The sequence below is a fragment of the Pholcus phalangioides genome, unplaced genomic scaffold (assembly GCF_987345545.1).
Source record: "Pholcus phalangioides strain wild (caught in Gottingen) unplaced genomic scaffold, Ppha-v1.0 ptg000010l_1, whole genome shotgun sequence".
Classification (NCBI taxonomy): domain Eukaryota; kingdom Metazoa; phylum Arthropoda; class Arachnida; order Araneae; family Pholcidae; genus Pholcus; species Pholcus phalangioides.
Window position 1 is genome coordinate 14,929,894 of NW_028301603.1, and position 72,089 is coordinate 15,001,982.

The window sequence follows — 72,089 nt, forward strand, 5'->3', positions numbered from 1 at the left end:
TGGTGAAGGGGATTTATCCAGCCCTGATATATATTCACATGCCATCTATAGTCACCTCAAGAGTTTCATCTCAATAAAGCAATGATATCACCAGTTCAGCGAGTAGGTCACAAATCTGCTGAATTTCCACAAGAACAGTTTAAGTGTTAACGGTAAATATTGTGTAAAAATATTTTCTTCTACCATTATACATTGTATTGAGCCAATGGAAGGTATACGTCTCGGTTAACTGGATAAAATTCTATAAACACACGAAAGGCTCCGTTCTCGAGAATAAGACATCTAGATAAATTTTACGTAGGTTAGGCATATACACAGCAGCATATAATTTCAAAGCGGGGCTCAAATGAGCACCATTTTTTTGAATGATGCAGTGTTTTTAAAAATTCTTTCAAGAATAAAATCATCTAGCGTGAGTAAACGAAAGCGATTAAGGTGTTTGAGTATTAATTCATATACCCTCAATTTGTAAAAATTGCTCAAAGACGCCCAACAAAACATTCCACTTTGGATATAAATGCCAAGATATTATGCAATTTTCAAATTTTTACATCATTTACGAATCTTTTTTTTTTTTCTTCGTTCAGTGTTTATATATGATTATGAAGTTCAAGTATCAGGTGTGCGCATATTGCTCAGTTCGTTTCGGAAATAGAAGTAATTTTCTTCCCTCTTTTTTTATGTGTGACAAGTCCCCGAGTTCCTACGGTCTTTAGGAAGCTCTAGTCCGAACAAGACTTTTTTTTTGCACAAGTGTCATTCGATTTGTCGCTCGAGTAATTATTAGCATTGGAAGTATTAACGAAAAGGGAAGTAAAAAAAGGGGGAGAAATATTATGTGTATCTCAATATTTTTTTTTCTCTGTTGTGTGTTTTTTATATGGTTGTCCATATTGAAACATATTTTAATATTTATTACCTGCTTGTAGTTTATATTTGTATCGTTAAAAAAAAACATTTTTTATATAGAATGTGGTCTAGTTATAAAGAAAGGCAATTCCATCAATATTCTACGTTTCTAAGTGTGTCTTATTCTTCTTTTACTTGTGATGTTTGTTCGTAAAATACAGGTTTGGTGAGAAATAAGTTTCCCCACACTTCACAGAGCTTTGGAAGCGCTCCGAAATGAGACAAAATCTGACCTAAAGACGCGGCCGTCTTAAGAACGTCCTGGATCAATTGATTTTTCTGAGGCCCTACCTGGAAAATTCTTGAAAATTTCAATTAGTTCCCATTTTTATGAGGCCCTCTTTTCTTGAGGTGCCCATGCATTAAGACGGCACTGACTAAAGATAATTCAAATGATAGCCTTGCCATTTATTAAATAAAAAATTCAGTAGACTGGACTGTCTGACAGAAGTGTAGGCCAGAGTTTTACAGATGCTCACTTCCTCTCTCCTACCATTGAAAACACCCTTTTTATTTAAAAATTCGCCCTCATTCATATATTCTGAACCCTAAGGGGCCGCTCAAGTATTGTCAGATTTTTAGCCATTTTTGACTTCTCCCTGGTAGCAAAATTTTGTCAGCTCTGCAAACCCTTACCTCCAATTGGGATCAGAGACGTATGCTGGAGCACATGACTCTATCAAAAACATTTTTTTATATAAGAAAAAAAATTTCTGAAGAAAACTTTATGTGGTCTCTATTTATGTGGTTATGGCATAAGCAGCATTCAAACCCTCCCCCTCCTGTCATCAAAAGTCAGGAAACCTGAAACCACCCCCATCAATGCTGACATAATACTTGAATGACCTCTATAAGTACAGGCGCCAGTACTTTATCAATGTTTGTTATGTACTGCACGTTTAAAAAATTTATTTCGGGAAAAGGAAATGCATGTATAAAAATGTAGGACACATTTCAATATCAATTTTATAATGTCTAACTTAATTGCATTAAACATAAAATCATGTACACTGTACAGCATGACAATTCATTTCAAACCAATGATTTCAGAACAGCCAAATACACTTTTGTTCAATGTTGGTTTATTATGAAAAAAAATGTACATTATGCAAATCACCTGTCTGTATCTGCAGCAAGGGCTGCTCCTCATGGAATTCAAAGACACGTGCGTCTATCAGTTCACCTGAAAATGATATAGCGTATACAGACTATGGCTTCCACAATTTCATGAGACCATCTTCACTGTACGTAGCAATGAGATTTTGATGAGGGTGATGAGCAATACCGATGACATCTTTTTCGTGAACCTGTCAAGAGACATTTGAAAAGGAATTGTGTTTTACTTCAAGATCATCAGTTTCATCAAATGAAATGTGATTTTGGTAGCATTGCCTAGTGATATACAAAGATAAATTTACATCATACTGACTTCAAGATTTGCTATAAGTTCGTCTAATTGAAACAAAAACAAATTTAAGCAAATGTGGGCTGATGCAAGTCTGGGTACTACGTATATTGTAGAAAAAAAAAATACATACAGTCAACATTCTTTCCAGTTTTCCTGTTGTAATGGAAAAGCAATAGAGAACAAAATCTTCGCCGACACAATATATCCACTCGCCACGGGGGGAAACGGTACAGCAAACGAAGTCACCGCCTTCTCTTTTACCGCTGGAGAAGCTTCTCACAATCTAATCAAGAAATTGAAAAGTTTAAAAAAAATGCAGTTTTCGACATAAAAATTTATAAAAACCAATAAATAGCCTAAAAGAATACGTACGAGGGCTATCTGGAAAAAGTAATAATCGTTTCTAAAATCAAGAATTTAGGAACTGATTCTGAAAAACCAATTCCATAATTTCTTGTTGAGTTCAGAGAACTGAATGTTGATAACATCTAAGAACAGGATTCTCTCTAAGGTAGGTGCCTAGGCAGCCACCCAATACGTTTGCAGGTCAAAACCAGTTCGCATCAAACCGGTTGTTAAATTACAGTCGGATCCCGTTATAACGAGCTCCAAGAGTCTGGAGAAATCACTTTGTTATAACGAAATTTCGTTATAAAGGAACTTCAGGTTTTTGCATTGTTCCTATGTAAATTTATCTGGTGGATTAGAAAAATGTTTGCTAAAACGAGATTTTTGCTATAACGGTATTCGACTGTATTTGAATCCCGCTGCTGTCTAAAACAGGGCTGCATAACCTTTTCAGTCCTCGGGTCAGATATGTGAGATAATTACTCCTTGCAAGCCATGAACCTTGGTTCTACATGAAAAAGTTGCTTAGCTACATAGATATTCCAAAATAAACGGACAATAACCTTAGAGAAACATGAATCTCTAACACATTTCACCAGACTAGTGACTGGGGTTTCAGCTTTTAAATATTTTGTTATTTGTAGAAATTTTGCCATTCACACACACACGAAAACTTTCGTATTTCCTGAGTAGTAGCTTTTGTATATACATTCACATACGCCAATGAAAAGACAAAAGCTATTGTGTGAAACAGAAAATGAAAACATTGTTTACTTTTTGCTTTGAGCCGCAACAAAAAAGTTAAAATTATGTTGTCTCTGTAATTTTTTCAGCGTTGTGTACATGTTATATTCTGGAAGCAATCAGAACAAAATAAAGAAAAGGAAGATCAAAATTTTTCTGAATCAAACTTTGAATTATCCAAAACACGAGGAAAAAAGATTGAATTAAACAGGCAATTGTGGCATTAAATTCTATAGGGGAATTCCTAAAATTTAAATTAACCAAGTTCAAATTAGCCACATTCATCTGTATATATGACAGACCTTTTCTGTAATTACTCTTACATGACCACTGAAAATAATCCTGGGCAACATACAGTCCACAAGTCAAAAAAGATCAGTGAATCATTTACAAAAGAATGATAAAATAAATAAATTACCTGTCCTTGCATGTTTAGAATAGAAACGGTGTTGGACCTGTTGCAAACCACAAAGTGTTCGGTATTTTTAGGGAGAGCATGAACACTGTTAACAGTAATATCAATGCCACTTGTGCCCCCAAGAGACTTGAAAGAGTTCACACACTCTGTGCTTTTTATATTCCACAGCTTGACGGCACCATCAGAACTGGCGCTGAGGATGTGATGGCCATCTGGTGTGAATATAGCTTCATTGACAAAAGAGGTATGGCCACGGAACTCTTTCAGCAGCTTTCCAGATTTCAAACCGTGCACTCTGCGAAATGAGACAAAAAGTGGTAAATAAGCTTTCCCATTACATAAAAATTCAAATCAGCAGCTAATATTAAAAATATTCACATACCTGATTGTATGATCAAAAGATGCGCTCAACAACTGACTGCTGTCTTTGGAAAACTGCACGCAGGTGATTCCTTTTGAGTGTGCACGTTCATATCTTCTCAAACATTGACCTGTTTGAATCTTCCATACCTTAGTAAATCATCAGAAGAATGTAAAAAATTACTCAAGAACTGAACTTTATAGGACTTTTTTAAGGACTTATTAAGAGAAAAAGCTTCCCCCCCCCCATTCCATTTAGTACAGTGGAACCTGTATTAAGCAAAAACCTGTCTTCAATGAAAAGAAATCCCGGTCCAGTTATTTCAATGCCAAAATACACACTTAAAAAACCTCGATTAAACAGAACCTGACTAACGCTGAAACAGAAAATTATACCCTGTTAATGGAAAATTCTACACAAACACTTTGATTGTTTTACGATCAACTGGCCAAATGTTAAAGTGTTCTACTGAATTCTTTCCCCCAATATCTGCTTGCCAATGTGAGTTCTACATAAGCCTTAATTACAGCCCTGGTCACAAAGAGTACATAAACATAGATGGCGAAGTACAAACTGAACCTGAAATGATAGATATTACCACCCTTATTAAAAGTTTTAAAGAAAGTCAAAAAGAACATAAATGTAGTCTTTTTAGAACAGCGTAGGGTGAAATTTAACGCAGATGCTGTCAAAACCTAAATACAGTTGAAGTTTGTTGTAACGACACGTGGGATAAATCCCAAATTATTTCATATAACAACTCTTATATATGTTTTTCTGTCGATATAATGTCTATTTTCAATGGAATAATGAGCGTTGACTGTATTTAGTATGATTATAGAGTGAAATAATGCATATTACTTTATCAATTTTTTTAAAAATTACAATATTTATTGTTATTTTATTTCAATTGCATACAAGATTGTTACATAATTTTACATTGTGTGGCAATCTAACCTTTATTAAGCAGAAAGTGTTGTGTTCAATGGAAGGAGTCCCCTTGCGATTCTGTTGAAGACAGGTTTTACTGCAGTAAATTATTTATAAGATTTGTAGCATTCATAAATGACTAGACAAGCCTGAATAGACACTTTTGCTTTTGAAAGATAAATCGAGGCACATAGTGGTCAGTGAGCATTTATCAAAAGATTTTTATACATACCTTTATTTTACCATCTTGTCCACCAGAGGAAAGCATTTCTGAATCTCTGCTGAAGCAAAGGCAGAGAACAGCATCATCCATCATCATGAAGTTGTCCTTTAATATAATAAAAATTACTCATATAGCATAGACCTATAAAAATTCATAACTAGTATGAATAATGTTTTGTTGAAAGATATCGATTCAAGTTACTCCATCTCTTCTGTTTATTTTTCCCATTGATTTTTGATAGATTTCTTTTACAGATAACAGCGTGAGATTGGATGATTGTGGATCTTTCAACATCATTCATTCCACATAACTTTTGGATTGTGGGGCCACATAAATAAAGTAAACCTTCCTTAATGTTCCTCAAACTAATTTTGTACAACACCAACACTATGGCAGGACACATTATCTTACTGAAAGTAGCCATCGCCATTGGGATAAACCATCAACAAAGCAGGATATACTTCACAACTATTATATAATGGAGGATGGAAGCAAAAGAGTTTTCTTCCTGGAGAAATATTCTTTACCAATTATTTTCCACCCAAAATCACAAATTTTTTCACAATTACAGTCAATTTTTGAGAAATTTAACAACTACTCTGCAGTCCAGGAAGTTAAAATTATGGAACTTCTCAGAAAATCTGGAAGACTTGATGCCTGTGAAAATATTTTCTCCTTTCAGGATGTGTTGCAACTTATTTTTTAACGTTCAGAAATTGATAGAATATGCATTCAGTCATTTTTGGATTTAAAGTCCCTGATAGCAGAAGATGACAGTGGTGTGCACTGGCGATTTTAGTGGTTTTTTTTTGTTTTTTTTTGTTTTTTTTTTGCAGTAAAAAAATAACTCTATCCTTCCTTTAGAGAATCTTGCGAACACCTATAGTGGTGTGACAGTAACAAAAAAATGACAAATGGAAGTAATGTTTTCTAACTCTCTCGAGGAGAAATACTAAATTCAATGTCAGCTTCATAATCAAACTACTACTACTTCGGCTAAACTCCGGGAGTTTCTGCCCTCTTCTCTACCTCTTGTGCATATTATTTTGCTTGTCAACCTTAGTATAGTTCATGCCATCTAACATCATTCAGAACCATAGTATTAACACAGACAGGGAAAATTTTAATACAGTGCAGTTGCATCATTGAATTTCTTTTCTGTGTTATTTGAGAAATTTAATGTTTGTAATTTTTCACGTAACACTTTAAACTGGGCCTGGTAAACCTATGATCGAGGGGAAAAAATCTTAATATATATGAATAAGTCTAACCTGAGCTTGATACTTCAAATCTTTCCTTATCTTCCCGGTTGTAAAATTCCATACTTCTATGAAACCATCTACAGAACCAGTAATCAGATACTGGCCATCAGGCGAAAATCTAGCACATTCCACGTGAGCCTTGGCACCGAATTTGATCTGCTTCGACAGTTGGGTAGGATATTTTTCTTCTTCCTGCTCTTTGATGGCAGCTTTACCTCGGAAAAGATCGATAGTTGTTCCTGTGAAAAAAAACATTTAATAGCATTAGAAACAATAATAATATTGATATATGGATGCTGAACATTTTGAGCAATGGGTGGAAATCAATTATCAATTCCACGTATTAGGACAGTTACAGAAGACAACATTTGCAAGAGAAAGATTATGAATTAAGTGATGAGTAGGGATATGTAAATTAAGTGATGAGTAGGGATATGTAAATTAAGTGATGAGTAGGGATATGTAAATTAAGTGATGAGTAGGGATATGTAAATTAAGTGATGAGTAGGGATATGTAAATTAAGTGATGAGTAGGGATATGTAAATTAAGTGATGAGTAGGGATATGTAAATTAAGTGATGAGTAGGGATATGCAAATTAAATAATTTTTTTACAAAAAATCAGAAATTTTGTATTAATTTGCAGAAATAAAAAAAACTTCAAGCTAACAATTTTGCATTCATTCACAAAAAAAAAATTGCATTCACTCCCAAAAAAATCCAAATGAAAATTTTTCATTCATCCGCAAAAATATTTTTCAAACCAAAAACTTTGCATTCACTCGCAAAACTGAACTAAACTAATGAAACATTTTTTTAATAGTTTGATTACAATGCAGTACTTAGTTGAAAGTTTTAGAATTGTGCTCAGCAAAATTACAACCCATTTTTGCTCCAAAAAGTGTAAATTTTTAAGATTTCACAGAAAAGTGGTACAAATAAAATTTTTGCAATTTATTCATTAAAAATGGCAACTTTCACATTTGTCACATCTATTTCATGAATACGAAAATTATGTATCCCTAATGATAAGACAAAAAACGATTCCGAGCAGGATGGCCTTGGTTAATGTTGATGAGAAACCTTTGATCAATGCCAGAATGCAGGAGGCATCGGAGACACTCCAAAATGGTGCCAGGCACATGTCAAACGACTTTACAAAAAAAAAAAAAGAACAATAGGAGTATGAAGCTTTCATTAAGGATCTCATTTGAAGAAACTGACTGTAAGCAAACCAAAAATGGAAATTTTTTCGTTGTACTCTAATTTACCTGGATCCTTTGAGAGTGAAAAAGTGGGTCTCTCTCCAAAAAATTAAAGTATGCCCCCCTTCCCCCACCCATCATTCACTGGTGTATCCCTGTGAATCAAATAATTTGTTTCCAAAAACATGTTCAATCATTTGTTTGTTCATTGAAAAAAGGTTTAATTTACCAGCTTATAACTATGTTCTTTTACACTCTCATTGTCTACTCCAGTAGAGAAAGCTTGCAAAGAAACCCATTAACACTGAGAATTTAGCACATGGAATTTGACACTTAATAAATCTAAAACAAATAAAATTAAGTGTTGAGCACATTATATATTTACTAATAAATCAATCTATAAATTCTCATCTGATCAATTTTCCATTTCAGAAAACCTTAGCTCTTTCAATAATATCTTTGTATAACTTATTTGCCGTCCTAAATAAAAATTCATACAGTTCATATTACCCAAAAACAAAACTTTGCCTGGTTTTCATTCAAAGATATTTTTAATACGTTTTAAAGACAAATGAATTTTATAATAGAGAGCCATCTTGAGAACATCACGGTCAAAACATTTTGTTCGTGATTTTTCACCATAATAAAGACGGCTCCCCATTTAGGGTAGAAATGCATAAACCAGTGAAAGAAGGAAAAAATCCACTTGTCTTTTAAAACATGTTGAAAATATCTTTGAATAGTTACTGCCTGCTTATTATCACATTACATGAAGCAGGATCTACTGTAGCAGAAAAATAGAAAAATAAACTTGTCTCTTTTAATGACGATCAAGGTGCTATTTAATATCACCATAAATTTGGATGGGAATTCGGTCCGAAAATTACGGGGGGGGGGGGGATTAGAACTAAGAATCTGGAAGTTTTTTTTCCTTACCTGGTGGTAAAAGTCCCTGGTGCTGTTGCCATTTCAAAGCTTGGGCCAACAGAGCTAAGAGACGAGATGGAGGCACGACGCTGACTTCTCCTCCCAAAGCTTGTGCTATGACAGCTCTCCTACGCTCTTTGCTGCTGCCATCTGGATATGCCTAGGATATCGAGAAGAGCTGAATTATAAAGTGAAAAGAGCTAAAGCAATACACATTATGTATTTCACTTCTGTCAGTTAGTTACGGGCAAAATAATGGAATGCTAGAACAAAGAATATTAGAATTGAGGTTTACTTACTTCTCTCGGATCAAAATAGGATCGGGTCAGTAAATTCTCTAGATGTACAAATCTCTCAGCTTCTTGCTGCTTAAGTTTAATCATGGGATCAGTCTGTCGGAGAAGTGAACGAGCGGCACCCAACTCTCGCAGCTCTATGAGCTCTAACACCACCTGAGTGGAAACGATAGACAAATTCTCATTTTAAGAGACACGTTACATTTATGCAGAGCCATTGAACACGCGAAATAAGTTTATTTTAGTATAAGACTCAAAACATATATACATGTTTACTGAAAGGTATTATAATTATTACATGGATATACACTGCTCAAAACAATTAGGGGGAGCACATGGTTTTAACAAAATTACGCAAAGATGTATACCGATAAGTAAAATAAAATGAATCATCCATAATTTAAAGCCTAGCAGGAAACGGAAGAAGAAAACTTCATATGCAAATCAAAGTTCATGGCGTCAAAAACCAGAAAAATGAGATAAGGGCAGAAATCGGGGTGTTGCAGAAACGTCTGTTTTACTGCCGTAACTGTGAAATTTGATTGTGCAGTATTTTTTTTTGAGACAAGGTGACTTCGGGATGTCGCGGACGCTGTTGGAGTCGCCAGAAGTGTTGTTGCAAGGCTGTGGAATCGATTCCAAGAAACAGGAAATGTTAGACGTCGACCAGGGCAAGGTCGGCCACGCGCCACTACAGCAACTGATGACCAGTATATACGGTTAACAGCCCGTCGAAACAGAACAGAGAATGCTACGCAGCTGCAAAGACGGTTGCTCTTGGCAACAGGACGAAGGGTGTCCAGCCAAACAGTACGTAATCGGCTTCATGAGGGAGGGCTCTATGCACGTAGGCCAATGGTCTGCATTCTGTGGACCCCACGCCACCGTGCGGCCCGAAGAAGATGGGCTGCTGAACATCGAGATTGGGAGCAACATGAATGGAGCCAAGTGCTGTTTACAGACGAGTCCCGATTCAGTCTGAAGTGTGACACTCGACGTGTTCTGGTATGGAGGGACAGGGGCACTCGAAATAACCCCGCATTCGTTCGTGAAAGGTCACAATACAGACGAGCTGGTTGGATGGAATCAGAATAGGCGGACGTACGGACCTGCATATCATTCGGAATGGCACTTTGATGGCCCGAAGGTATGCAGACGAGATACTGCGACCTCATGTCATCCCTTACGCTGGAGCCATTGGAGATTCCTTTGTTTTCCAGGATGATAATGCCCGACCGCATAGAGCTCGTCTGGTGGAGAACATGCTTGAAGCTGAAACAATACAGCGTATGGAATGGCCAGCGTGCTCTCCTGACCTGAATCCAATCGAGCATGTTTGGGACATGCTCGGACGACGCATTGCTGCGCGACCAAGGTCGCCTGTTACTGTCCGAGACTTGCAGATTGCACTTCTTGAGGAGTGGAACAGTATTCCCCAAAGTCTGATCGATAACCTCATCACATCCATGGCAAACAGGTGTGCAGCAGTCTTAGCTGTTCGAGGAGACCACACGCCCTATTAAAACTCATGCATCATGTCTAAACAGTACTTTTTTTTATCGTTTACATGAAACCAAATTGTTGCCCTAAATCATCTTTTCATGTTTTTTCCATATTTTCAAAGAATTAAAGCTTAATTCCAAATTTTTTTACGTCTTTTTTCTGTATTGCGCATTGATACGCGTGTACTACCCATTGTATGCCAATACGTGGCTGTCTCGCACGGTTTTATTCACTTTTTTGCTTGCTCCCCTAATTGTTTTGAGCAGTGTATAAAGAAAGGCTATTATTATCCTAAGGAATAGGGCTTCCATTCTCATTAGTGGGAGCGCGTTCTTCACTGAAATTATTTTTCATGTTTTTTCCATATTTTCAAAGAATTAAAGCTTAATTCCAAATTTTTTTACGTCTTTTTTCTGTATTGCGCATTGATACGTGTGTACTACCCATTGTATGCCAATACGTGGCTGTCTCGCACGGTTTTATTCACTTTTTTGCTTGCTCCCCTAATTGTTTTGAGCAGTGTATAAAGAAAGGCTATTATTATCCTAAGGAATAGGGCTTCCATTCTCATTAGTGGGAGCGCGTTCTTCACTGAAATTATTTTTCATGTTTTTTCCATATTTTCAAAGAATTAAAGCTTAATTCCAAATTTTTTTACGTCTTTTTTCTGTATTGCACATTGATACGTGTGTATTATCCATTGTATGCCAATATGTGGCTGTCTCGCACGGTTTCCTTCACTTTTTTGCTTGCTCCACTAATTGTTTTGAGCAGTGTACTATGGCTATCAGATTTCAATATGATGAAAAGGGACACCTAGCCAATTCTCAGCTTATCAAAATTTTTTACAGAATATTGTCCATTTACGACAATTCTATTGTACAGTGTTCTTATCCCAGGAATTATACTCAAAAACTGGTTCATGATTCTACTTCATTTTTGCGACAAATCAAAAAAACTCATACATGAGTCACAACATCTTTTAGGGTTATTCATCCTCCTTTCATAAATTTATTTTTAAATATAGTTTTTATAGTATAGAAAAACAAAGTAAAATGAATTTACTTGTTCATATAGATCAATCAGTTTCTTATCCGGCAACTTCAAAGACTGCACAACTTTCAACACAGTGTCCCAATGTCCATTGTTTATGTCCTGTGTGAAACTGTCAATGCTGTCCACTGTGTTCAATGACACAGAAGTTTCCTCCTTTTTAAAATGAAAAATACAGAAAAGAAGATCAGTTTAAAAATAAAAATAACTGGAGTATAGTAGCAGAGATGATGTTGTACTTTAGGCAAAATCTGGGTCCATTGAAAGTGGGTCACTCTCGAAAAAATTAAAATATGCCTTTCCCCCCCCTCCCCCCTGAATCATTTACTACTACTTAACCATAAATGCACCTCATACACATTCTTCTACAGAATTTCTAACAAATTGGAACATGCCAGAACGTGTGTTCTGAGTGTATGTGTGGCCCTAAGGTATTTACATTGTTGAGTTGCACTTGTGTTCATGCTGTCATATGTCTTCCATTTTCTGGACTAAAGATGGAAAATACCCCATCATTCACTGGTGTATCCCTGTATATGTTGTAAAAAAGTTTGTATGTTTTTTTGTTTTTTTTTGACACAAAATAAAGTGTTCCAGACTCTGCCACGAAGCTGGGCTGGAAGAGATCTCGGCAACGGGATAAGTCCAGTGGCAAAGTTCTGGCGTTCATTCATTCATGGTGTATCCCTGTGTGTGAATCAAATAATTTGTTTCTAAAAACATGTTCAATCCAAAGGCTCATTGAAAAAAAGGTTTAATTTACAAGCTATTAATATTAATATTACTAGCTATGTTCTTTTACACTCTCGTTGTCTACTACAGTCGAATCCTGTTTTAACGAATACTGTTATAGCGAAAATCTCATTTTAACAAACACTTTTCTAATTCCCCAGATAAGTTTACATAGGAGCAATGCAAAATCCTAGAACTCCTTTATAACGAAGTGATTTCTCCAGTCTCTTGGAGTTCGTTATAATGGGATTAAACTGTAATAGAGAAAGATTGCAAAGAAACCCATTAACACTGAGAATTTAGCACATGGAATTTGACACGTAATAACTAAAACAAACAAAATTAAGTTAAGCACATTATATATTTACTAATAAATCAATCTATAAATTCTCTTCTGATCGATTCCCCATTTCAGAAAACCTTAGCTCTTTCAATAATATCTTCTGAATAAATTTAAAGCAAATGATTCCAAGACGCCAAGATATAAATAATTGTGAAGCAATTTCTTGGTGGAATGATTTTCTTTTCCCTCCCTGATGGTCCACCACTCCAACCTACCACCATTTAAGGGGGAATAACATTGCATACCTGAATATGGGAGCTATTTCAGATTTGTATTGGTGAAACGTAACAGTGTGCTTGTGTGTCAAGAGTTGTGAGTGTCTTTGAAATCTGATGTATACATATTTGTGTTGTAGGTCTGTGCGATCGTTGTGCCAACAGAGTTTTATTCAAAGGGACAGTCTCAACTCAAAATTGGATAACCTCAGAAAATCGTATTTAGCCGATTATCACTGTGCATTTGCGGGTTGAAACCCAGATTAACAACAGTCCTTCCTGTTGTAAATAAATATTCTCTGTATAATAAAACCCGGACTCTCTTTTAAATAATAGACTGATCAGGACATAAAAGTGATAACAACAAATCAGAAGGCACAACAATGGATAAATAAATAATATACAACAGAATGGTACAACCTGACCAATATCGGGGGGGGGGGGGGACATGCTTGTGACCAATGAATGTTTGAAACCTCTTGGCCGGCTTATCATTTTAGTGGCATTTATAGAAAAGGTCTTTCATTCTTTTCGTGGTCAAAAAAGTGTGGATTGGGAGTTTCGATATTGTCTGTTGCGGAGAATGTTTTTGACAGAACTCAGTTTTAGAAAGTGGTGTTCATGGAATGATTTCTTGGAAAAGAAGTAAAAGAAAAAGTGCCAAAGCCTGTGGTTAGACGATGAATATATCATTTGGATTTTATCATGAGTATCGACGGTCGTGAATGCAATGGCTACACGCCAACTTCATACTTTAACTTTAAAATCAAAAGTTAAAATTTTGAAGAACTAGAATCAGGGAAAAACTCAGAGTGAACTTGCAAAAGAATATGGAGTTGCACGGAACACCATTTCAACATTTGGTAGAAATAGGGAAAAAATTTTGTCAGCATTTGAATCTTATGAACCAAGCAGAAAACGCATAAGAAATCAGACTTCAGTGATGTAGAAAAAGCAACTCTTTTGTGATTCAAATCTGTTCAATCTCGCTCAATCCCATTATCAGGACCAATAATTCAAGAGAAAGAAAGAAATTCACAAAACAAAACATCTCAATCACGGTGATTTCACTGCAAGCAGTGGATGGTTGACCCGATTCAAAGAATGCCATAAGATATTGTTTTTAATAAAGTTTGTGGAAACAGCATATCTGCATGTCAAGAAACTGTGGAAAAATTTAAGAATGATATTCTCAAACCAATGATAGAAGTGTATAAAGATGCAAATGTGTTGAATTGTAATGAGACAGGTTTATTTTTTTTCAGTTTTGGCCTAACTCTCTTGCCTTAGCATTTTATTTAATTAAATCGTTCGAATGTGTATAATTACGTATACAAAAGCGATCAGACAAAAATTGAAAGTGAAACTCTGCTAACTTGAGATCCACTTAAGTTGACGTGTTTGTCGATATTTTTGGGATGTCTAGTAACTGAGCGTCTACTGTGTATATATATCACTAAATTATGAGTGATGCCGCATGAGTGTATTATAACTGACACTTTAATCAAATACTATAGGAGTGAAGTAGAAAATCAATCTAACGACTGCTTACTTGTAATGTTTGAAGAGTCCTCAAGAGATTATTTTCTTTTAAATACTGCTGAATGAGACGAATAACGCTAGGAAGAAAATAATATTTTAAAACTATTGAATCATAGAATAATATTGATTTCTGAAAAGATGTACAGTAAAACCCCTCTTTTGCAGACACAGATGGGACAAACAAAAATTGTCTGTTAAAAGAGGGGGTGACCGTTAAGCAGGGGTTTGAAATGCATTATTTATTGTACAAGAAGAAACTATTATTTGGACGTAAAAAAAGAGTGGCAGCATCTGAGAGCTAAGATTCCATAAACGGGTTTGCACCAAATGTGGCAATTATTTTATGTTGTCAACTGATTATCTTGGCCCTATCGATCTTTCAAAAATTTTCATTGGTGACAGTAATGTTTTTCAAGCTAACATGCTATCCTTATCTATTTTTGGGTCATTTACATTTCTTACTGTCACCAGCATCTTTAATCTCGTTATAACGTGTTCGTCATCATTGAAATTTTATTGAGCCGATGCCCAATTCGTCATCATGCAGCCTTTGCTTGGGAATATTTATAAATTCATTTTTTTTTATAGATGAGTATTCTTCAGTCAGACCAAGAAAACCTCAGTTTTTGACATAATTTGGCACGGTACCTCGTTGTAATAGCATGGGTTCAAACAGCAATCACACCAAAAAACTCGGCTGGCATTGGATTTGCCAGAATAGGAACTCAAAAGCCCAAATGTAATGGATCGGTGTGTGAATCCTGTAGCCAATACTTTCTTCATTGGTTCTAGATTTAACTCCTCACGATGTTCTAGCTTGCCAAAAAAAGGATGCCAATTTTTTTTTTTTGTCGGCCATCTTGATTTTCATATATGTTGAAGATGTTTGGCGAGTAAAAAAAACTTTTGTCGCCAAAAAGGAAAAACTTTGGCGGAATTGGAAATCGCCAAATTTGGCGCAACCCCGATATGGAATTCTAGGCGAGAGGTGTCCGTTAAGAGGGGTTTTACTGTACTAATACCATAAAAATTGTAGATAATCTTACATATTTACAAGTAAAATTAGCATCAACTAGAGGAATTAAAAATCAAAGAGGAAAATGATATTTGATAGAAATTGTATAAATAAACTGAAAAAAATGATTGAAAGATCCAACTAACTCAGCTGATTCAATTTCAATAGACATGCTACTTTACACCAAGCGCTTTGCTTTACACTTAGTCGATATCAACCATAGAAAAACCAAGCCACAACAAATGGTAACCCTTCAGCTTACGGCTAGGCTACACAATGAAATGTAAATAATGCTTTTGAACTGAAATATTGGCCGTGAAATTGTTGAACACTTTTTTTAAAAATTAAATAAAAACTTCAATGAGATAATAAATAAATCATAAAGAACGAATAAAAATCTTTTAATATTATAATAAAAATAATTAATAATATATATTTAGTTTTTTTATTGATTTATTGATGAGCATTACTCACAGGGTGAGTCAGAGTCGTCCAAACAGCTGATTGATGTCAATGGCATCTACCCTTATTTGAGTGATAAAATTTTTTTTTAGGAACTTCCCCATTTGAAGTTGTATTTCCAAACTTATTTCATATTATTTTTTTAAACTCACTATATTTATTTTAAAACTTGAATTGTTTTTTATACTTTAATTGTTTAAAATTTCGTACAAATAAATAAACAATGCTTACAACACGAATTTTCCGATTTCTCCGTAAAAAAATTGTTCTCGCCGTGCTCTTCTCGCTGTCGCTGTGCTATTGCATTTTCCAGTGGTTACCAGAGGTGAGTAGGTTTGTTATGGGCCTATATAAATTGGTAATATATATAGGCACGTATTAATTATTATTTACCTTTCATGAAAAAAAGTGAAACAAAATATTTTTGTGTACGTTATTTCCTGTTAACTAAAACTCAGGGTCCTACCAAAAAGTTTTGGTAGGGAAGGGGGGGGGGGGGGAATGCTCTACGTAATTTTGATGTCCCTCGCCACCCAAGTCAATGATTTTATTATAGTATATTTTTTATTCCTCTGAACAGGGGTGGCTTGAGAAAAAAATCTCTACTTGTGCGGGACGTTTTTTGGTGTCCTCTGTTTTTTAGTCGACAAAGCTTTTTTTGCCTTTTTGACTCAGATTTGGCATTCTTCCTAGAGCGCCACTCCTTGCAGCTGGATGGGTTGCACGGCCAGAGAGCCACCATCCCTGCTTCTGAAATTTAACCCTTTACCCAGTGGTGGTCGGCTGAAGTTGGTTTTCTGTGGTTCTCCCAACTTTGACGTGTGAATGTGAGCCGATCTCTCCTTTAAAACGTCTCGCCACAGAGAGCAACAGACCTACAAACATTACAAATATAATTCAATCATTACACTTCACCTCTGAAATGTAGATGACAGCACTGAAAAAAAAATCAAACACTAGATACGCACTCAGACTGTTAGATACACCCATACTTACACTTCCGGCACAACTCACTAGGTAATAAATTGCCATGGTAATAGACCTGAATCATGTTTGGTTTGAAAGAAAGTATGTAGTTGAGCAATCCCAGAATTTAGATACTAACATCTAGCCGAAATTTGGTGTTTTAGATCCGTAAGCTTGTGGAGGGTCCGTTTCCTGGACCCTTCACAAGCTTCCGGATCTGAAAAACAGTCCCTTTACAAAATACAAATTAACAGAACCATAATTTGTCAATTATATTACAATGAATTAACTGGATTGATTCCCTTTCCTCATAATTAATGACCAAAGCTTTAATGAAAGAAACCTGCCAATTTGGCTGCAATCTCACTCATGGAATCATAGCTGCCTTTTTCCCAAGGGGGTTGCTATCCTCAAATGTTCTAGCCCCGAAAATGCAGCCTAATTTTCTGTGAGTGTTTTTCATTCATTTTCAAACAGTTACGTTGCACATGAAAAGAAGACTAGTCTATTATAGCACAGAGGCGTATTTACAGTGGTATGAAGCTGTTTTTCTGTGGTTTCTCAACTTTAAGGTGCAAATGTGAGCTGGTCTCCCATTTTGAAAAGTTTCTCCACAGAGAGCAGGCAGACCTTCAACATGATTTTTGCATACGTAATATCAGAAATTTAAGCATTTACCATCTTGACCTCAAAATATGGAAGCCAGATGGCAGCACCAACAGAAGATGCAGAAGCACAATTCTGACAACATAAATATATCATGGACCACACATACACTCATAACACGCATTCCAGTATGTGCCACTTCCCTGGAGGTTTCTGGAGGGAATGTGTATGATCTGTGTGTACAGTTAAGTAGTAGTAGCATTAAGCAGGGTTAAGAGCCAAATATTTGGGGAATGGATTGAATCAGACCAGCATGAAAAGAATCATAAATCCACCTGCACGTCACAGCTACCACTCGTTGTTTGCATACGATGTCATAGCACAGTCCTCAGTATTCGACAGTTTTCAACTTCTTACTTAATAAGGTTTCAACATTTTTTCCAATTCATTTCTATCTATTGTAAAATCACTGAATCCTGATGTGCATAACCACCCTCTATTTTATTGGCAGTTCTTATTATATTATCTTTCATGATTTTATTTTTGATTTTTTTTTTAGTTACTAGTTTCTGTTTCATTTCAGTCTGATAATGGGATGTCTGAAGATAATGTGGTACAGCCATTGAATATACCCGTGCGATCATTCCAGTGGCATTCGGGCGATAAACCTGGACAAAATGGGACGAGCAATAAGATCACCTCTTGTCGTAACTCTGTGCAAGGGAAAATTCTTATTGCTGATGATAAAGGTATCTATCATTACCCATCTTTAAATATTTCCACATTATTAAGTTTGTTTTTTTATCAATTTCAAAATTGAGTTTTTTCCCTTTTGAGAAACGGACTAAACTGAATCCATAGATGCTGGTTGCTTCCTGACTATGATTGAAGATGTTTAGTAGGAAATATATAGTTGATGCTCATTATAATGACCATGAGTTAGGGCCTCCTCACATGGGAATACTGAAGTCTTACAACTGATAGGAGACTTTGTATCATCTTTATCAGGGCTTGCCAAATACCAGGTCCTCATGGTGACTGAAAAATTTGTATTGGTGCCTAAAATTTTCTTTGTGTAGTTGCTAAATTTTGGAGTCTGAGACCCACACAAAATTTCAGAATTTACAACAGCTACATTACATCATTCTGCTAAATGGAAGAGGGTCTATATGCTCTGGTAAAAAAAAAAAAGGGGGGGGGAACTATTTTGGACCTGTTTTTTCTCTAGTCAAATTTTTTTGGCTCTTTAAAAAAATTGTTCTAGTACCTACATTTTTTTGTAATTCGCCAAGCTCTGTTTTTGTTTAATTATTTATCTTATCTATATTTATCTCCATGATTTTATATTTCATTTTTTGACAACCAAGTAGATGAGAAGAACAGTCATTCAATACAGTAGAACCTTGATTTTCTGACCATCTTTTGTCAAAATCAGTTTTCCCAGGGATTTTTTTTAGTATTGAGGAAATTATTGCTCAGAAATCCTCCTACGGATGTTAATAAAGGCAAATAGACTTCATAAGTGCAAATAACCAGGAGCAATGCATTAGCGAAGAAAGATTTAAGATTTTGCTACCCTCTTCCTGTACTAGTTAGTTTTTATGACCACCTGTTCTCCAAATTCCATTCTGCCATTTCCCATTCTGTCTCTATTCACAACTTGTAGCACTTGGACTATAGCCCTCTGTAAATAAGGTTGTGGGTATTCAAATGGTTTTTAAAAAAGACATTGCTCGGTCTGAGCAGTGACAACATTGCAACTCATCAAAAATGATGTTGCTGAAGAGCCGTAAGTAAAGCAGTAAAGCCATAGCTGTAAAGCAGAGGATGACCATATTATCTTCGTGGCTGTTGAATGTATATTCTACTATAATTAATTTTGGTGATTGTTGGATCTTTAGGTTTCTGCATATAGGATTATCCAGAAATTCTTCTGAAGTACATTTTGCCCCGATTTCATTGCATAATCAAAGTTTCACTATACTTGGGTTGAGATATCAAATTACATAAAAATTTTGAAATTGATAGTAAATATTATAAAACATGATTTAATCATAGTGAAAACTCTCTAAGAGTTTTTTTATCTGTTCTTAAAAAAAAATGGAGATGCCCTAAAATAGAAGTGAGCTATAGAAAAAAAAGAGTTTTAGAAAATAGAAAAGAGTTTTGTACTGTAAAAAAATTGGTCATGAGGTGAGGGCCACCTCCCTTCATGCATTGGTCTTGAGAGGAGTGCATAGAAGTTTTAATATGCATTTACATGAACATTTTTTATTATTATTGATGAATTTGTTTTGTTTGGCTAACAAAGTGTCTCAGAGTGTTCGTTTGTTTGTAATGTGTTTCTAGTCGTCATAGTTACCAATGTGTTTGCATAGTTCATGAGTTTACTTGATCATTAAGCTTTATTTATTCATTTTTTTAGTATCTCTGTTATTGTTTTTTTCTCCTGTGTACGTTTCTTTGTGTTTAATTACTTGTCATTATTCAGTTCATCCTACAAACCATGTAAGTAATTTTGGTTGTTCTGGGTGTTTTTTTTTAATGGTGAACAGGAAATACATAATATTTTTATTGATACATTATATTCGTTCCATGAAGAAAATTTTATTCTGAAACTTTATCTATTGGTTTATTTCTTCAATTTGTTATTTAGTGTGTTTTCCTTTTGATTAAGGTTCTTATAAGTAGAATGACCTGATATCCTGGTGTGTCTGCCAGTTTTTGAGTTGTCTTAGAAGGACAGGAAAAAAAATTGATTGTAAATATACAATATTTGACAAAAGTAGTTATATTTGGCAAAAATTGGCCACATGGGTTTTCTGAAGTAGGTTATCTTGGTTTCATTGTATGAAAATCTGGTCACTCTATTTAGAAATCAGGAGTGTAAAGTTTTTGGTTCCTCAACATAGACCTTGAAAAGTAAGAGGGTTTATCTTTTTTTTTTGCTACTTGTTCCACATCACATCAAAAACCACTTATGTAGTGATGATTATGTAATAATGAAATAGAACCTGTTTATTTGGTGTTTCCTTCAAAGTAACTACCCTGTGCAGTTATGCATTTTTGCCGTTATTTGTACGAAGATGTAAATGCGGATCGCAAGCCTTTTTTTTGTCACATCCTACAGTGCCTTCGTCGCTGTTTGCTGCACTTTTTCAGAACCTGCAAACCTCTGCCACTTAAGTAAATTCTTTATCCAAGGAAAAGTCACATGGGATGAGATCAGGGGAATAGGTTGGTTGTGGAAGTATCGGAATGTGATGTTTTGACAGGTAAATCTAGCACTAGGAGGGACCTGTGAGTTCTTAAATGTCCACATGATTTGGTGAGATGTAAATGACCAGATTGTTTCAAAAAAGTTTAGTTTTTAAACTAATTTCCTATAGTCTTTCCTTCTTTCTGCATAACATAAAAATGCCCCACCAAAAAAAATCTTGATTATGTATATTGAGCCAAGTAGTTTATAGCTCTGCATTCAAATGTATTTTACATGAACATAAATATGTATTTTTCAGAATTTCAGTTGTATTTGGTCTCCCAAGCATTAATATTAAAAAGTTCAAGAGTTTATTAATTTTTATTTATTATCAAGAGGAAAAAATATTAATGCCTGTTGTAATTTTTCATAGGCTATGTGTGCTTGAGACAAAATGTTTTGTCTAACGGATGTTGTAATGCTGAAGTACTTTCAACGAAACGGTATCATTGTGAATCTTGTCAGGATAATGGGTGTTGCAGCATTTATGAATATTGCATCTCCTGTTGCCTGCAGCCTGAAAAGGTAGATTTTCTTTCTGTGCGTTAGATAAACTTTCAATTGTTTTTCTTTCCTTCATACCTGATGGAGTAGTATGTGAAGAGATTTTTTTATTCCTATAGAACCGTTTGATAAGAATACTGACAATTGACTTGACTTTTCTTGCTTGTTGAATTACAATAGGAATCTTTAGATTCTGTCTGGAAAAAAAAATGTATATAATTTTTAGAAAATAATGGACAGATGGGTAAATAAAAAAAATAGACTAATGGTTAATTAATTGCTTGATGGAATTTTGAACTTTGAATCAAGTCAAGGGAAACATTCCTTGAGGAAACTAATTATTTTTTGTGCTGCAACGCATGTCATCTGTGAGACGACTGATTGCTTTGTATCTTGTTTCGCGGATGCTAAGATGTTGATCGAAATGAAGGATACAAATTGGTGAAGATAATTAACGGATTTATGTAACAGTAACAAATTATAAAAGAAAACGAAAAAGTAAAAGAAAAGAAAAAATAAGCAAACACATATTTATCCTTGATGGCATCAGTTGTGCATGGGGTCAAAGTGTACGAGTCAGTGGAAACAGTTTTTTAAAATATTCGAAAGACGCTATTGCCATCTGTCATTGGTTTTGTAAACTTGAGCTTTCTTGTGATCACAACTAAGGGCATTTACATTATAGTCTACAAAACTCAAGACGGTCTCCCATTTGAAAAATTCTCTCCTCTGAGATCAGGACGACCTTCAACGGGATATTTACTTAACATGAAAATTTAGGTATTTTCCATCTTCACTTCAAAATAAGGAAAAAAGATGTCAGCACAATAGAACACAAAACATGCATAACTCTGGCAATGTAAATATGTTAGGGTCACACACACATATACTCAGAACACACATATCGACAGAGAAATGTGTGCGTTCATATTCCCCAGAGGAATGATTATGAGGTTCATGTATGTTTAAGTAGTAGTCTACAAAACTGAGTTGATAGAAAATACCTAAAATCAAGGTTTAACAAATCTAAATCCTAATTTCTATAATCTTGGTTTCGAATTGTGAAACAAAGCAAAAATTTCTTAAAAATTATTGTTAGGCCTGGCCTGTGTGAAAGATTATCCTCCTGTAAATAGATCTGTTCAAAATCGTTGTTTAAAAAGAAATTAAAATCTTATTTAATACAGATTTCATATGCTTAATCTGGATGTGGGCAAGAGTTTACTGACGTTTTATGAACTATGGCAATTTTTTGCCAAATTTTTGATCAGCCTAAAAAATTTCCGATTATAACACATGCATTTGCTGACCATATTTCATTGTGACAAAAATGTAACATTGTTGAAGTTATTGGAAGCAATAAACTACAAACAGGGTAAAATGCCCTACTTTTTTCCCTAATTTCTATGTTTTGTTCTCATTTTCATACTTTTTTTTATCTAGTCTTGTCAATAAAATTTGTGTAACTTTTTTTTTAGATGAAAAGAGAATCATCAAAATATTGTCAAATAATTAGATTGTTAATTGATTAGTAGATTGCAATTAATGATTCTTCCAAAGCAGGAAATTGTATGATTTTTTCAGGTTATTTAGGGAAGGGTGAATGTACTTGGGCCACATAATCTATTATTTTTTTCCTTTGCTTAGTTTAAAGGTTCAAAAATTCATTTTGTGTCAATGTTTTGAGTCATTAAAAACTTCTATCTGGATAGAAAAAATAATTTTGTGTTTAAGACTTCATGGTCTTAGACTATTCACTGTACAGTAGTAACTAACATTCATCATTCAAAATTATGGTGCACGTTTCATGTATAGGTGAAACAACAGTTTGAATAACTAAGCAGTTGGATAAATAGGCCTATTCTAAGTTTTGTGATTCTTCTAATATCATTCAATTGTCTTCTGTATTTTTGAGACGTGAAGAGGCATAAACAATATCTCTGCAAAGAACTAGAAATGAAAGTGCTTCATTTGTCAAAAACAATTACACTTGCATTAAACAGTAAAATGTAAACAAGTCCCTTCAAAAAAATGATGGACAGCACAGTACAGACCAGTTCATCTTGACTTATTTCCATTGAATGCTGTAATTTACAAATTTTGCACTGTGCTACATTTTTAAAAAACTTAGTGTCTACTTATGTCTTCATAATTTGTTGTGTATTCACAGATGATGCTTATGCATTTACATTTTTGTAATGGTGTTTATATTTTTATGCACAATTACAGAAAGCACTCTTGCAGAAGATTTTAGGCAAAGCCTCCGAGACGTTCAATATTCTGTTTGCTTCCATAACTGACCATTTTGAGTTATGCTTGACAAAGTGCAGGACATCATCACAGGTATGTAATTTTTTTTCTCACAAAAATTCTCTTTTATGGTTTGTAAAAATTCATTAGTGGCAACAAATTTTTTATGGTTTCTACTTTCCTAATAAATATCTATTGGGTAAACACGATGCTCTGAAGTAACGTACCACATTAGAATTTTGCAAGCATTGGAGAAAAATAAAGTTTTACTGCAATTTAGGTTCAAATGTCCCTTCCCTTCATATATTTATGATAATGTAAATGGAGGAACTTGTTACATTTGCAGACATCAGCTGAAATTGTATAAATGAAAAAAAAAATGTCCCAGCATACACAAGTGATAAAATAATTATTTCCTCATTTTTGATTACTGTAAAATGCTGTAAAAATGTTTTTCATAAGTAACTTTGAATTTTATCTTTCAAAATTTGTACAGTAAAACCTGTTTTTAACGGAACCTGTCTTCAATGAAAAAGGTCTTGGTCCTGTAATTTCTATGCCAAAAACCAGGATTAAATGGAACCTGTCTAATGCAGAAACAGAAAGGAAAATTGTACCTTCTTAACGGAAAATTTCACACAATCATTTCCACTGTTTCTCGACTAAGAGAGAAAAGGATAATACCAAATATTAAAGTGCTCTATCAAATTTTTTGTGCAATCTTTTCTTGCCAATGTGAGTTCTGCTTCACTCACCTTTAGATTAGCAAAAACCATTTCCGTACTTTATGCTGTGCTTATATAAAAAACCATATATGTAGTGGAGCAGTTGCTTTCTGAAATTGTAACAGAATTTTCTGCACAAGAAATCTGTGAAAGAGTTGGATTTCCAAATGATATGCAATACTTACAAAATTTTACACTAAAAAAAAAAAAAAATCGCAGTCCCTTGTGATTCCATTGAAGACAGGTTTTACTGTACTAACATGTTCCTAGACATATGCTGATATGGAATTTCCCCCTTTGTAGAGTGTCCAGCACGAGAACTCTTATACTGATCCAAAAGCTAAGCATTGTTACGGAGAATCGCCGCCAACATCAGAATCTGGATTATCTTAGCGAATCAGCGAACTCAAAAAATCAAGTCTGTATATATTGTATGCTTCTGATCTTACAAGTGACCCACATGTTTCTAAAGAGAGGGACAATCTCTTAAACGCCACCAAGACTGTGTGAGACTGTGGTCACTCTTTTATTTTTCATCGTGCAAGTGCCTTCAGTCTGATATATATATATATATATTGGGCTTTTTTTAGTTTGTGATATTTGAACACATCTAGTCAATCAGTTCTCAAGATCATGTTTTCATCAAAAAAACCTGTAGAGGAAGATAGCTGGGTGACAAGTTGCATCGATCAATGCATTGTTCTACCTTCTTGGCCAAAGGTATTTATTTCACAAAGTTTGATTGTTTTTTTAAGATAATTGAAAATGTGTAATTTCTTTTCATTCTACTTTTTAAAATCAAATTCTACCTACAGAATGGTAGCTGGGTGAAGACAGCTTTTGCTAAGAGTATTGATCGCCATTTGAAAAAACTCTAAAATAACATTCGTATTTACTCAAATCTAATACTACTGCAAATACAATGCATACCTCATTCCTTAGCTGTATAAATTAATATTTTTTTCTTAAAATTGTCACAAAAATTCTAATAAATTTTCATATGAGCTAGCTACATTTTTGAGGAAATCAAAATGTGCATCACATTCCAGTACAGTCAAAACTTTAAACAATTAAGTAATTTTAAGGGGACGGCAAAAAGGTTTGACTGAAATTAATGTTGTCTTATTACAATCAATTCACGTTATCTCAATTTACTCCTGAAAATCACTGTATTTTCATGTTTCAACCTGTGCTACAAAGCCTGGCTTTAAGAGATCTCAGCAATGGAATAAGTCAGACGGCAGAGTTCTGGTGCTCGTGCCATGTATTTTCATTTACGTTTTTCTCAAATATGTTATTAGTTTTTTTTTTTCAAATAGCTATGTCTAAGGGAAATTTTTTTTTTTAATCAGGAATTATTATAGAAAGGGGTACATAATTAATTGATTGTTAGTTGTGGTTATTGAAAGCATTTTAACTATGGTTTTTTAGGTTGAATCAAAAGCTTGCAGTATTCTCAAGCGTAATTTAGAGAAGGAGGATCTCAATTCAAGTCAGTGGGCCGCAGCAATGCAACTCCTTGGCAAGGAAAATGCAGAGAAACACTTCTCATCTTCAATAAGAGCTGATTATTTTGAGCCGGTAAAATTTTAGGAAATGACAAATCCACTTGCATTCACAAAATTCAGTTGAATATCTTCTGCAATTTAAATTTTTTTTGTTTGAAAGGTTATAAAACTTGTATTTCTATAGGATGAGAAAAAAAAGAAAGGGAAGAAAAAAGACAAGAAAACAACTGATGTCAAACATATCATGATGAATATTCTTGAAGTTGCTGCCGAAAAAAGCAGTAGCAAGGGAAAAAACAAGTTTCATGAATATAATACATTTACTTATGAAGCAAAACGTATTCTGAGGGATAACTTGCAGTCATCCCACAAAAAAGTTAGTATTTGTTCAAACAAATATATTTTTTAGTTACCTTAATAGGTAAGTTCCCTTAATAAAGCTGCAGTTCATTTTCAGCATATTGTAACTAACCCAAAGCTATGGCCTATTCAATAACCTTTTTCTCTGGTGCTCTAACTTCAAGGAATTCTATTACATTTTCATGAACATTTCCATTTCAAGATAATGTCTAATGCTTAATCAGTAGTATCATAATACTCATTAAAAAAAAGCAGAAGGTAAATGCACAAAATTGAGTTTCATCCGAATTGCTGAATTTTTCTAGTTCTTGAATGAAATTTACATGCAGCTTATATGAAGCTGATGCTTGTGAAAAAAACAAAAACCACAGCATTTCTACAATAAAAAAATAATTCTCTGATAATTTTTCTGGATGCGGCTTACTTACCATAAATAACAGTACCCTAATAAATAATTATTTATCAATTGCAATAATAGAATTAGACTGAAAAAAATTTACACTTTGAAATTTTAAATTACTGATTTATAAGTTTATCACCCTTTTGTCTTTATCATCAGAGTTCCAGTCAGTTGATCTTGATCTAAAAAAATCCTAATATAAATGGTTTGATTACTTATACAGCAAGATTTTTTTCTGCACTAAAACAAATTTGATAGTGTTAAGGCAGAATTGAAATTAAACTTGAGAAAAAAATCAATTTACACAGTGAAACTCATTTATAATGAATACTTGCCGCCTGGCAGTCGAGTGGTTAGGGAACTAGCTTCTCACTGTGCAGGTCTGGGTTTGAATCCCGGTTCGGGCATGGATGTTTACTAACACTAACAAATTCCCTGGACGGATCATGCTGATCCCTTGGGAATACGTGAGGATCACATTATTATTATAAAAAAAAAACCTCTCTACACTAATGATTGCCTATATGATGCAATATCATTAAAAAAATAACGAAGTATGCATCTCATTTCTCAGCTGCGAAAATGAATATTTCCCCCCTAATTGTCACAGATTCTAATGCATTTTCATATGAGCTAGTTCAATTTTGGAGGGGGAAAAATATGCATGAAATTCAAGTACAGTCAAACTTAGCTAATTCGAGTTGGAAAGGACAGTAAAAAAGTTGGACTGAAATTGCTGTTATGTTATAGAAAATCGCTGTCCATGACGTTGACATTTAAATGACAGCATACTTTTTCTCGTAGGCTTACTCTAAGACCGCCGATTTTCTCATTTTGAAATGAAAAACAAATACATATAGGAAATTTAAAATTGAGAAACCTTGTTGCCAGTTTTTTACGTCTCAGCATTGAAACACGAGAAATCTTGTGAGCGGTCATTTAAGTGTTAATGTATTCCATCTATGATAATAAATCCTTTAAAATGATATGTTTTTCTCCGGTCCCTTGAATATCGTTATACAAGAGTTCCACTGCATCATTTTTTCATCAACATTCATTCAATTATTTATTTTTTAATTATAGCAATGGATTTTATTTTCAGTCAAAATCAAAAAAGGGAAAGAAGAGCAAATATTTTCCTGAGGGACTTTGGCATCAAGTTTTGAGTTATGATCCATCTCTAGTTAAGCTTTTCTGCATCAGTTTACAAAAAGCATTTGTCCTCATTCCAGGGAATGTGAGACTGCCCGTTTGGTGTGAATGCCTTCTAGCAAAGGAGAAATCAAGAACTCAAGGGTAATGCAATATAGATTTTTTTTTTCATTTTTGAAGAATGATAGTCAATCTCTTACTTAACCATAAATCCCCTTTATGTTCCCCCTGACTCTGTGGTGCCTCAGGATTCAAGATGAAAACTATATTGATATTCTTCAGAATACTCAATTCAGAAGAGAGATTCACAAACTACAGAATTATAGTATTTTTGATGTCATTCTTTTTATTTATTTTTTCATGACAATATGAATACCAATAATAAATATAAAAGAGGAAAATTTGACTTTGAACACAAGACTTTCAGACTCCCTAGAAAAGCACTACAGACCCCTAGGAATCAGACCACAGCTTGAAAATTCACTGTGCTTTATCATTTTTGTTGTTATTTATGAAATCATTCAGTGTTTTCTATAGGTTTCTTGTGTGTTCATCTCAGTACTTTTATTTTGCAGAGTGGAAAATTTTCAGAAGACCAAAAAGAAGTTGATGCACCTTAGTAGCAGAGGCTCGTTAGATGAATCGTGGAATCACTCTGATGGTTTCAGTGACATTTCTACACTTGCTGAAAAAGTATACTAATATTTTTTACATTAGATATACACTAATTAGTGTTATGTACATTAATGATACAATGCCAGTGGACTATGAATAGCATATACATATTTCTGAACCAGTGTTTTTAGTTATGTTTGAGAAAAGTTTTTTCTGCTAGTTTAAATAAGAATAATAAATATATTTAGGGAATGAAGAATGCACCATGTTTTAATGATTTCGATGAAGGTTCTCAAGAATTTGGAAGAATGCTCAAGTTGTACAGCATGTTCTCGAGGAAAATGAATTCTCAGTTGGTTTTCTGGAGTATGCCCATTTATTTTGCAAATAGCTTAAATAAGAGTAAGTTGATTCACATTGCATTAAGTGTAATTTCTATAGTTTTTATACAGGGTTATTACTTCTTTTTAGTTTTTCTCTGTTGGTGCTAGGAGTCATTTTAATTTGACCAAAGCATATGAATGTTTTTAATAATTTTTTTCAATATGATCAGTTGTGAGAGTCGTAATATTGGCTCAAAAAATTAAAAAAAAAACCACTGTATAAATGCATTTTATCAGTTTTTTCCCATCTATATATGACCCTCAATTAAATAATATAGTTTTTGTATGGCCCACAATAATACTTTCTAGACAAAAATTGGCTGCAAGATAAAAAGTTAGTGCGCCTATGCTTTAAATTCTTACAATTGATCAATTGATGCAAATTGTTAAGTGATAGAACTTAGTAATTTTAAATGTCTGAAATCTTAGACGGTAATCTTGATGAAGATGAAGACGAAGAAGATGATGATCTATGCACTGCTGTTGCTGTCTTGGACAAGACTATCAGAAATTGCTTGTTAAAGAAAGAAGTCTTGTTCAGCCTGACATCCAAAACCATGGATATGGTGAAGGACGATGATCAGGATCTCGTATCTCATATTCAGAAAGCTGCATGTGTTGATGTCCCTGCTGTCATAAACGTATGAGGATTTTTTTTTAAAATAATGAATTTAAAAAATGATTAAAATCTGGGTTGATATAAAAATTTTTTTATGAAAAATATAAACCTAAGGGTTTCTCTATTATATCTTGTGATCCAATGATTTGTTATTGAGAAGTTTTTGGATTTTTCATTGTGTAACTTTTTAGTATCAGTGTAAATGTAATTATTATGTGCATATTCTAGGACTTCCCAAGTGGCATCCTTGATTCTGGAATGGATAGTCTTGAGCAAAGAGCAGTTGAAGACAAATCTACCAAACGAAAAATCAATCCAGATATATTTGTGAGAAAATGGCTTTATGAAGTAATTAATTTTATATTCATTGTGTTAAATATTTTTATTTTTATTATTGCGTATATAAATTTATTTTTTCCTATAAATCAGTTTATATAATTTATAGTATTTAATTCAGGCGCTTCTCAAAATTCATGGTACTAACCTTAGAGGGGTAGTAGGAAAAATTAGACAAGCACAAATCACCCTACAATGTATGCTTAAAACTCAAGTAATAAAGCACAAAAGGGAAGTACTTACTTGGCATGAAATGATTACTGCAGCAACTGTTCAAAAGTGTGGCTGCCAACAATGTTGCAGGCTTCGCGCTATTTATGTAGTGACTGCCATAAATTGACAAAAACCATAGACAATTCTTGTGCGGTGCTATTGCTCATTTTATAAATAAGCCCTAAGCACACAAAAGCAATTAGTTTGCTAATGTTGTGGATATTTGGAGATATGGCAAAATTTTTGGAATTTAAAAATAATCTATGCATTTCTTTTGTGTTAAAATATGCTGGCAATCAGTTCTTTGAAAACTTGTCATAACTTCGTTGAATCATGAAACTTGATGTTTGATATATGTTTTGATTTTGTTGCGCTATTGTTTCTAAGGGATTTGTGAGCATTTTGAGCCAAAATGCTTTGTATTTTGCTTGGGACCAATTTTTCTTGAATGGATGGACAACACATTCTCTTCAGACAATGTGCCTAGTAATCATGGGTCTTCTGAAACCGTGGTTTATGATTGCAAAAAACTATGCAGAAATCAGACATGTAAGTTAAATATTAATTATTTCTAATAACAAATTACTAAAAAGAATATGATTTTTTTTCTAATCTATGGAATTTTATGTTATTTTTTTTCCATAGATTACCTCCATCTTGATACTGTAAATGCTTATGTGGGTATATGCCTGTGGCTATCCAAGAAAAAGTTATTTGTTGTATGCTCTGTGGGCAATATAATGGGAGGGGGGTCCTTGGATTTCATTTCACTCAGTCTGCTGGAACCACCATGAATGTCAAGTCATATTGGTCTACTATATCACCATAGTGCAACAAATTCAATTTGAACAGCTGAATCACGAATTTGTTAATTCATTAAACCCCCAGCTAGATCAGTGCTCAAGATGAGGACAAAGCACAACATGACTTTCTCTAGAGAGATATTTCTGACTTAATTCTTTCGATAGTAAATTGCTGCATGACAATGAGACTGGAGTTGGTGTGCAGTGAAAAGAAATACAGTATATATCTTACGTTTTTCTTTCTTTCAAATCAAGCTCAACTCCAGTCTATTGCCACAGGTAATTTACTACAGAGTGAGTTGTGCCTGTGTACCTAACAGCCCGAGTGCGTATCTGGCATTGTGTCTGATTTTTCAGTGCTGTCATCTATATTTCAGAACTGAAGTGAGTGAATTGTAATGATTGAATATTTGTACCATTGTTGACTGCGGCGAGACTTTTTAACAGGGACATCGGCCCGTATTCATGCCTTGAAGTTGGGAACCGCATAAAACCAACTTCAGCTGACCACTGCTCTGGCGCCGGTGGGCAGATATATCTTACTGATATATCATCTCGTTTTCATCTATCCACCGTAATTTCCTTTTGAAAAGTGGCAGGAACCAATATTACCAATTCACAAATGTTGGCTATCTACAGTACTGTACCATCATGAGTTCCTGGGCAAAATAATGCGTTAGAGTCCCTACCAGTCTTTCATAATCTATGTGATTGCGATAAAAGATTGCCATGGACCTCTCCCCCCTACCCCAACCACTGCCAGAAGGTCTATGCACATTAAGAAGATAGATCATAAAAGTATGCATGATCTTTACAATAGCTAAGAATATAAATATTACTAAAAAATGACTTCTGATGTGAAAAGAAAGAAAAGCTGATTCATAGTTTCACGAGGTTTATATATATATATATATTCATTTTTGATTATCAGGTGTTCTTGAAGGAGCCATATAAACTCTATACTCGTGATATACAATGTGCTTGGTGCCATCTGCAGAAAAAGGGCAATATGAAAGATCTTGCATCCATGAACCGGAATATCAAAGGCAATGCAACTCCACTTCCAGTAGCTGCTCCAACTCCTCCTCCTCCTCCTCTATCCCCTCTTAAGCCTCCTCTGCCATCGCCGCCACCACCACCACCACCACCAAAGGTCTTCATTCCATGGGTACCTTATGACAAAGCTCAGACCAAGTTACAGATGCCTGCAAAGACTAAAGTAGATTTGCCATTTGATCTTTACATTGATGCAGTACGATTTGTACCTGATAATGCCACAGTTACCAAAGTGAGTGATGATATGTTTCATGTGTGATGCCAGTCATAAAATAATTCATCATTTAATTAATTTATTAAATTAAAAAAACTGCCAGATTTTTTTTTATCCCTTTTGAAATTTGATGCAGCACATTTGCTTTTGCATTCAAAAAGGTCTAAGCCAGCCGTTCTCAACTTTTTTGACTAGCATAGCCCTTTTTAGATTTTCTCAAATATAGCCATGGAGACTCTGGGAAGTATACACCGAGCCCCCATTGAGAACCCCTTGTCTAGGTGATAAGTCAAACTGTAAAATGAATTTGTTAGGCATATCAGTTGTCAGTGTTATCAGTAATTTCGTAAGTTTTTTAGGCATTTAACTTTTAACCCATTTGCTTACAAGGGAATTGGCAAGAAATTTGAATGCTCTCTATTTGATGAATCTGCTCTAAATATAGTAACCTTGTCCTAACCTAACTGCACGTTGGAAAAAGAGAAGAAAAAAATCCAAATGATAGTAAGACAGTATGATAGATAAGGTGATAAGAATGTAGGTACAAAGTTAGATTTCTTTTCACTCTCTTATGAGAAAGATACATCATATGTAAGGGAAAAAATCACTATCAGGGTATACAAAAAACCAAAAAGAGAAAAAATTGTAAGGTTTCAACAAAGCTTCGGGAAGAAAACAGAGTGAACTTGTTTGAATTCATTCCACTTGCGTTTGGACACAATATTACGTTCTCTGATTGTAAAGTGGTTAAAAACACTAAAATATTCAAAATTTTCTTAGTGCCAAATATCCTGAACAAAAATTTTTGATAATGAATATTTTTAGGTCTCTGCAAAGATATTGAATATGTACATTGGCAGGAAAGAGAATACAGTCAAGATGGAAGCTTATCCGGTAATGGATTCCATGTGGAGATTTCCCTCATTTGTTTTCAAGCAGGCTGTCAACAGAGAAGGTCTACCCATGAACCCAGATGTTGTGATTATGTTTAGGTTGTATACAATTGAGCAACATACAAAAAAGGTGATGGTGCTTGGTTCATGCCTTTTCTGTCCTTTCTCCAACAAGCATGGAAAGGTATGCTTTACACTGTTTCTATATGGCTAGAAAGTCTATTCAAATACAGTAGAACTTTAATTAACTATGGGGTAACAGCTTGGTAGTCACTTTGTTGTTAGAGACTGCTTCCCTAAAACTGGGAAAAACAAAAAGTCTTTCAAGTTATAGGTAAATTTATTTACAAACGAATAACAATCAAGCTTCGGTACATAGTAATAAGAAGAATGGAATAAAATGGTTCAAGAATTATGCAAATTTATTTTTAGATCATCAGTTGATGTTTTTTATAATGTATCAAACTTTGCGAATGAAAAGTAACACGAGATTGGTTGATCTTTATGTAAAGCCAAGACCAGTCCAGCATGGCCCAATACTTTTTGGGGTTGGTCATGGACAAGCAGTGGCTGTGTGGTTGCTTCAACATTAGCAATGATCATCAAATGTTGGAGGCTGGAAGATATTGGAAGGCTGGTTGAAGAGAATGATCAGGACCATCCAACCCCCAGCCCAATTCAAAGGAGCCATCTTACTTTCTGATCTTCCAATCCACCTGGCCACACATTTGTCGAAGAACTGAAACAATTGGCATATTGGTATCCTTGGAGTGTGTTCTGGAAGCGAATATTCATCAAGGAACATTGGGCCTAGGCTGGGCCAGTGTGTAGCCAGCCTATGCCGCTGGTGCTTCATGGCAGAAGGTGGAGGCAAACATTGAAAGAGAAAATATTTACGAATGACTATTAAACCAGGCTGGACAAGGTTGTGGCCATGATTAACCATGTACTTTGGTTGATAGAGACTTGATTAATCAAGGCTTTATTACATATGTGTGTTTATCAGTTGGTACAAATAATAAATTAGCTGAATTATTATTTTCAAAAGTTTTTCATCAGTTCTTGGGATTGGGCAAAAAAATTAGTCAGTAACCCTCTAATTGGCATTGATGAGATATATTGCCTCCTTAAAAGCCTCTTTTTTTAGCATTGACAAGACCAGATGTTTTGTGAAGTTTATTTCTCAGTGAAATTCTTTTCCCTATACCCTCTTACTGAGCACAGCTGAAAATCGGAAGGAAGTCTCTTCTATAAAGAAAAGATTTTTCTGCTATGCCACTTTTAAAAAAAATTTTCAAACTCAAGAGAAGCTCATATAATTGTAATTCAGTACTTCCATCATGTGCAATATGCATATTTATGACTGTTTATTCGTTTCTTGTTACTCATCGGTTTCAGCTCTAAATAAGATTTTATAAATGTTTTTTGCAACTTGTTAAAAAAGTTTTTTTTTGTATCTCTCCATAGCAAGCAATGCTCAGAGTTGGAGGCCATCAAATAAGGTTTCGTCATGGTATTCCTGATCCCGATTTTACTATCCAGCATATGTTAGCATCTCATATGGACGATAATCCAATCATTCCAGGTTTAACCATACTAATAAGAGTTATGCCTCATGAGAAGGTAAGTCCATTCATTGATGATTTCTAGGAGGGCATGTCAATTATTTAGCTAATTTAAATATGTATATTGGGTATATACCCCATACTTCTAAAAACTATTTGATATATTTATGACAATTTACTATTATCAAATTGATAGTGTAGGTATAGTTGATCCTTGGTATTCATTGAGGTTACATTCCTGGGGATCATGGTATACAGATGAAAAAAAAAAAATCTGTTCTTTCTCATACAATGACTTTGAACTCTCATAGCAGTGCAGCTTCATTGACATTGAATATTTGCTGAGATGCATATTTTTTCTTTTCAATATACTGCTTTAATATTCTTGGAAAATCCATCCGGGCTTGTTTCTTACAAATTTTTGCATAACAAAAGTATGCAAGACAAATTGCCTTCGTGAATTCCAAACCAAACTTTTGCTAGCATGAAATTATGTAGAATTTGGCATCTCACCAACACTTTTCTTCATAGAAGTATGTAATGCCTTTTTTTTTATCATCATCAAATCAAGTTTAAAAAAATGCTAGTTTTTTGTGGGAACACTCCTGCAGTTGATTGCAGAGTGGTGATAAGTTTTGATGATGGAAAGTCATGATGATAGGGGATGCATACAAAAATATGAATACAAAATCTCAAAATACCAATGGTCAAGTGAACGGTATAGTCCTCAGATCACGAGAAGAGTTACGCGACCCCCCTCTCTGGAGAGGGTCCATTTTGGCGCGGGGAAAGGATAAAAATTATCCCGGGTTGCCAGTAAAGGCTGTCTTGGTGCAAATCTTTGTATGCAGGTATTCTTCACGCTTCAGTGAACTCCGTCAATCTTCACGCTTGAGTGAGCTGCGCTTTTTGTGTTGGCGTTTGTTGAAAGATGTACTTGAAAATTGTTATAAATTTTGGAAGTAAATTAAATTTTTTAATTTAAAAAATTTGAATTTTTATTAATTTTAATATTTTTAACTACTTAAATACTAAAATCAGAAAAAAATTCGAAGGGAGTAGTGATCATTTAGTAATAAAGGGAGTAAAATTACTTTAAATTAATAATTTAATACAAAAGGAGTATTATTAATATAATAATAATTTATTACTACTGTAAATTATATGTCATTTTCTTTGGTTTAATTTCTATACTGCAGTAAAAGAATGCTACCTGCTAGGAATTAGCCATTCTTCTTCTGTTTACCTTCTCTTATAGCCATATCATCGTCTTTTTTCCTTTTTTTACTTTCTCGACAAAAGCTACTCATATGGGCTTTTTAAATAGGGGGCCATTCAAGTATTATGTCATCATCGATGGGGGGGGGGTTTCCGATTTGCTGACTTTTGATGACAAGGGGGGAGGGGGGTTGGATAATGCTTACGTCATCAACCACCCTTTATGAAAATATGAGTTAGGATTCAGAGGGGTAGAGCTGATGACGAAAGTTTGCTGACAGGGGGGGGGGGTCAAAAATGGCTAAAAATTTGCTTACGTAATACATGAACGGCCCCTAGGTGACAAATGCAGTAGTGACAAATAGAAAGATTGACCATGCTGCTTGTCAAGTTTGCAGTTACGTCTATAGCCACCTTAAGGGCAGGGCTGACAGGGATCCAGCCGTGGATGATTCTAATCATTTTTTACAACTATAAATTCATTTTAGAGTGACCCGTCGAAGATTCCAATCTGAAAGCCCGGCTGCAAGATGTGGGGGCCATGCTTAAGGGCATCGGAAGAATGGTCCTCTCATGCTGCAGCAGGGATCCTGACTGGGTTTTCTCATCAGACATCCATTCTGAATTTACAGTGTGGAAAAAAAAGAGAAAATTTTAAGAATTCTTCTATAGGCTGGACTTTGTCAGCCCATCCTTCGTCTTCAGCTCATCTGCCACTACGAAGGTTACCATCAAGGCCCATGGGTTCACACTTGGGCATAGAACATTCGAAGCAAGTTCTTTACCTACCGAGCCTAGGGCGACCACAGATGGATGGAGCCTTCATTTCCAACCCAACTCCACTAGTTGGAAATTACCGTATGGCGATATATGACCGGAGTTTGTGTGCAGTGTAGTAGTCCATCCTTCTGGGGGCCATGGTAGAAAATGTTTTATACGAGCAGTGTTCGGCTTCAGCTTGATGCATGGAACTGATTATTAAAGAAAGGCTGGGGTTTTCGATCTCTTCTGCGGAATAAAAAATATATTTTTTGTATTAAAATAATGTGCCGTAAGTGCTCGAGCAGCCGGGCTGTCTTAAGAGCATCACGAGCTTTCCCGGGCCAAGTGATTTTTCTGAGGCCCTACCACGTAAATTCTGGAAAATTTCAACCAGTTCTTATTTTTGTGAATCTAATGCGACAGTGCCTTAAGACGACACTCAAACAGCCGGTGTTTACGCAAGAAAAACACTGCGATGACGACGTTATCGAGAGCACTGTGGTGGCGCTTTTAGTGAAATTTCTGGGAGACCAAAATAGCGCTAAAGACGCCAAACGGGAAAGCGCTGTTGCTAATGCGCTATTCTCGATGGGCAGTTGCTTTACCTAAAATTAAATAATAGAATCGTCCGACGTGACGTAACGTGACGTAGCCAGTGTTCTTCTCGTGATCAGTGGACTATATATGAATACATTATAATAAAAGTGATTTTAAAAAAAAGACATATGAACAGAACTGTTTTGGTTGAATTCTTGATGAATCACAAGCTTGTATGTTCACATGCAGGATTTCGCACCGGCTTCTGAGTATGAAAGTCATGTTTATAGATCAGATTTGTGTAAACCAAATGAATCAGAAGAGAGGTTATACAAGTACTATCAAGGTTCTGATGACTTCAATGTGTCATTTAGAGACGTGGCTATGAAATGCTGTGGACTAGGTAAACTTTTGTCAGTACCTTGTGAATTTGATAACTTCAAAAATAAAAATCAAAGTGCCAACATTTGTTTATGTTGCATATTTATGTTTATAACCTTAGGTGGTGCCACTAGAATTTTTGTGTCTATATATATCCTGTGCAACCATGATGTGGTGCTCTTTTTCATTATGTCTTCTGCTGTAATGCTCATGCGTGTTCGCGTGCCAGTATGTTTAACTGCACTGTGGTTAGTTTCTAATGTATTAATAAGTTAATTCTGTAATGGATTAAACCTCCATTGTGTTTTCTTGCATACAATTGTGTTGAGTGCTTCCTTATAACTTCCTTACTACCCGGTCACTTCAGTTCACAAATTTTATATTTTGTCGAGTGAAGCTGAATCAATATTTTTCCCTCTTATGTGGCAACTGAATATAAAAAATTCATTCGATCTTTATTGTAGTTTTTGGTGGATATCAAAGTAAAACATACACCAAAATATCACTGTGTCCAATGACAGTAGATACATCACGAGTTATTTTGAATTGTAGATTAAAACAAACACAAATGACTTATCCTGTAATATGCTGTTGATTTCTGATTTTTATAAAGGGAATTTTTTTTGTTTATTTGTATAATTTGTATTATTCAGCTTCAGTAAATGATGATAAGCTCCATCAGTCGATCAAATTACTTTTTGATGAAGGTAGCAGAGAAACTGAAGACTTTGCTTATGAGCGTTACGTGGATTACCAAAAAACGCATGGAGTGATGGTACTTGCAGACAAAGCTACTGGTCTTCCAAGTAAGTTTTAAAAATGTGTGAGTTTCAATTTTTGATTGAAACTATTGCTACTTGTTTACATTTTCATATCAGCATCCGAATCTTTAACTTAACAAATGTTTTTTAATAAAAAAAATTAAAATTGAAATTTAGTAGCTTGTTCGAATTTGGACATAATCTTTCATTGTTTTTCTCCGCAAACATTCTTTATTGCTGGATATTTATGTGCTCTTAATTAGTAGTGACAAGGATAAAAAAGTGGTATCATTTGACAGATATTGTCACCTCCTGAATTTACTACCTGTTCAGTTTTTGAAACTATTTTTTTTTTACATAATATTCTCATTCAAAGAGATTGCCTAAAAAAATGAAGAGTATGTACTGCTAGGTAATTTAGTTCAAAAAGAATTCAGTCACTTTCATATGCATTTTGATGTCTATTGTTGCCCAATATCTAATTCCTTAATAGTAAGTCTTAGAAGATACTAATCAAAAAACATTTCAAACGTTGTCTGACACCTTCCTAGAAGTCATTCAACCAAAAAAATTGTTTCTTAAAATAATGAATAAATTTCTTATGTAATTTTTTTATATGGTCTAGTTATATATTCATTAAAATACCCTTCATGCTCTAACATGCAAAATAAAATTCTCTTACAGCCATAATCAACTTAGTTGCAAAACTGTAAATTTTATGAATTATAGCAAAATTCCTTGTCAGAAAACATATTCCATTCGAGGTCTAAAACATTTTGAAAATTTGTTTCATAATCAAGGTAATTTATTTGAGATTTCATTCAATGGCATCATGTTAGGGATTTTTAGGGTGCTTCTTATTAAAAAAAATTATATTAGTCAATATTATCACCCCATTTCTCAGCCAAAAAAGGAGGCTATAATTAGCTGTTATAGTTTTGGTCGTGAGAGAATGATTTATTTCTTTTGACGTGAGTGCATGAAGAGTTATTTACTAAATATGAATTAAATTTAGAAAATAATATCCTACAATTAAAATGTCATTGGAAATAATATCTAACAACATTTGAAACATTTTTTATTATTGAAAGTTTCCTCTAAGACTAACTGTTAAAAGGCATTAGCTATTGGACTGATAAGAGTAGACAACTGTGTATATATTTGCACCTTTTTTATTTTGATTTGTGTTGATAAAGTGTCTTATGCCATAATATTTTTCTCTGGTTAGTTTTCCTTGAAGGACGCTATTTGCAGTGTTTGGTGCAGTTCTTTCCTGGTGAAGACTCCAAACTCGGAAATGGAAATTCTCAAGTGATAAGTTTTGTAACCGAAGACTTGGATCTTGAGAGCACTCAGCGAGCTCCAGACTGGACTGACATTGCTAAGGTATGGTCACAATAGTTTATTTAGCTCTGATACTTTAAGAGCTTATAATCTTTTTAGATGAAATATAATAAAAAATATTTATCCACACACAGGAAAAATGTTTCCTTCACATTTAAATAAAAAAATTCAGTTCTCGTGTCTTCAAATACTTAAGAAATGTGGATACTATCGTAGAATTCTGGAAAAGAACACATTCTCTGAAACCTATTTTTTTTTTAAAGAGAAGCAATAAAAATTAATTTTGTATTTATTTTCAGAGAATTAATCCTGACTATGATGACAGGGCTTACTTGCTGGTTTCCCTGTATGGGCTGAAGCCCCACTATGATCCAGGTACTGGTAAACTGACTGACAAGGATGGGAAAGAACCTAGAATCGAGTTGAGAAATTCCATTGCTTGGAGCATCTTGCCCTGCTTTGACAAGTGAGTTAATATTTCAAATTGCTTGCAATTTTATATGAGGTCTCTTTCTCATGCATGTTGCTATATCCTAAGTGAATGAATCTGAATATCTGCAAATGTACGAACTGGTGAATTGGGTGGCTTTTATATAAAAGGAACTGAGCGCCATTAAATAAAAACTGAGAAAAGCTGATTTAAAGTTATCTTTGATTCAGTTATCTCTTCAGTTTGGTAGTTGGTTCAAGTGCACACAGATGAAATCACAGCAGATATGCCACTTGGTTCTATTTAGATAAAAAATCCCATTTCTTTCAATAGTTCAGATGTCGGTATACCTCAAAAAGGTTAAAAATGGCGCTTGGTTCCTTTTATATAAAAGCTGTCCAATTACAAAAATTCATTACGCAGCATTTAATTCCAAACATTATTCACATGTAGTCTACCCAAGTTTCACTGTTCTAAGTCTCCAAAACCTGTCATATCAGGGATTCAATTTTTAGATACAGTAGAACCCTGCTAATTGGGACTGGAACCTGTTTAAAAAAAAATTTGAACTACTGCATTCATTTTGTAACTTTGATTTTTCTTTTCTCTCTAAGATCTCATGACTAGCTGCCCCTTATGTGTTACACAAAGTTGCAGACCTCATAATTCTGTTTAACCACCAAATAATTTACCTAAGTTAATATTTCTTTGTGGTCCCAATGTGTCTATCCACTGTTCAACCATTGAAAAAATAATTAAAAAATAATTTTTTATTATTTCTTTAAGAATAGCATGAGATAGTGCTCGTTTCTATTCTCAGAAGTTTTTGGCTGTTGGTTGCCTTATTGATCTTCAGTCGCTTATCTATTTTTTTGTACAGAAATTCAGTTTTCGCTGGGAGCCATATCCTGCCCCTCATGAGAGGTCAGCCTCCAGATGGTGTTAAGGAAAAATTGGGCTATCTGCCTTTTGACTACATATGCAAGAAATTTAGTACTTCCGTCAAATTTTATGTAAGTACTCTGAAATATTTTTTTAGGTTATTATTCTGAAAATATTATCCTTGAATTGTCATCCTTAAAAATTTCCTATCAGGAAACTTTAGCATAATTAGAAAGCTTATTTCCAAAGGGTCTTAATTCTGAAATAGTTTATTTTTTAATATATTTACATAAAAAACTATTTTGTTCATTCATCTACTATGTAATGCTATAACTATGTTTTTAGACACCTATCATTCTATATTAATTTTTTTTAAGTAAAATTTTTTTCCACATGCTATACAGGATGGTTCGGAACTCCACAGACACTAGTTGGATCAAGTAGTATTTAAAAGTCTTTAAATACTACTATTAATTCAAAATTCTTTTTTTTTTTGCTATGTAGGACACAGCAAGTATTGAGATATCCGTCTGGGATGGTATATTTTCCAGTGATCAGTGTCCACCTCTCCCAGTAAGTTGGTTTTCTGATTCACAGAAATCTTGAAAACACTGAGTGGCTTTATTGAAGCATTTCTGCTATAAAAAAACAAAAATTCTTATGAACCCTTACCCAAGATTTTTTTTTAAGTTTCTCTAGTTTAAAACATAAGCTATACTTGAGTATTTAGTGTGCCAACCCCACTCAGTTGCTACCTGGCATGAGAGGTATTTTTGATGATGATGTGCTGTCTGTTCATTATGAAGATTTACTTGTCTAATTACTTGTCAATGACTACTACTAAACCGTACATGCACTTCACACACATTCCTGTATGGAATTCCTAATGAAATGGTACATGCTGGAATGTGCCTATACGTGTTATGAGAACCTAATTTGAAGTTTGTTTTTGTGTAATTCTTGTTATGTGTCATGGGCTGCCATCTGCTATTAATTTTTTATTTGTTAATGACTATCTACCAAATATTTTTATATAACCTTCAGCAAGATATAGTCAGGGTCAATTGTAATGTTTCTCGGGAAAACTCAATGTTTGAATATGATAAATGTAGAATTATTATTCATCATGCTTTAGTAAAACCTCCCTTTTGTGGATGCTGACGGGACAAAAAAATTCGTACATAAAAGAGGGGTTGCCATTATTCAGGAGTTTGAAATGCATATTTTTATTGTATTAGGGGAAATTATTATTTTGCCATAAAAGAGAGGTGACTGCATCTCAGGGGTGTCTGTTAAGAGTGGATTTACTGTATCTTCATCATTGTAAAAGGAATAAGTTGATACAGTAAAAACTTAACATTTCATCATTTTTAATAATTGTCATTGTATTAATAATAATTAGTAATCTTTTGTGTTTGAATTCATTCAATTTATTGCAGACCCACACGTCATATTTGAATGCATCTCCTAACCCGAAGAAGTTCCTTATGGCTAGAAAGCAGAATTATGGTCCGACTGTGGCCGAACTTCTCAAGAATGGCTTGCCAAAGACTGCTCGACTGAGTGATCACGAAGATAAAATCATTGAATTGCTTCAGGAAATTTTCAAAGAAAATTTGGTATTAATTATTCTATTTTTAATTTTTTTTGCCATTGTTATGTAATGCATTCACCCTGCTTTTCACATCTCTTTATTCAGCATAGCTGCCAACTTTTTTCAGATTTTAACTATATAATTTTAACAGAAAAATTCAAGTTTTCATTTTAAATGCAAAAAAATCCCTATATTTCTGAGGAAAACAGTTTTTAAATATTTTTGTCAAAAAAAAAAAAGGATATATGGTATATTGTGAAATTTTCCTTCGTTTGAAGTGTTTTGGCTGTCAATTACCAAGATGCCAGATGGGTCCCAACGAAATGCTTTTTTGTGGTGAAATGTTGAAGTGTTTGTTAAAAAGGGAATTTATGCTCACTCTGTGACTTTCTGTCCCATTTTATTGTCGTCCTGAGGATTTTATTTTTGGCCCTTTTTTGATCTGAGTGGCAAATAATAAATTATGGCAAATAATGGAACCAACTGCTAGATTATTGTAGAGAAGGCTGTCCTGTCCATTTGTTAATACAAGATATATGGAAACTGGCTAATTGTCGAGATGCTGATATTTTAGGAAAGAAAAATTCATTCTCTGTCTCACTTAACCAGGTTCCATATATTTTGTATTAACAAGTGGAGAGGCCATCTTTCTATATATATATATGTCACCATCTAGTGGGTAGCCCCCCGATGCCATTTACAGACAGTTTGCTGACTGTGGCCATTGTCCATCACACTGTGCCATTCAGCATATATGTATTCCATGGAGGAAATATTCTATCTTCATAGATTCGTTGATAGAGCACTCGTCTGGAATACAAGAGACTTGTGTTCATAGACAGAAATAAACTTGAAAGTCTGATGATGTAAATTCATATATATGCATAATGATGTAAATTCATATATATGCATAATGATGTAAATTCATATATATGCATAATGATGTAAATTCATATATATGCATAATGATGTAAATTCATATATATGCATAATGATGTAAATTCATATATATGCATAATGATGTAAATTCATATATATGCATAATGATGTAAATTCATATATATGCATAATGATGTAAATTCATATATATGCATAATGATGTAAATTCATATATATGCATAATGATGTAAATTCATATATATGCATAATGATGTAAATTCATATATATGCATAATGATGTAAATTAATATATATGCATAATGATGTAAATTCATATATATGCATAATGATGTAAATTCATATATATGCATAATACATTAAATCAGTCGGCTCCAACTATAATGTTGTGGGGAGGCAATGCCCCACCCCTGTATCTCCACCCATGATTGGGTTCGAGTCCCCGTGGGAGCAGAGATGAATTTTTCTTTCCAAAAATATCAGCATCTCCACATATAGGGTGTCCCGTAAGTGCTAATGCAACCTTTATCTCATTAACTGTTTGTCACCGAGTTATGATTCCAATTTAAAAAAATGCTCAAAATGTATTCAAAAATCACCCTGTAGGCCTACTGGTTTTGAGAGTAGAAATGCAGTGTTGCACAAAATAAAAAAAAAATCTAAATTTTTATACGTTCCTCCGTTCTATTAATTCCAATTAGAAAGTTGTTGCCCTGTCTGTCTCTTCTGAGCCGAACGTTCCACGTTTGCAAGTGCAATAACCGCTGAGATTTAAGAAATCGATGAGGGTTGGGAGAGAACAGCATAAATGAGGGAAAGAAAGGTTGTTCGTTTGTTTCTGCTGTTCTTTCCATACTTTTCTCCGATTTTTTAATTCAAATATCTCTGTGAATATCGCACTTAGAAACATGAAATTCTTTTTGTTGACCTCAGGAGAGACATGGCAACAACTTTCTAATTGGAAGTTACGGGGCATACAAAAATTTAGCTTTTTTCTTTTGCGATATGCTGCATTTCCATTCTCAAAACTTGTACAGGGTATTTTTTTGAATACATTTTGGGCATTTTCAAAATTTAAATCATACCTATACGACGAACAGTTCATGAGATAAAGGCTGCATTAGCATTTACAGAACACCCTGAAAGTCAGTTTCTGTATATCTGGTACATAATTGTCGATAGTCAAATCAATGCCCTGTTTAGTGCCATGGAAAACTTGTATCTCGAATCAAACTTTCAATATAAAATAATAGAGATCATGTCCTAAAAAAATAATAATAACGTCATGTGTATTTTTTTGTGCAATCAATGTATATGGAATGGTACAGTGCTATTTCATTTAATGATGCCACTGTTCAAGTATAACTGATCATTTACTTCGTCTTTTTTACAGAATCGTGCATTACAAAATGCTGGATATCATACTCTAGTATGAATAACTTGGAGATAATAGTGTAGTTCCATCCTCCGTTTGCGGTTATTATTGTCTATTTTTATTGACAGATTGTTTACTTTTTAAAAAATTAATTCAATATTACCATGTTGTGAACGTAAAAGAGAAGGAAAAAAGAACGAAACATGAGAGTTTATTCAAAAGTATGACAAATTGTCATTTATCAAGAACCAGTATGTTATGAGGCAAGTTTGCTATTGAAATGTGTTGTACTTATGGACGTTGAATAAATTATCAATATAAAAACTTTTAGTCATTGCTTGTCTTTAATCTTTCATTTGAGATTTGTTCTTTATTTTTGTTTCCTCCCATATTTCAGCGATAGCTTCATGTTTGATCCAATAGCTTTGTCAATTAAATCTCTTTCTTCGAGTGTAATATTTTTCTTCCTATTACAGTTTACGCTACTTAGGGCCATAATCAACGACATGATTTAAACTGTAGTCGCAAATTTTGGATAAGAGATCAACATAGACTAGTTAAAAACCTGAATTTAACCAATCCGTGTCGATCTCTCATCAAAAAATTGTGACTAGTTTAAACCATGTCGGTGAATATTGCCCTGTGATCACATCGGGACTTGGTTTCTGATAAAAATAACCAAATGATAACTGTATACAAATAAAAGTCCTGTTTGCAAGTACAGTGACCAAACAGGATGTATGGTAAACTGGTATTGGTAAAACGGGACAACTGTTTTTCCTTCCCACATTGGTTGCAAAATGTCTGATTGTTCCATTTTTTTATTCTATTCTAAAATGGGACCTCTTTTTTTATTTCATTTAAGCTAAAATTTTGCATTTTTGTTAATCGTTCATTGTGAAGCATTGGAATGAAACTGTCTGGGTATGGGGTGATTATAATTAAAGTTCCTGTACTCATCCGAATACAGCTAAAATTTCAAGGCATCTGAATGAGACCATAGGAGAGAGATTTACACAATAAAAATAGCTCAATTTTTGACCACTAGGGGAATAAGTAGCACTTCTTTATTGAATTTTTTTTCCATGGTTCATATTGAGTATATACCAAGTTGAAGGGAATACCTCCATCAGAACGGGCACTACACAGATAACGCAGTAGTTTCAGTATACTGACACTGCTCAGACCTATGCAGCGCTCGAACAACAAAAAGGAGGGTGTCTGGTAACCCTATGTACTAGGCGCACGTGTACGGTTAAGTACTAGTAAGGGTGCTACCATCTATTTCCCATATTTTGAAGTAAAGATGGTAAATGCATGAATTTTCGTGTTATGAAGTATCTTGTTGAAGGTTTGCCTGCTCTCTGTGGCGAGACTTTTTCAAATCGGAAAAAGGCTCGCCTTCAAGTGCGATTGAGAGCTGGTCTACCATTTGGGCACTCTAAAGAGCTATTGGCAACTAAAGGTCCTTACCGTTCTATATTTAGAAAAAGGAAAAGTTAATAGAGTGTGTGTGTGTTGTTACCCACGAAGCCTCCTTTATGATGTCTAAAAACATCCTCTACTCGCAGGCATCAAACAATCTCTCTCTCCTGGTACCAAAACAAAGCCCCCTTCCGCAGTTCGAAAATTCGCGGGTAACTGATCAAGACGGCTTTAATTACAGTAGTTTCAAAAGTTCGAATATTTTCCTTCAACCATAACGGATAAGATATCTCGTCCTAACGCAAAAAGGAAGAAAATCATTCTCACTCCCTGTTTTCTCATCACCACGAAGTTTTATTGATACCCATTGAACGGAAAAGTTTTTTTTTATTCTCTACGTTCTTATTTCTGTGAAGTGATTCCCTCTCCCCACACGCATATTATGCATCTCTCTCAACTGTACAGGGTGGATACTATCTACCGCCCAATTATAACACACGTGACTCCTTGCGATAAACTAAAATAGGCTATGGAAAAATGTTTTACATTTTAGGATCGGACTTTTATTAAGGGAGTTTTGAAGTTTTGTTATGTGTCAGTCTCTTAATGGTCAGTTACGGGCAAAACACCCAACGAAAAAAAAAAATTTCTATGCAGTGGGTTGTGCGCAAATTTAAAATGAACTGAAACATTCAGTCCAGTTAGAGAGGCCATGTTAAAGTTATATTCTTTTACGATTGGCGTTTTTTCTTCTTTGTGTAGAGTGATGTAAACCTTGTTATTTCATTTTACCTTCGCCCCACACAATACTGGCTATAATTTATCACCAGATTTCTAAAGCATTAACGAAACGAGATCAATTGGAAAAATGAAAAAAATTGTTTTCCCGAAATCAAAATTTTTTTGCTAAAATGTGATAATTTTTTTCCTTCACAGTTAAATTAAATTTTTTAAGGGAAAGGAAAAAAACTGCTTTGCACCTTAGAGGAGAAATATAGTCCCCCTTATATTTCTTCTCGATGCTTTGTGCACACAGCTTTTAGCTTTTTTAATTATGTTTAGTTTGTGACATTGCTATTAGCTTAAAAATGCCAGGTTGTCCGTTTGGTGTACGTTCGGTGAATTTGGCAGGATTCAAAAGTGACGTCATCAATATTTTAATGCGTTAATACTCATAATTATTGGTCAATTAAAAAAAATGAAAACACTTTTCCATATTAGCTTTTCACAAAGGATCACGTGTGTAATTATTTGGTGATCGATAGTATTCCCCCTCCCCGTATATATATTAGCGAGAGAGAAAGTAAAAATCTATATGTCCCACAATATATTTTTTTCTTCCCTTCTATTTCAAACATGCGAAAAGGTAATCAGTTTTATCGCCGATACTTCGAATACAGATCATCCAAATTTGTTGCCAAAAGCCTGTAAGTGAAGGAGTGGTGGTGAGCGGATTTTTGACCATCCCGACTTATTTTTTTTATGGAAATCTCCCGTTTTTTGGTTGTTTTTTCTAAACTATGCCCGAATTTGTAACTGACTCGTTGACGATGATTTTGACAACTTTCATGATATATATACTAGACAGGGTTTCAGTTCCCGAGTGGCGCCGTGGTGAGATGCTCGTCTTCCACTATGAAGATTACCATCACGGTCCACGAATTCGAATCTGGGCATAGAACGAGAAGCTAGTTCTTTACCTTCCGAGCCTGGAGTGACCACTGATGGATGGAGATTTCATTTTCACTCAACTCCTCTGGTTGGAAATTGCCGTAGCCGTATGACGATATAAAATGACCGGAGTTGGTATGCGGCAAAGTAGACAGATATTCATCATGGCAGCACTAATCCCGTACGAAATCAGAAAAAAAAAGCGGGAAATTTTTAATTTTTGCACGTGGATGAAATATTTTAGTCCGTGGCTAAAAATGCTAGACGCCAGTTGAGCCAATAAAACGAAATAAGATCGCTCATTTTATATGATTATATAAAACTGTTATTTTTGCATTATTTTTTCATTTCATTTTATAAAGAATGGCGAAATCATTCCTTTATAATATTTGCTGCTGCCTGAAGAAGAAAAATAAAGAAAGGTATGTGTATCGTTCATAATAGACTCTTTGCTTACGATGTTCTGATTTGATAATTTTGTCAGGCGCGGATTTAGGACGATGTGTCGGGAGGGGCGATTTATTGTTTAGGTCCACTGCCATCAATTTCCCCCATATATTACAGACCAATTTCCCCTACATTATTCAGCTCTGAAAGAGGAATCACCCCCCTCTAGCCCCTCCCCGCCTGGGTGAACCATCTGCACAAAATGTATGCCCTCAAATTTCGAACTCATGATACGAGTCCATATAGTGACGGACTCGTATCATGAGTTCCCAGGTTTGCAACCCACTGGCACCACAGTGGCGGTCGGCTGAAGTTGTTTTTCTGTGGTTCCCAACTTTGAGGCACGAATGCGAGCCGATCGCCCCGTTAAAAGTCTCGCCGCAGAGAGCAGCAGGCCTACAAAACGGTACAAATATTCAATCATTACACTTCACTTCTCAAGTATAGATAGCAGCACTGAAAATCAGACACAACACTAGATATGCACTCAGATTTTTTGTTTGGTACACACACTTATACACTATTCTGCACAACTCACTAGGTAGTAAATTGCACATGGCGATTGACATGAGTTGAGTTGTGCTTGGTTTAAAAAAAAGAAAAGATAAAAAAATGATAGATATATATACAGTCGGATCCCGTTATAACGAACTCCAAGAGACCGGAGAAATCACTTCGTTATAACGAAATTTCATTATAAAGGAATTCCAGGGGTTTCCATTGTTCCTATATAAACTTATCTGGGGGGCATTAGAAAAGCGTTCGTTAAAACGGGATTCGACTGTATATATAGGTCTGTATACAAAATCAGGTCCCCAGGGTAGAACTCTGCCAACTTCCCCCTGTATTGATTCTTTCGGTGGGCGCATGGGGGAATGCGCCCCCAATCTTACTAAGGGACCCTAGGGGAATAACGTGGCCTCTCCACATTCTGTCTCGGGCAGGCCCGTAAAGCGATAATTGCGAAAACACAAAAATTTATTAACCGGCCACTTTCAATTTAGGAAATACTGTAGGTACTGTGCATAGAAAATACTGCACTCTTCGATTTTACAATTTAAGCCTCATACATTCATAAATACGTGGGCGCGGTAGCCCGGTCGATAAGATGCTCGCCTAAAGTACCAAAGGATGTTTAGAGGTGTCGCGAGTTCGATACCCAGTTCGTCCTTGTCAGAAAACTTTCCTGACACAGGGGTACAACAAAAAACGGTGACTTGACCGCAGCAAAAATTGCTACCGCAGGGAGTCCCCCATCGAGGGGTTAGCGCACCAACCTCTCGATGAGTATGAAAAACAAGCCTGCCGTTCGGAATCGGCAATAAATTGTAGGTCCCGGTCTAATTAGCCCTCGTGTGCAGAAAATGATCGTGGTGCGACAAAAATGATCAAATGATCATAAATACGTCAGGCAGGCAGGCAGGCAGGTTTTTTATGATCCCCCCCCCCTCCTAAATTATAACCCCCTTAACGTACAGGAACGAGGTTATGAGGGTAGTTTGATAAGTAAGGTGTCAGACATTTCTCTGCAGAATTTCTAAAGAATCGGCAGATGTCAGAACGGGTTGTATACAGAGTCGGAAGAGGGGGGGGGGGGAAGGGAGGCAACTGCCCCGGACGGAAAAATTTAAGGGGCGGCAATTTTAGGTGGGAACAAAGAACACTTATAAAATTATCAAATTTTAAAGTTGTGTGGGGCTGCAAAAATCCTAGTTAAGGTACTGGTTGTATGTACAGTATGTGTGTATGTATATTCGTGACCCTAATTATATAGGATACGTAAAAGCAGTGGTTCTCAACCGGGGGCCATATGGCCCCCTAGTGATACTGGGATACTTAAATAGGGGGGGGGGCACGGAAGAAAATTTAGAAATTATCCATGACAAGTGGCTTGGAGGACTGCAGAGAGCTGAGAAGAAAAATTAGGGTGTCAAGAAAAAGCTTTTATATTAGTGACTATACCTTAACAGAATCCAACAGACCCACTCACAAAACCAGGGCCGTCTTAGGGTATGGACCCACCTGGGCATCACCGCCTACATTTTGCAGCAGGTTCTCTAGGAGGGGTTTTTTCGCAGGCCCCCGGCTAGATTTTTCATACACAGACCCCTCCTCTATATTAAATTTATAGTATGAAAAACAAAAAATTATGAAAACCATATTAGGCCCCAGGCTGCAGCTCTGTCAGTCCTAGTCTTGTGAGGGGTCATACCCGGGGGTCTCATATCCATAAGTGACCCCACCTTATGATATTTTGTATAGTACAGTATATTTTGAAAATAAGTAGGAAATATGTAGGCTGTTTATTTCCGGCTAAGTATGGGACTACCATAGCATCACTTTGCCTAGGGCACCCATGATGTTGGGACGGTCCTGAATAGAACTCGGATTAGCGGGAAGCATGAGCGGAGATACGGGGAGATACGCCAAAGGTGGAGTCGACTGATATAATGTATATATGTATATATGAGCTGACCTCATCATCATCGTGCCCCCCCCAGCAATAATGACCTTTCCCCCCCCCCCCAGACTTCCAAGTCAATCTCCGCCTATGGAGGGGAGACCAATATATTCTAGGCCAGTGGTCTGGAGGCCAATTTTCTTTGCAAAATTTTCACTCAGTATGAATTCATTGAAAAAAATCAATTCCGTACGTATAAAAGATCTTGCTTCTAGATGAGGGTCGAAGACTCTGGGTAAGACGGTTCACGGAACCTTTTGCCCCCGATATTTCGCCTCCGACATTTCGTCCCCGACATCTCGCCCCTGGCATGTTTCGTCCCCAGTACATTTGGCCCCCGGAAATTTCGCCCCTGACATCTCACCCCGGTACATTTCGCCCCGGACATTTCACGCCGGGAATTTCGCCTTGACCTTTCACCTGCCCTGACCATATCAGTGACCCAGTGAGTGACCATATGAGTGACTCAGTGAGTGACCATATGAGTGACTCAGTAAGTAATCAAGTAAATCGGAAATTTATCTCTGATATTTCGCCAGCCCTTATCGTACGCGTGACTCTATGAGTGAACATGTGAATGATGGTACAAGTGACCAAGTGAGTGACCACATGAGTGATCAAGTGAGTTGGACATTTACTCGTGACATTTTGCTTCCCCTGATCGCATGAGTGACCAAGTGAATGAATACATGAGTGATCGAGTGAATTGAAAATTTATCCCCGGACATTTCACCTGCCCTGACCATATGAGTGACCCAGTGAGTGATCATATGAGTTACTCAGTGAGTAATCAAGTGAATCGGAAATTGACCCCCTGTCATTTTGCCTACCTTGACCGTACGCGTGCCCGTATGAGTGAATATATGAATGATAGTGTGAGTGACCACACCGGTGTGAGTCGTAAATTTGGGAAAAATATTTTATGCTTAAACTGAAAATTCTAAATTTTTAGAATCCATTAAAGTGTGAGTCACTTGGTCACTCAGTGCTACGTAACCACCTATAAAAAGGGAGGGGATGAGGGGGATCATCTTTGCAGACACTCCACCCTCGCACTTTGCCAATCACTCAATTGCTCACTCTGTCAATCACTCAATCACTCACTTTGCCAATCACTCAATCACTCACTTTGTCAATCACTCAGTCGCTCACTGGGTCAATCATACGGTCATTCACTCTATCAATCTTTCGGTCACTCATGCAGTCATTCACTTTATCAATCTTTCGGTCACTTAGCAGTCACTCACTTGGTCACACATTCACTTATGCGTTCCATCACTCATGCAGTCACTCACTTGGTCACACATTCACTTATGCGTTCCATCACTCATGCAGTCACTCACTTGGTCACACATTCACTTATGCGTTCCATCACTCATGCAGTCACTCACTTGGTCACACATTCACTTATACGTTCCATCACTCATGCAGTAACTCACTTGGTCACACATTCACTTATGCGTTCCATCACTCAGTAACTCCCTTGGTCACTCACACGGTCAGTCCTTTGATCACTCACTTGAACACTCGTACCATCACTCACCTGGTCACATATACAGTCACTCACTTGGTCACTCATGCAGTTAACCACTCGGTCACTCATGAGGTCAGTCACTCGGTCACTCATACGGTTAATCACTCAGTCTCTCCCTTGATCACTCATATGCTCAATCACTCAGTCACTCGCAAATTTATTCAAGCATTCACTCTGTCTTTCATTCCGTCAGCCACTCGGTCACTCATACGCTCAATCATTCACTAGGAAACTTACACCAGTATTTAATTAGCCACCCACTTGGTCACTCATTCGGTCAGTCACTTATTCACTCAAACGTTCCATTGCTCAATTCCTCCCTTTGTCACTGACACGGTCAATCCCACTATCACTCACTTGATCACTCATACAGTTAATCACTTGGTCGCTCATACGGTCATTCATTTGCTCACTCATACGGCCATTCGGCCAGTCACGTGGTCACTCATACGGTCATTCACTCATAAAGTCAATTGCACACTAGTTGATACGGTCACTCACGTGGTGAGTCATTCTGCCACTCGCTCAGTCATTTGTACGGTCTCTAACGCACTCCTACAGTTCATTTCACACTCACTTGGTCATTCATACGGTCACTGGATCATTCACACGGTCACTCATACAGTCAATCACTCATACGGTCACTCATAAGTCAATCACTCATACGGTCACTCATACCGTCAATCACTCATACGTTCAGGGCAGGTGAAATGTCAGGTGTGAATTTTTCGGAGGCCAAACGCCCCAGGGGCAAAATGTACCGGGGCGAAATTTCCGGGGGCCAAATGTAACGGGGACGAAACGTTGCAGGGGCGAGATGTCGGGGGCGAAAGTCCCGGATCCTGGGTAAGACAGGGGAGCCGCGAGGAAAAAAAATGCTTCAACGGGGCCACGGGCAAAAAAAGGTCAAGAAACGCTGCGTTAAAGCAACTTTTTTTTGGCAGAGTTATGATTGTTTCGTGTTCTTGCTGGTGCTGCCATCTGTCTTTCATGGTTTTTTTAAGGAAAGACGGTAAAAATGTTTGAACTTTTTTCCTGTTATGTGTATCATGCTGTGTAGGTGTGCCTGCTCTCTGCGGAGAGACTTTTTCGAATGGGAGAGATAGCAGCACACGATCGCTTTCATATTGATACAACTACGGTAGAACCTCTCGATAACGGACACCCATGAGAACCAAAACGGGGAGGTACGTCGCGAGTATCAGCAAAAACCAACATTGCCATTCGAAATAACCATCCTGTGTGTGTGTGGACCATGGTTATGTCCGGTTTATTAAGTAATTATGTAATTGACGATTTATATCATATTCACCAACACGAGCTTTGGATTAAACATAATCACCGTTGAATATGATAAATTCTCGGTTTATGACCAAAAATTAATAACCAAGAGTTTGGGGGAAAATTTAGAGCTTGCCTGATTTTACTTGTCCGCTATCGCGAGTGTCCGACAGGGCCGGGTTAAGTTAAGACTTATGAAGGCCCTAAGTACCTCAAGTGATTTTGATACACTTCCCGTTCCACTTAATCCCTTTAAAGCATGGCTCGAGTCCAGGTCGGATTAACCAGTAAGCAAAATAAGCACGTGCTTATTTTGCTTTCCCCCCCACCCCCTACAAGGCCGGGGCTGACAGGGCTCTAGCTCTGAGACCCGGGACAATTCTCATAATTTTTTGCTTTTTCACGCTATACATGAACTATAGAAGGGCCCATGAGAAGTCTAACCAGGGGACCCGCGAAAGATCCCAGCCTAGGGGCCCTATTCCTGGATGTGGGGGCCATGGGCACCACAAAAAGATATCAAATGTTTTTTTTTAAATGTACAATGTACATTGTAAATTAATAGAAGTAAAGGAATCAAGTACTGGAATTCTATGACCCCCCCACAAGGGTGGGGCTCACAGGCAGGATCGCCTTAAGCCCCCCCCCCCCCCCCCGAGCCAAAGGATTTTTTGAGGGCCCTACCTGAAAAATTCTCGAAAACTTCAACTACGTCTCGTTTTTCTGAGGCACCTCTTCTCTTGAGGCCTTTCGGGCACGACCCGGGAGGAGGGGGGGGGGGTATGCGTTAAGACGGCACTGCCTAAGCTTCGCACCAGGCGACCTCCTTTTTCAGTTTTGAATCTGGTAACCCTATCTGAAGACCGTATTTTCACTTATTTGTTCGATCATCCATATTGTCCGAATTTTTTTGTGGAAAGAAATAATTATCTTTTATACATAAAATCGATTATTGCAATTGTACGAATTTTGTTACCGAAATTTTCGTCTCATAAAAAATTTTTATATATATACAGCCAAATCCCGTTATAACGAACTCCAAGAGACTGGAGAAATCACTCCGTTATAAGGAAATTTCGTTATAAAGGAATTCCAGGTCGCTGTATTTTTCCTATGTAAACTTATTTGGGAGATTAGAAAAGTGTTCGTTAAAACGAGAATTTCGCTATAACAGTATTCGTTAAAACTGGATTCGACTGCATATTCTATAAAAAAAAAAAATAACCCTCTCTCTCTATATATATTTTTTTTCATTATCGCATGAGTTCCTGAAATTTCGAGATCAGATGGCAGCACGAACAGTATATAAATACAAATACAAATACAACGCCACAACAGGCAAAATGCCCAACGAGGTGGCTGAGAAAAAGATGCCCATAACAGAGATATAGATGTCATATATTTCAAAAATACAGCAACCCAAATAAAAATGTAATTAAGAACAGTATATATACATGATAAAATATTATACAATGCCCATAAAGAATACTTACGGTTGTCTTAATGGATAGCTTTTCGAAACCCCAACATTTTATCGTATTTCTTTTTTCAAAAATACATGTTTATAGTATAAATCAAGCCTCAGAAACTCTGTCGTCTGCTCTTCTCCAAATTACTTGTTTCGGACGTCTCCTTGTGTCCTGAAAAAATTACTGAACTGGCAGTTCGAACTTCTAGTTCTGTTTGTGAGCTGGAGCTTGTAGGGAACCGAACAAACTGTCTGTCGTCTGCTCATTAAGAGGCTCTTTGTTTTGGACGTCTCCTTATGCCCAGATAAAATAACCGAACTTTCAGTTTAAATTTCCAGTTCAGTTTATGAGCTTTGTTTACAAGGAACTGAGTGGAATAAAGAATATAGTTTTTTTACTTTAAACTTCACTATCACCACATGAGTCACTGTTAAATTTGAGATTAGATGGCAGCACTTACACTATGAACTGGAATGTGGAAATCCACTTACGATCTTACCTGTCGTCTGCTTGTTTGGAGGTCCTTCGTTTTGAATGTCTCCTTGTGTTTTGAAAAAAGTAACTGAACTGGAAATTTAAACTTTCAGGTCAGCAGCTTTGTTTATAAGGAGCAAAGCTGAATGAAGAATTTAGTTTTTTTTACCTATCACCACATAAGGCAATTCTGATTTTTAAAGTAGATGGCAGCACAAACCATATTTTTAAAAAATGAATGTCCTAATGTTTTCTAGAGATTTTAATTTTAATTCGGGATGATTTTAATTCGCCTAGTCGGGATCGTCCTGCAGCAGGGGTCGCTAGGCTGGGATCCTTGTTGGGGTCTTAGAGGCCAGATTTTTCACTGGTGCCTCGATAAAGAATTTATAGTATGAAAAAAAAAATTAAACGAAACTAGGCTGAAGCCTTTCAGCCCCCAGAGGCCGTGCTACCTGTGCAGCCATATGGAGCACCTCTCTAGGAAAGGGTGTCAAATCCGAGTTGGAAGGTAAAAAAAAATTTGTTGAGCTGAGAAACGTCATCGGGGGCACCAAAAATAGAACCCGCACGGGCAGAGATTCCTTTCCTCTTTTCGGGCTGGAAAAAAATACCTGCCTACCAATTTTTGCGTGTTTATTCTCAAATTTTTCTATCAGATCGTATATTCATGAGGCCCCTTTCTACAGTTGAGGCCCGTCTCCTCTCGGCCGTGCTCGTGTGCCCCCTTGCATTAAGACGACGCTTGCGAGAAGAAGGGAGGGGGCATAATCAGCCGATAAAATACTTGTCGATAGGGAGTAGCCCATAAAATTCTTATCGTAAGTCCGGTATTACACTATAAAAGATTGACAAAAGTTATTTTATAGAACTTGAAAACGCAACCAATAAGCGTATCGGTTTCAGTCGTGGTTCTTACAATTCTAGTCAGATCTTATTTCACGGCCTCTGTGCTGTGCCCGAGTTGGCCCATGCGTTAAGACGGCACTGGCCTTTGCCCCGGCAGGGCCGTTGCGGGCGGGGACGGACTTGGAGATTTGGGTTCCCCCCGAAAAGTGAGAAAATGACCGAAAAAGGGGAAAAGATAGCCAAATCTATTGTTCTATCACTTTGGTTCCAAAATGAAAGTGGTCCCGCTCCAAACACAATTTCTGGCCACGGGCCTGCGCCCAGGTACAGTACTCTCTCTCTCTATTATCATATCTTTGTTTTTTAACACCATAAATTCACTTTAGGGGGGGGGGGCGTCAAATATCCCAGCCTATGGATTCTGCTGCAAGATGTTGGGGGGGGGGGGACACCGATTTTCCCACAGGACAATCGGGCTATTTCTCGGGGGTCTCTTAATTTTTCGGGCCTCCAAATTAAAACCAAAAATAGTTGTACAAATACAAATACAACGCCACAACAGGCAAAATTCCCAACGAGGTGGCTGAGAAAATTTGATCTCAGTGGAAGCCAGTAATTTATTTTGGAAGGGGCAGTGGTATGTTAACACATGGGCCCACCAGGACACAGCCCGGAGGGCCCCTCAAGTACAAAAGGAGCCTCGTGATAATGAGACCTGGTTACAATTTTTAGTAGTTTGAAGGTGGGTATTTCTAGCTTGGTGAGAGAAAAGGGCGGCAGAAAAATCACTTTGTCAGTGCGGGCCTATGGTGCACTTAAGACGGCCCTGCGGGAGGAAGGAGTGTAACCAAAGAATAAAACAACAAACTCTTGATCATGTTCATGGCCCCCACAAAGGGGGGGGGGGGGCTGGCAGGGCCCGGAACAGTTCTCATCATTTTTTTTCTTTTTGCGCTATAAATTAACTACAGAAGGGGCCTGTGAAAAGTCTGACCGAGGGGCCCCAAAAGATCTCAGCCTAGGGGGTCCCACTCCAGGATGTGGGAGCCCTGATCATGTTATCCCATCTCCATCGGCCATTTTCCTCGCATTTTGGGTAAGGGAAATCCCCTCTCTTCACTGTGGTCTTAGTAGTTGACTTTAATTCTTGCTTTGGCTCATTGGCTCGTTTATTTCAAAGTGGGGCTCTTAAAAACCACCACGTACTTTTACAGAAAAACATGCCAACCAATGCTTTCTGAAAACGACGAAGTTATCATCAGGGCTATTGCCCTAAATGCGCGGGGAATGTTAAAATTTTACGTACAAATACGTGACCTATTCTTGCAAAAAAAAGTATTTATTCGTGAATGTAAATTTTTGTGGATTTGTCCAGCCAGAACCAGGGATGGTTCTTTGGCCGTGCGACCTACATTGGGCACCGCCAGGTGCGGTGTGTCGGGAGAACCGAATTGCGTAAGTTCGTAGGATCGTCCTGTATTTTACGGGACGGAACTTTTCCAATATTATTCGGTTCTTACGTATCGCCCCCCCCCCTCCTCCCCCGGATACGTTCCCGAGAAAAGGTAGACATCTTCAGCTGCTGCGAATGGAGCAGAGGCAGAAATATTCAGCTGGGAAAGAAGACACATCTTAAACTGCGAAATGAGTGGAGGCAGAAATATTCAGCTTCGAATGAAGCGGAGGTACAGGAATCTTCAGCTGCGAATAAAGCTGAGGGAGAGATCTTTTTTTTCAGATCATCTTCAGATTTCTCCCATATTATTCGGCTCTTGGGAGGGACGATCGCCCCCCGTCTGGATCCGCACTTGGGCACTGCTCTAAGAGGAGTGCGAAATTCGAGTTGAAAAAGTGAGAAGCTTTGTCGATAAAAAACAACGTGGGCAAAAGGCACCAAAAATAGGTTCCGCACAAGTACAGGTATATAATAAAGTATAACGGTATAACAGGTATAACGGGTATTTCGAGTCACCCGTTCTTAAAGCATATTGATGCGTCAGGCCCCCCTCCACCCTCCAGAAGCAGGGCCTCTGTGTCAGATTTTTTTACCGGATATTCCCATGGATCCCATATTCTGCAGCATGGCTCCTAGGCTGGATCACTTGGTACGCCTCCAGGCCAAACTCATACCCCTCCCTCTAGAGTAAGTTTATAATGTGGGAAAATACACAAAAAGTGATAATTATCGTCCCAGTGTCTGCTCCCCTCTAGTTGCGGACCTCGGCAGCATTTGCCTGAGGCAGTACTCTGGTTGCCTTAGCCCTTTTACGGGCCAGGGTCCACCTGGGGGCCTCAGAATAATAGGATTTGGTGAACTTTTTTTCGGAGCATTTTTCATGAAAATTATTAGGTGAGCATTTCCAGCCAGAAGAGTGTGGGGGACTCAGATACATATCACTTTGTTCGGGTGTCAGGGCCGTCTTAAGAGCACCATGGGCCCCTGGGCCAAGTGATTTTTCTGAGACCCTACCTGGCAAATTTACATGTATGCTACTCGAAAATTTCAACTATATCTCATTTTTGTGAGGACCCCCCTTTTCTCTTGAGGCTCCACGGACCGTGCCCGGGTGTGTCCATGCGTTAAGACGACACTGCTGACAGGGCTCCAGGCCTGGGATCCGGGACAATAACCATCCTTTTTTTTGTCATGAAATAAATTCATTACGGAAGGGCCCGTGAAAAGTCTGGCTTGGGGCCCGCTAAAAATCTCAGCCTAGGGGGCCCTGCTCCAGAATGTGGGGGATATGGAATTCACAAAAATGAAGAAAACATTCTGAAACACGTTAGAACTACATTTGAAAACGTAGATTAATTTAAAATTACTGCAGCATATTCCGCTTAACGTCCCCACACTTAGAAAGTTTTCTCGCTTAGTACGACTTATTTTCGTGATCTCCTAACTTTTACTAACACTTATTGAAATTTCCCGTTTAAAACGTTTTCCCACCAACAACGTTTTTCATGAGTTTTTGGAAAACGCTATAAATGGGATTCACTGTTTATGAGCTCTTCAATGTTATTACTTGTTTAAAGTTTCTTGCCACAAACGAAATCCAACATTGCAATCGCGATATTTGAATATTCAAATTCGACATCACATATTATACACATATCATACACATATTATATCCCCGGCGTTTACCCTCCGGGGTGATCACCGCAAGCTTTAGGTCGTTCCATCACAGACACCCACTTATCGTCGTAGCTGAACAGAGCCAAATCCAAGTAGTGGCTGATGCTGTAAGACTGCGAACTGATCGGTAGCTGAGCGAGAAGCCTCTTCACTGCCTCCGTGTGGCCGTCGTACCGAGCGTTGATGATAGTCTGCTTTAACCGTTGCTGAAGGATTTGGGCATGGATATTGTTGGACGGCGAGCACGAGAGCTGAGACTGCGCGTGTAACGCAGCGTTGCGGAACGGGTCTGGGAATAGGTTGTGTGTCGAATATTAACAACACTAGCTGCAATCAGCCAAAACCTCAGATATAACCCATTTAATAGTAGGCAATGAACTACCGGGGCTGTAAGCAACGTTGCCTACATCCTAAATGTTCGGAAATTTGTGCTCTTAAATGTTTTTATGCATGAACTCTCTGTTCATGTTCTGGACATTTTTCAAGTGTAAGCGGATGACGTTTTGGTGATTTAAAAAAAAATCACCCCTTTCAGTTGGCGCCTTTTGCGGCCGCGTAGTTCGCAGGATTGAAGATCCGGAAATGTTCATGAAATAAAATATCTCTAATGTCGGTACTGTATGTACTAGGTGAATAATTAGATCGAGAAAAAAATCAAATTTAGAATTTATATATTGTATATCCATCTTCCGGAATATATAAGAGAATGATTGGGAGATGGGGCGGTGTTTTACGAATGAAAATTTCGAAGATGTTCTCAAGCCTCCCTAGGGAAAAAACATCATGGCATGACAGTTCAGAGGTTCCCAGGAAGACATGCATTTAACACTCCGAACGACGGTCGATGTTGCCTCGCCCCGGGGCAATCGTCATCTAGAGATATCCATACTACAGTCTACTATGGAACATCAATAGTGGAAGCATCGCCGAAATGAAACTGCAAGAATTCACCTTGTGCGCGCTATTGGTACCTCCAGATCAGATGGTAACTCCGAGAGGGGGAGGTTTTCAAGGGGGAAAAATTGCTAGATATCTTTTTTAGCCTCCCTTTTCGTTTGATGCTCTAAGCATGTTTTTTTCTTTTGGTTAATATAGTTCTGTTATTCTTTAACGGCAGAAAGAAAGGCCAGGCATTTTTCAGGGATAAAGAATGCGACCACCTGCATAACATACTCTTTTTTCTTTTAGAAATAAGCTAATGCCATACCTAATAACGCTATAAATAATATTATAGGGGTTCTAACTGAAAGCCTCCTTTCACAATCAATAATAGTTTAATGGGAAAAAAATTAAATTTTAATCAAACCCCCCCCCCCCCCCCCAGAAATGACAGGGCCTGTATACGTAGATTCGTTGATGCCGTAATAACGGGAAACCCGCAGCAATGAAGATATAACCTTATCAACATTTCGAATTTTCCTTGCAAGTTTTTCACTTTTACAACGTGATCATCACGCATTTCCAAGAGGTCATTACGATCCTGCCCAGGGAATTCCTTAGAGTTAGTAAACATTCGGGCCCGGACCGGGGTTCGAACTCAGACCTGCAGTCAGAAGGCTGCCAGGGGGCAGAAACATTTAAACAACAGTCTTGTAGTAACATTTTCAGAAGCAAAACAAACATTTTTAGGAGGGATTTTTTTGAATATTTACTTTACACTGCAATTTTTATATTTTGCTCCGATACGAAAATTTTCATCGCAACGGTCCTTTCCAGAAAAACTTGGAAAGAGACCGCGAATATATGAAATCCTTCAATACCGAGGGCAGATTGTAATAAGGGTTCATTCAAGTATTACGTCAGCATCGATGCGGGGGGGGGGGGTTCCGATGTGCTGACTTTTGAAGACAAAGGAGCACGGGGTTTTGGATGATGTTTACGTCATCAACCACCCTTTATGAAAATATGAAATATTCTTAACCGTTTAAAGGCCGAACTACGAACAAAGTCACTTATTGTTTTGAAATTCGTAATTCGGGGTCGTTTTGCATGCCTATACATAGATCAACTTTGAAATTTGAAGAAAATTTTTTTTTTCTTTGTTTTTCACGATGTTCCATAAATGGAACATTGGCACTTGGGGAGAGATGAAAGCGTAAATTGGTATTGTCTATATTATCACGATTATTTATTTCTGGAGTAGAGTAGAGTTATCACACGAAATTTACTATTTTCTACTACAAATTCAAATTCGCAACACATACTTGTTTTTTTTTAACATAAAAATGTGTGTGTGTGAGTGCAGAAAATTCAAGTTTTTTTCTGATGTCCGTGCTAAAAGTAGGAAAACATATATATTTGATGGACCCGTTTGCACATTGGTAGCAGCATTTATACACATTTTTGGCAAACCGCACACCGTGCAGACACAATATAATGACCATCAGATGACCTGACATCTTTTTTTTAGTTGACAACGTGGACCTGGATGAATAATTAACCACTCCTTCGTTCGTAGAAGGTCCATTGTCACTTCTCTTCGGAATTCCAAATGCGAAATAAGAACCGCTTCTCGCAACTTTGAATAAATACAAGGCCACAACAGGCAAAATGCCCAACGAGGTGGCTGAGAAAAAGATGCCCATAAAAATATGGATGTCATATATTTCAAAAAATACAGCAACCCAATTAAAATGCAATTAGCAAAAAGTTGTAAACAATATATACACATGATAAAATATTATACAATGCCCATAAGGAATATTATGGTTGTCTTATTCTGAGTATGGATAGAGCTTCTCGATTTACGTGTTTACTACAATTAACATGTTTATCGTATTTCTTTTTGAACGTGTTAATTGTGTTACAATTTACTACCTCCGGGGGTAAGCTATACCACTTATTAACAACCCTATTAGAGAAAAATTCCCTGCGACACCATAACCTTGCATTGTCCCTCACCAATCGATACTGGTGTCCCCTTGTAAAAGCAGTCGATCAACGGTGTACTAATAATTCATGGCCCATCCTATCCATCCCGCTGAAAATTTTGAACACTTCGATCATGTCTCCCCGACACCTGCGTTCATCCAATGTAAACATATTCAAAAAATGAAGTCTCTCTTCATAACTCAAGCCCCGTGTGCCAATAAGGACACGCGTAGCTCTTCTCCGCACCTCTTCAACCAAGTCTATGTCCCTCTGTAGGTATGGTCTCCAAAACCTTACAGCATACTCCAGTAAAGGACGAACTAAGCCTCGAAAAAGCGGAAGAATGACTTTGGGAGAACGCGAAGATACCTTTTTGAAAATGAGACCAAGCATTCTATTCGTTTTTTTGACCACCGCTGAACAATGTTCAGAAAACCTAAGCCGCTCGTCAGTAAGAATTCCCAAATCGGTAACCCTAGTTGCATCCGGGATAGTAGCACCATTCAACTCGTAAGGTTCAACTAACCAACGTGCTATAATGGTCATATGGCAAATCCTTTCCAATGGAATCCAGAGCTGAGGTTTTGTTCGGATTCTAAAAATAACTTTTTATCCCATGCAATAATGTTTTTTCTCGGATTGCTTCAAAACAGTTTTGCCTTTTCTTGAAACTTGAGTGTTACACTTAGGTTTTGCTCCTTTTTTGTTCTTTTGAACAACACGTTTCAGGAGTTTTCTAACACCTCATCCTCGTTGTTGCAAAATTACCTAGCATTTCATATACATCAGTTGGAACCGTTGATACTAGATCATTTTCAACAATATCATCTTCATCCACGATGTTCCCATTTTCATTAGCACGTAATTGACATATATCTACATCCTCTAATTCGGAATCTGAAAGAATTTCTAAATATCCTACAGCTTCTTCTAATGTGTGATATCTTTTTGTTATGGTTACACTCAGCTGAACAGAACAAGGCTATCTAGGCTTGTCGAACTCGGTTTGATTAGTCTGTAGTTCGTAAAATATACATTTCTAAGAATGAAAGAATCAGGGACGCCGGAAGTCAAAAATGTTTTGTATTGCTCGAGTAATGAACATAATGTTCACTTGGATATGTATGAAGCCCATACGTCACGCATTCAACAAAAATGTCCCGTTTTTGGTAAATCTTCCATCGCCCTAACTGAGGGGTACGAGCTATATTCGAATGATGATTTGTGTTGCTGAGCAATATCATTCAAATGATTGGTATTGCTTTAGCAACATGAGCATATATGTTCCGGCGCCCCGGCAAGAATAAAAAAGTGCTCATCCAATATAAACAATCCACCCCAGAAAGCACATTCCCATGTGCCATATTACCCAGAATTAGCCCCTTATACACATGTCGAACGATGACAACATCCTGGGGTTCGAACGGGAAAATCGAAGCAGCAGCGCACTGCACATTAGATATTGCTAGAATCCCGATCTCTTGAAAGGTCAATGTTCCATAAATGGAACATGCATTTTTGAACGCGCGTAGCTCTTTAACGTTCAACAGTACAAAGAAACTAATTTATTTACTTTGATTGATACATTAAGTGGTAGAAACACACAAAATAATTTTCAATTTACTTCAAAATGTACTGACGCGTGTTTAACATTTTTTACATATAGGCCGAGCAGAGTTTCTGTGAGTGAGCTGTCAATCCGCCTGCAAGAACTGCCAAGATCGTCCTCCATCATCAGCGATACACTGACCTGCAAACGGGAACGCGCCGAGCCTTCTAGATTTCACTACGACTCTTCCATCAGTTTCTGTGGCTACCGGACGTCGGCGGTGGGTCCCGGCCTGTGGACCGCGGCGGCGGTAGCGGAGGAGGACACGAAGAAAGTCGTGGAGAATTTCCTAAACGATCTGACTTTCCTGGTGGCGTTGAATGTCGAAGGAGGCTATGTGTACGAAGCTTTTCCACCAGAAAAAGTGAGTAACAAAAGACTTTTTGATCGATTCAAAAAAAAAAAACGGTTTTGAAATTCCTTTTCTTCTTCTCATTATTAAATTATGCAGGGTGCCCCATCAAGACCGCCCAAACTCTGCACAGCCAGATTCCTCGCTCGGAATACATAAAAAATGCCCAAGGAACTGTACCTCTACGACCCATAGTTTTCGAGGAAAATGCGAAAGAAAAATATGACGTCATATCCGGTACAAGGGAAAATTTTTTTTTATTGGAAACATTGACACATCGGTACTTGCACAGGAAGATGTTCAAGATATCCACCGCGCATATCGAGGAATGAAATGCGCGCGCCGTGAAATGACGTGGAAAATTTTTTTCCCTTGCAACGGATATGACGTCATACTTTTCTTCCTCATTTTTCTCGGAAACTATGGATCGTACAGGTCAATACCTTCTAAAGCAGTGTTTCTCAACCGCCGGGCCGCGGCCCAATACCGGGCCCTAACACCGGTCACGCCAGGCCGTGAGTGATTCGCAGTTTCATTTTTCCCATTCATTTTTCGTTAGTTGCGTGTATGAACGGGCCTTTCACTTACGCAAAAGCGATTTACCGGGCCGCGGACTTCCAAAGGTTGAGAACCACTGTTCTAAAGCATGCTGTAGAAGGTGTTGTACCGGTACAGTTCCTTGGGCATTTTTTATGTATTCCAAGCGAGGAATCTGGCTGTGCAGAGTTTGGGTGGTCTTGATGGAACACCCTGTATATATATTTTTTGAGAAATTTGGATTAGTTATTTACGAAAGTTACGCGTCTCTATTGATTGAGCAACACGAAATAATGTTTTTTTTAGGGGAGGGGGAGGGAGGAAACTATGCCCTGCTCTTAAAATTTTCACAAAAAATTATGTGTACGCTATTTTCCGATTTTATCAATTATTACTCCACAAAAATGAACAAAATCTATGAGCAATTTTTATTGTACAGTCGACACTCCATAAGCACTCAATGTTCCTTTTAAGAAATAATATATTTAAAATTTTTTCATCCGCCCCCATCCACAACTATTGTTACAAAATAATAACAACGTAGTAAATCATGTTTCGAATGCACGTGTTAATCAATTGGTTATTGGTAGCATGTGCTCGAAATAAGCGTGCTTTCGTGCTACTCGGTAACACGTGTATACCGGCAGTAAAACTTAATCAGCCACCTCGTTGGGCATTTTGCCTGTTGTGGCGTTGTATTTGTATTAATACTGTATGTATTTGGAAATAGGGGCTATCATTTATTCTGATTCCCGTGGGGCTTCGTAAAACCGTAAAAATAGTTGAAAGTTCCAAAAGACGGACCGGGCAATGGGGGGGGGGGGAATATGCGTTATCAGTTGCACAAAACATTTTTTTTCGAATTCCGTGGGGATTCTCGAAACTAAGCAAATATACCTTGAATTTAAGAAATGGAGCCCCACGGTAACCGATAACTTGCAACAAGAGGAAATTCAATTCTATGCACACACACCTAATTGCTATGCGTTCATTACCGGAAAAAATACACGGCGAGAATTAAGATCGCCGTGCTGTGCTCGCACGTTTCTAGTTTGAAGAGCCTTTCGTTTGCTTGCCTGGACGGCCACTTTTGTACCAGATAGAATAGCCTGGACGGCACTTCGTTCTAGTTTGAGGAGTCGGGACAACCTCCTTCCATTCTAATATACGTGTCTGGGCGCGACCACTTCCGTGCCAGGTGGGGAAACACTAGATATTTCGTTCTCGTCTGAAGAGCCTGCATAACCTCCTTTCTAGTTTGTTTGGACGGCAACTCTGATTCTTGGAAGTGTTGGGCCATCACCTCCTAGAGATAGAAGGCCTCTGCAGTGTTTGCCATAAACGTCATTCCGACTACCCATAGCAAGTTTGCCACACAGCATCGTATTTCGTTTCTTCTTATTTTGGCGTCGAATCTTCCTGATTGGCTCACAAAAGCCGCATAGTGATTGGATGTGGGGCGTAGAAATCGCCAATTCTGAGCTCGATCATTTCTTTTCCTCACAACATTGATACTGGCACAAGCAGGGATTTTTTTTTCCCCTGAATATTCTGAGGAAAAATAGACTACTTATTGACGTCACAGGCAGAGTGCGGAGGCCTTCTATCTCTACGAGGTGATGGTTGAACCATCACCATGGAAAAGAAATGATCGAGTTCAGCATTGGCGATTTCTATGCCCCACATCCAATCACTACGTGGCTTTTGTGAGGCAATCAGGAAGATTCGACGCCAAAATAAGAAGAAACGAAATACGATGCTGTGTGGCAAACTTGCTATGGGTAGTCTGAATGACGTTTATGGCAAACACTGCAGAGGCCTTCTATCTCTAGGAGGCGATGGTTGTGCTCGCACTTCCGCGCATTGTTAGCGCAAGTCGCTGGTTCCCTGCCGCAGCAACGGAAAAATTCAAATCGCTTAGCGAAATTTCACGCACTCCTCTTTACTGAGATTCCGTCCCCTTGACTAGCTTCGAAGTTCGCATCATCATCATTCATTCTGTCTCTTACCATTCCCCCCTCCTTCAACTGCCGCGAAGTCAAGCTTTATATCTAAGCTTCAGTCAAGAAAATCAAAATTGTGGACTTTTCGGAAAGGCCGAAATGGCACGTAGCCTTTCCGTAGCAATTAAAAAATTTTCATTTTGATCAGAGGATTTCGTAAAAGGAATTCGTAATATATAAGCTAATCGTGCCATATTCATGATCATGCAATATAAAGAAAAAGTAAATTGATTAGACCAACAGTCACCGTTGTTTCCAAAGACAAACATATAAAAAACTAATCCGGATGCTCAAAAGACCCGGTCTTGGTCTTTTATAAAACCAGCCCTTATACGAAACCCTACGGGAACCAAAATAATATTTGTAAACTGTGTATTATTATTTATTGATTCTCCTGTGGGGGTTTATTATACAAAAGAATTAATTGCTCTTAGAACTTGTCGGCATAATCGTTTTGTACACCCGTTGCACGAAATATTTTCCAATTCCCGTGAGGCTTCTCGAACCGAAAAAATTCGATATTATTTACGAGAAGAAACGTAAAAGTTACGTAGCCCCCACGGTAACCAATGATTTGCAACAAAAAAAAAAAGCTAGAGGCTCTAACGGCAGCTACTGGTTCACTACCGTAGCATTGGCAACTCCGAATCGCTAGCGCAATTTTGCGCGTTCTCTTCACTCCGACAGTTTTCCATTCCAGTTTGCGCGCCTGTACTACTTTTTCGTTCGAAGAGCCTTGACGGTCACTTCCGTTCCGGTTCTTAGAAGTGCTAGGCTTAAACTTCAGTGCGCGTACTGTTTTAATGCAAGTCGAACAGTGGCGAGTGTGGTTCACTGCCGTAGGAACGCAAACTCCTAATCGCTCAGCGAACATTTTCATGCTCTTCAATCTTTATTGGCATTCCGCCCCAGTAACTATACTCTGTTCGCTCTAACTTGGGTCCTGATGTAAACAAACCGCTGTACCAATTTTTGATATCACTCCGCATCCTTTATCTCTATTGGTTGTAATTTTACCCGCCCCTTACGTGTTCCGAACACGTGCGTTTTTTCCTAAAACGCGAGATTGTAAATTCGTTACGAAGAATTTTCCTGGAAATTTTTTTTTCACTGTTCTCCAAATTTTGTTGAAATAAATCTCCCAAAAAAAAGTTCGATAAGGTATTCTGTCGTTATCATGGCATACTCCTCAAGAGTTGGGATGACACTGCTCCAGCCCGGACATTGCCTGCGACAATTCTCGTCATTTTTTTATGCTAAAAGTTTACTATATAGAAGGGTTGTTGAAAGGTTGGTCTGAGGGCCCGTCAAAGATCACATCCTGGGGGGGGGGGGGGTCTTGCTGCAGGATGTGGGGCCGTGGTCGTTACAAAAGTTTGTGCGAGTTGTTTATTATTTTACGGCAGATAGAGAAAAAAAAAAATCCTCATTTTTTTCTTATTACTTTTTTTTCTTCAGAATTTTACAATTTTATTTCTGAGCTAATTTACGCGGTATGATTTTCCTGGGCCGGATATGCTGCCAATTATAACCTGAAACAAATTACGAACAACTTGCCGTTGTGTTGCCGCTTTTTATTTTTCTTGCTGGTCTGTATAATTAAATATTTCATAATAATCCACTGGCTGTAGAAGTTCCAATTTGATGAGTGAGTCGTCCACATTATTTCGTTTCTTTACTTCAACCTGTTGTTGATATCCTGTTTTTTGTCAAGACAATTTCGGTTTTTTATCCGTGCGAGGGTTGCGAGCCATGACCCCAACATCCTGCAGCAGGAGCCCCTGAACTGGGATCTTTAATGGGCCCCCAGGCCAGGCTTTCTCACCGGATCTATAGTGTCTGTCATAATGAGGCTAACTGAATCAAAAATGAGCATTACTCTCTTTCGAACTAGATTTTCGAAACTTTACCTTCATGTTTACGTGATAATCCTCAGACTTCTTCGGCTCGCCGCCTTCGACGAAACCAATTCCTCCCAACAAGCTGCTCAAGCAGAAGTGCGAAGTCTTTCGTAATGCATATATTCACCACGAACGATAAGTGACCCCCCCCACTCCCCCCCCCCCGTATCCAGTGTACATCAAAGCGCGTGGGTGAGAAAAAAAAATCTTGTTGACAGAAATTTGTTTATAGGAGTCCAGAGCAGCTGCAAAGAAATGCATTTTCAAATGGCTCTGCCAAACAAGATAGACACGCATATTTCATTTATGTCATCAAACGATAAAGAAGAAAACTCTTTTTCTTGCAAGACCTCTTGAAGAAGCGTATACAAGTGTATATCAAATCTGTTTGCGAATAGGAGTAATAATAATAAAATGAAACTTCCGTTTAAAAAGGGGACCGTAATGTTTGAATAAGAAAGGCGCATCATGTCAACACCCACCCTGAAGACATAGCAGCAAAAACACTTTGACCAATCTTTAAAAAAATATTTTTTCCCGTCTTCCAGATAACTTTGAAATAATATGAAATAAATATTTAAAAAAAATAAAAATTATGAGGCATTTTATGGTATGAGTGGCAAACGACAAAGGACTATATTTTTGGCGGTGTTGCACAGTAAGAAAAGGTGAAATGTTCTTCAACCAATCATTTTGGGCATCAAACACGTGCTTTTATTTACATCAGGACCCAAGTTAGAACGAACAGAGTATAGCTTCGAAGTTCGCGTCATCATCCACTCTTGATCCTTCTCTACCATCCCCCCCCCCCTAGTTGCCGAGAAGCCAACTTCAGATCTTCAGATCAATCTTCATTTTGATATGGATTCCGATCCTTCGCTCTACGCGCGATCTCACTTTACAAGATTTTGCCTGAAGCAGTGCCGTCTTACCACATGGGCCCACCCCGGGGGCCTCAAGAGAAAAGGGGCCTCACAAAAATGAAATGTGGTTGGAATTTCCGAGAATTCACCACGTAGGGCCTCAGAAAGATCATTTGGCCCGGGGGGCCCCCCATGATGCTCTTAAGACGGCCTTGGCCTGAAGCGATCATTTTGTACAACTAATTAATCGCGTAAAGTATCAGTAAACATCTGTACGGGGATTTGTTGTTTCTGCGTGGATCTAACCTTGTATTTGAGATATCTGGTCTGAGCTGGATTGATATAAAGCGTACATGCTCAACCTATGGGTTGAGGGTGGAGGGGGGGGGGCAAATGTGGCCCTTGGAGTCATCTGATGTGGCCCTAATTTTGTGAAAAGGAAATAAGTGGCACATTTTTACAGAGTACTCATGTGACCTGTGGTATATTTACAGGAACACTCTGATGTCTGTGTCGGATGCGGGGCGGGGCACGTCCGGTGATAAAACGAAAAGTAAAAGGTATACTTACGGACCACTTGAGTGACCTGCAGCGCAGTCCCAGATCACTTAGGTGGCCCGCAGTACATTTAAAAATCTTAAGTGACCCGCGGTGCAGTTTCACATACTTAAGTGGATCGCGGCACAGTTCTAGATCGCTCGAGTGGTCCGTGGCACGTTTACGGATCGTTTAGGTAACCCGCACACAGTTCCATATCTCACTCCGGTGGCCCGCGACACGTTTTCAAAACCAACGAAGTGGCCCGTACTCTCCAAAAAGGGTGAGTTACCAATGATATAAAGTGTAGTCTAGATTCATTCATCGCGACATTAATCGCATTACAAATTCATCGTGATCTTTTAGGCGCATTCCACACTGGACCGACGCTACAAGCGACCATGGGCGGAAATCCCCCCCGGTAGTGTCAAAAGTGGAGTCGAATGATCTAATGTATATATGTATATATGAATTGACTTCATCATCATCGTGCCACCCCCCACCCGACTTATAAGTCTATTCCGCCTATGCAAGCGATGTAGCCCGCAACTCAGCACGGGCTTGGTTCAAAACCTGAATTTCAAGTTTCTTGATCTTTACGTAGGAAATTTTGATTCCTGATTCAATTCAGGTGATCAGACCCATGCCATAACATTACCGCGGGTACCTCAAGTACCCAAAGCAGACCCTTCTCGGACGCCACTTGCAGCGGAGCTTTGTAAATGGATATAATAAGGCAGTGTGGCTTCGACTTTCTTACAACTGCGGACCGGTGGGAAAGCAGTTGAATAATTTTGCGGACCGTCGGAAACCGGAGAAATGATTTGCGGACCTGTTGACGGACTAATGCAAATGAAAAAAAATTACGGTTATTTATTAAATCTACGTAGTGGCCACAGGAATTGGGCGTAATGTTTAAGTCGTAAATGGTACTGACCGAACGGGTGCGACCCTAAAATTACGGATCATAAGGTTACTCTACAGCAGTGATTCCCAACGTGGCCGTTAACGCCCCCTGGGGGGGGCGGTAGAAGCTACGGGTATAACATAGGATTGTATGGGTTAGATGGCGTTTGGGGGGGGGCGATGGGACGAAAAAGGTTGGGAAACTATGCTCTATAGCAAGGGTGTTCGACCTTAAGGAGAGTGCGGGCCACTTCACTGAAGGAAACGTGTCATAAGCCGCTTAATTAATTGATCTGGAATAGCGCCGCTTGAGCCGTAGTCCACTCAACTGATCTGTAAATACATATGCCGCGGACCACTTTAGTGACCTGTAATTGTTTCGCGGAACACTTAAAAATCCTGAGATTGTGTGCCGCGAGTCTCTTGAGATTTGTAACTGCACGTGAGTCACTTAAGTGCTCCGGAACTGTGCCGCAGTTCACTCAAATGATCTGCAAATATGCCGCCCGCCACTCAAGTGATCTAGAACTGCGCTGCTTCATTCATTTTTACAAAACTAGGTTTAAGATCGCGGGGCACATTCAGCCCGCGGGTCGTGAGTCTAGCACGTAAGCTCTATAGTTACACCTTCTGTTTTATCTGCAGACCGCCGGAACCGTCACCAGAGTCCCGAATATGAAATGGTCTCCCGATCTGATTGCCAACCTGAACGTGATTGGACTTGGTAAATACGGACCCGTCTTCAGAGTCGTGCATCGTGAGAGTAGGCAGGTTGCCACCCTCAAAGTCAGGAAAAGGAGCAAATTCGAGGTGACACATTCTTTCGTTATTATTATTATTATTATAATTACCGCATAATTGTAAAGAAAATATGACGAAGACTCAATAGGCTTTTTCATTGAGCAAAATACGGGAGAATATGAGGGATTTAATATCTTACTCTAAAATAGGGGAAAATCAAAAGTTGGATTTCTGATCCAGAATTTCTACTAAATCCCTTTTGCTCTTGTTTGAATTTCTTTCCCTTTTTCTGCATTCCCCCTCCCCGTGTTCCTTTTTTTTTCCTGAACTTTCATTCCCGGCCCTTTCAAGAATTTATTTGCTCGCCCCCTTTTCAGATAATTCTAGCCCCCCCCCTACTTTTCTTTTCTTTTTTATATCTGCCCCCTCCTGTCTCCTTTCCGGATCCTATAATTGCTTTTATAAAAAAATCCCTTTTTTTTTTCGCTGGATATATATATATATTTTGCCCGACTTTTTATT

General features: G+C 37.3%; 3 protein-coding genes across 3 annotated transcripts; 2 read left to right on the forward strand and 1 right to left on the reverse strand.

Moving 5' to 3' along the window:
- Window positions 1–1,969: 1,969 nt before the first annotated feature.
- On the reverse strand, window positions 1,970–15,711 carry Smu1 (Smu1 spliceosomal factor). Its single transcript, XM_089237699.1, has 11 exons — window positions 15,580–15,711; window positions 14,429–14,495; window positions 11,599–11,742; window positions 9,034–9,186; window positions 8,744–8,894; window positions 6,613–6,842; window positions 5,351–5,446; window positions 4,210–4,337; window positions 3,828–4,122; window positions 2,448–2,600; window positions 1,970–2,216 (listed from the first exon to the last, which is right to left on the reverse strand). The coding sequence occupies exons 1-11, from the start codon at window positions 15,603–15,605 to the stop codon at window positions 2,118–2,120; spliced, it is 1,542 nt and encodes a 513-aa protein (XP_089093825.1). The 5' UTR covers window positions 15,606–15,711; the 3' UTR covers window positions 1,970–2,117.
- A 253-nt stretch (window positions 15,712–15,964) lies between these two features.
- On the forward strand, window positions 15,965–24,607 carry LOC149080977 (SREBP regulating gene protein). Its single transcript, XM_089237701.1, has 5 exons — window positions 15,965–16,220; window positions 18,051–18,216; window positions 21,100–21,251; window positions 23,460–23,573; window positions 24,509–24,607. The coding sequence occupies exons 1-5, from the start codon at window positions 16,119–16,121 to the stop codon at window positions 24,596–24,598; spliced, it is 624 nt and encodes a 207-aa protein (XP_089093827.1). The 5' UTR covers window positions 15,965–16,118; the 3' UTR covers window positions 24,599–24,607.
- Window positions 24,608–24,804: 197 nt separating this feature from the next.
- On the forward strand, window positions 24,805–44,828 carry LOC149080978 (uncharacterized). Its single transcript, XM_089237700.1, has 20 exons — window positions 24,805–24,925; window positions 25,637–25,786; window positions 25,898–26,089; window positions 27,576–27,769; window positions 28,201–28,318; window positions 28,489–28,642; window positions 29,053–29,264; window positions 29,471–29,590; window positions 30,179–30,340; window positions 31,526–31,882; window positions 32,690–32,941; window positions 34,225–34,380; window positions 37,089–37,242; window positions 37,874–38,026; window positions 39,210–39,367; window positions 39,625–39,791; window positions 40,636–40,768; window positions 41,142–41,210; window positions 42,077–42,256; window positions 44,522–44,828. The coding sequence occupies exons 1-20, from the start codon at window positions 24,839–24,841 to the stop codon at window positions 44,561–44,563; spliced, it is 3,210 nt and encodes a 1,069-aa protein (XP_089093826.1). The 5' UTR covers window positions 24,805–24,838; the 3' UTR covers window positions 44,564–44,828.
- The last annotated feature ends 27,261 nt before the right edge of the window (window positions 44,829–72,089 follow it).

Bases quoted from the DNA above. Each gene is read 5' to 3' on its own strand.
- Smu1 (XM_089237699.1), bottom strand. From the start codon at position 15,605: ATGTCTATTGAAATTGAATCAGCTGA. The intron at 5,447-6,612 runs GTTAGACTTATT...ATTATATTAAAG, and splicing joins ATTTGAAGTATCAAGCTCAG to GACAACTTCATGATGATGGA. The intron at 4,123-4,209 runs GTATGTGAATAT...CTCATTTCGCAG, and splicing joins TCTTTTGATCATACAATCAG to AGTGCACGGTTTGAAATCTG.
- LOC149080977 (XM_089237701.1), top strand. From the start codon at position 16,119: ATGCTTACAACACGAATTTTCCGATTTCTCCGTAAAAAAATTGTTCTC. The intron at 21,252-23,459 runs GTAGATTTTCTT...GCACAATTACAG, and splicing joins GTTGCCTGCAGCCTGAAAAG to AAAGCACTCTTGCAGAAGAT. The intron at 23,574-24,508 runs GTATGTAATTTT...CCCCCTTTGTAG, and splicing joins AGTGCAGGACATCATCACAG to AGTGTCCAGCACGAGAACTC.
- LOC149080978 (XM_089237700.1), top strand. From the start codon at position 24,839: ATGTTTTCATCAAAAAAACCTGTAGAGGAAGATAGCTGGGTGACAAGT. The intron at 41,211-42,076 runs GTAAGTTGGTTT...AATTTATTGCAG, and splicing joins ATCAGTGTCCACCTCTCCCA to ACCCACACGTCATATTTGAA. The intron at 42,257-44,521 runs GTATTAATTATT...TCTTTTTTACAG, and splicing joins AAATTTTCAAAGAAAATTTG to AATCGTGCATTACAAAATGC.